At 43.0% G+C, this 72,089-nt stretch overlaps 1 protein-coding gene across 3 annotated transcripts; it reads left to right on the top strand.

Annotated features, from left to right (window-relative positions):
• Positions 1–25,931: 25,931 nt before the first annotated feature.
• On the top strand, positions 25,932–66,736 carry runx2b (RUNX family transcription factor 2b). Of its 3 annotated transcripts, XM_080882989.1 has the most exons (8): positions 25,933–26,823; positions 27,042–27,165; positions 44,538–44,800; positions 46,137–46,293; positions 48,621–48,725; positions 59,075–59,242; positions 60,795–60,956; positions 63,517–66,736. In XM_080882989.1, exons 2-8 carry the CDS (start codon positions 27,108–27,110, stop codon positions 63,993–63,995), a joined length of 1,392 nt encoding a protein of 463 aa, XP_080739115.1. In that variant the 5' UTR covers positions 25,933–26,823; positions 27,042–27,107; the 3' UTR covers positions 63,996–66,736. The 3 variants fall into 3 exon arrangements, with proteins under 3 accessions (XP_080739117.1, XP_080739115.1, XP_080739116.1); XM_080882991.1 differs by lacking the exon at positions 60,795–60,956 and having other exon boundaries at positions 25,932–26,823; XM_080882990.1 differs by lacking the exons at positions 25,933–26,823; positions 27,042–27,165 and adding an exon at positions 43,312–43,437.
• The last annotated feature ends 5,353 nt before the right edge of the window (positions 66,737–72,089 follow it).

The following is a 72,089-nucleotide window of genomic DNA, read 5'->3' as shown; positions in this document are numbered from 1 at the left end:
ATCATGTATTTATCACTGACCAATTCCTTTAGAGCCCGTTTTACATCTTTCTGCAATTTGTAGCGTGGAACTTCAGCTATCTATTGAAACCATGTGTCTCATATTAAACACTTCCCTTCCACTTCAAATAAATCAGCCATAGTTGATGTTCTAACTTTATTGCAGCTGTATTAGGCTGCGTCATCTCTGTAGATATTCTTTTATTTCTTTGTTACGGCTCCTGTTTGGCTACACAGACACTCAAAAAGGTACACCCCTTGATTCTTCTTTATACATTCACCAAACTTTAATCTCCGGTTAAAGATATGTTATGCTTGAGTTGATTAAAAAAGAAAGCTCTTTCATACCCGTCACTGAGCATTGAAATAGTGGAAGGATCTATTTTAAGGAGCACTGTTTAGAAAGGGGCCGCCACAGCCCAAGTAACCGCACCCTGCCCGTGTCCCATCTTACCCCAGAGTACCTAAGTCCTCCTGCTCTTCAACCTGCCCACCCTCCTCCCCTGCACTCCCGAAGCTCTGCTGATGCTTCTCTGTGATAAAATAATCTCAGAGGCGAGGGTCAGGCTGCAGGAGAGGATGACACGCCTCTGACTCTCCTCATCCATCCATGCCTTTCATTACTAATCCCCATGCAGCTTCATCTTCTGCAAAACCCCACCCTTATAGCCCCAGCCTCAGACTCAACCTCAGCCCAGGGCCCTGCAGCAGCCAGGCAGCCAGACCCCTTAGAGAGGCACAGGGCCTTTGTGTGGCTGCTTGTCTGCTCCCTATTATTCCCCCATTCAAGCTCCAAATCAAAGCCAGCTCACATATGAAATGCTTTTGAGGTTTAAAGCTTAACTATACTGCGAGTGCAACTACTGCAGCTACTATTACCGGCACGGCATGATGGATCAATACACATACATGTGTCCAGCTCTACGGAGCTATAGGGACAGTCATCCTACAGCAACTAATACCTCTAACATTAACACTGTCTTTGTGTTTCCAAAATAACTACCTTCCAGTCATCTAAGCTCTAATGTGGGCTAATATATTTTATTTTAATTAATAACTACTCCATCTTGTGGTGAGCCGTGATTACGCTGTACCTTTTTTTCCACTCTCAGTTTGACAAGTGGTCAGTCAAACGGAGCGCCAGAGGCCTGCAGACTTCAGAGTACAGAGGGACTTTTTGCAGCTCGATCTTTATTTAATCTAGCGCGAGTGGAAATGAAGTGACAGCTGCACCGCGCTCACATACTCCCCTAACAGTGATGATGGATGCTTTTTGATTCCCCTTTTTCTGATGTTCATTTTGCCACGGTGCCCTTTCAATAAATATTTTTAAGCCTGTCAGTTAATTCTGAAATTCCATCGATGAACTATGTTCGGAAAAATAAACAGGCCAGCCACAGCAGTTGGCCTGGATGGGGAAGTGTTATTTTGTTCGGACTATTGGCAGGGACTCTCCACAGAAATATTGCTTATTTTGCTTCATTTCAGATTCAAGCTTCTGACAGTTTATGTGAAAAACTGCAAAGCGGATTGCCATTTAAACACAACTGCTGTGCTCTGTAATTACAAGCTCCATTCACACAGGCTGATTGGGGCAGCCAGCCACAGAATGAGGATTGTTCTTGAGAGGCTTCTCGTTCCTAAGATCTATAACAAATTGTGGTCAAATTGCAATCAGAGGGGGGGTGGGACGGATAATTTTCCTCATTATATTAGTCATCTTATTTGTATCAGTCTCTGCTTGCTTTTCGAGGATTTAAACTAGAAACCTTGGAATTCCCAGGAGGGCAATTTGTTGGATAGAATTTGGGAAAACACTGTGGTGAAATTCAATGTCCGCTCTCTGTCATATTTCTTTATAAAGGATGTTGCGCTGTAGAAATGTTGACACAATCACCTCAAAAATGTCCTGCGTCAAAACTTGCAGCTTCGTAGGCTGGTTTAGACCCAATCATCAGTCTTTGCTTTAAAAGTCAAGAGTGGGCCAGTGGCCGTAGTGGCCCACAACCCACTGAGTGGGCTCAGTCAAAAATAGAATAGTACATTCCTAACCAATATAACAGCGGCACTGCACCATCACAAGACCGCAGTAAATGGCAAAATTATTGTGCATACTTTCTGAGGCACGCCTAAAAAACCCCACTGTGTCCACATGCACTCCCGCTAACATCAGGTAGCACTTAAGTGTCCTTCGCCCTAATGTATGACTAAACATGCTGCCCCTTCACCCAGCTACCCCTGATACGCAGAGAGGGACGCTGACATGTGCCTCACGGCCACCATAAAGATACCCGGGCTTTCAATAACAGGATATGGTCCGCATTTCTCATTTTGAAAATGTGCACAAACAGCCCTTTAAACTAAAACACAGCTTCTGTTTGATTTTAAAAAACAAAACAAAAAAAGGAAAGAGTCGCAAAGCAGCTGCCTTTCTTTCTTTTTTTCTCGGAAACTTTGGCGTGTCGCTGAAGCCTTTTAAAAGTCTTCTCCACTCTAACACCAGAGTGGGAAAAACTCTTGTGTTGTAAAAATCAGGAATGTCGCTGCTATAATGAAGCAGCTCTCTGAAAAGACAGGACGGGAGAAAATTGAATTAATGTTAATATGGCCATTAGCTTACCACCCAGCAGGAGAAATATGGCAAACCTCAGCCGTTCATGCTACCGCTGTTAATCACTTTGTTACACTCCAAACTTTCATCTGCATAGTTTTGGCCTGCAGCAGGGGGAGAAGGCAAAACCCAGAGCTAAACCAGAGATCTGTCTGCAGCGTAGTCTGTCTTCCAACCACGCACTGAAAGCTCCTGGTGAACACACAAACTCTGCTGTGAGGTATCCTTGAAGAAAATATCCACTTACTTCACAGCAACACACAAAGGTGTGTCTGAAACTGGGCTGAAAAAAAAAAGGCTGACACACGCCATCACTCTAGCTGTGTCAGATATCCCTGCTCTTTCCAGTTCTCATGGGTGAGTGTATCTGGCAGTACTTGTTGACTCTTTGGGCAACAAAAAGGAGCAGTGACTTGGACCAAAGCTGTCAAACGTTTTAATTTAGTCTTGATGGAAAACTTCATCTCATGCTCAGGCTCTTATTTGTGAGAGAATTTATGGTCTAAATATTGACTTGAAATTGGTCTTTTAATTACCGTACCAGCCTGAAATAAACAGAAGCAGAAGCAATGAAATCAAGCATTTGGATGCAGTCACTGAGTGGAAGAGATGCAATCTTGTGCTCACATTACACAGATCCGAATCTCCCCGTGCCCTGTCGGCGTATTTGTATATATCCTGTGAATCATCTGTTGTCTTTCAGCTAGATCCACAGATTCATCTGACAATGGGAGTAGCATCAACATCAATGTATTCCAGATCTGGCAACCTGATAGCCTGCTTTTCTTCTCCCTGTAAACAGATCATCTATTCAAAGCTTCTACGTTTTACTTAAGACCAGCCCAGGCTCTGCGTGTCCGCTGACTGGTTCCACGTGTATGCAGGCGGCACTGACTCGTGTGTCTATGTGGTTGTGTATGCTCCAGCTCTGCTGAGAGGGTCATGAGTCACTAGAACACGGGCATGACTGATGCCTTCTCTGAGTCTTAGTCTAATTACTGTGAGGTGTTTGCGATTGCCCCAGTGACAATCCCGAGCTTGGCTGCTGTGTTGTTACAGCCCCGCCATGATGACATTGTCACAAAACCCAAGTCCGTAAGCTGTAATTGTGCAGGCTTCAAAAACACTGCGCTTCTCAGTCACTGCACACCTTGAAGTTTGGATGTGCGTAGGTTGTGGCAAACAGCAATCCTGTCAACTGCCGTAGTAATTGCTGCTGAGTAATGTTCTTGCTTTGGCTCGGATCGCGAAAAAGCTCACCAATAAATCTGGAGGCCATTTTAGGACGTTCGGCTTTGAGTTCACATGGGAAAAAAGCAAAAAAAAAAAAAAAGCCCGACTACTATAAGCCAAAGAAATGGCAAAGTTGAAACCATACAACCTTAACAACATCAAATTAAAGCTCCCATCAAAAGTTGGCTCCCGTGGAAAGAGGGCGAGAAGGCACAAAGTTGGCCAACAAAGAAGCACAGTTGGAGGAAATACCCACACCACTGACTGCACAGAAGCACAGCCTCTAGTCATTTCCAATGCTTGCAAAGACAATGGGGATACGCTGAGGCTTAAGTAATAAGCCCAAAATGACTTCCAGAGCAGCAGGGCCTCCTCATTTCAGTGTGGCAGCGATGCGGGGAAATCAGAGCCACGCGAGCTGAGGGTTTCGCGAAGGATCAAAGATCGTGATTAGCCTACACTGTCCATCCACCATTATAGGTAGATCTGCCGCCGATGGCAACCATATGCCGGCCGGATTAACCTCTCCATCACAATCACTACCCAAGGGAGGAGGAGACGAAGACAAGAGAAAAGAACAAGAGATGGAGGGAAAGGGGAAGGAGAGGAAAGCAGAACAGAGAGGTGAGAGGAGCCAGAAGAGACGGGGGAGCGATGAGGAAGTGGAGAGGTAGAAAACATCAAATGTCAGTCATTGATGTGTGGCATAACACATGTGCCCAATATGCAGGAAGGCTTTTGGCAGGTTTCCCTGACCTATATAGTCCGGAAGTTAGAGAAACTGCAGGGCTCAAACAAGTCTTTCAACTTTTAAATGAGTCACAGTGGATGTGCTCTGTACTGCACATTTGGAATTTTAATAAAGCTGATACAACCGAACAGAGAAGCAGATTAATTTCTTAAGCTATTTTAAGGGGGTAGAGTCACCAATTTATTAACTAGTTTAACATTTCATTTAAAACTATACTGAAATGTAACTTCTCATAATCCTTAAAAGTTTTAAGTGAAAGTATTCTGCAGCAATTTATTTTCTGCCATTTTCTGCCTTTATTTCATGCAGAAGAAGACAGAACACAGGAAATGAAGGAGGGGAAAGTATATGAAACAAAGGTCCCAGCCAGATGTAGTTCATGGCCCAGAAGCGAGCCCCTAGGCCAGAGAGGAAAATTTACTTCCAGGGCGCCACACTTTATATTCTTTTATTTCAAAATGAGGTTTAGACTGTTAACAGGCATATACATGGAAAAAGTGGTTGAGCGACAAGCGTGTAAGGGGAGTTATTTATAGTACACAACTAACTGGAGATGGTACAGCCTGAAAAAGAGAGTGAATGGTCCCATTTTCAGTGTTGTGTTCATCCTACTCTTTAAAATTTGGGATTTAGGAGTTATTAGTGTATCAGTTCAGACAGATTGTGGAGATATTCACAGACAGGGTTGTGGTCAGACAGTGACAAAGTTTAATCGGCTGCATTTGCAGAAAAAGAAAATTAAGACCAGCAGTTTTGAAGAGATTGGCCTTGAATATTTTTCCAATAAAAAAGCTTTTATGTAACATTTGATCATTTGCATCTTTTATTTTACAGAACATTAGGACAATGTGAGTCATTAAACTGTTAAACTGAGTGCAACATCATCAGGGAGATGGGTTTTGGCGTTTATTTTTTGGTTTGTTTTTTCCAGGTTGTGGTCAGTTGTTAGGGCTGTGCGATATGACCAAAATCTCATATCCCGATATAAGACCTCTATCGTCCGATAACGATGTAAATCACAAGAATTTAACATTTCCTGTAAATTCTGTGAATCTCGGGCAGCTCGACTTGCGGGAAGTGTTTCCAGCTGGGCGTCGTGGACCTGGAGTCGAGTGTTTTAACCGATGCATGAAACGATACATTTTTAGACATAAGTTGTAAAGGCCGCCCTTTTCTTTGTGAGTATTTATTACACAGCTTGCTGCGGGGAAAAGCCTGCTCTAACGTTTGAGTCTAAGGTTTATTTTTTAGCACCTGGCGGCTCTTTCTTAATTCTCATCCGTAAAAATCTGCATCTTTCACGTGATTCAGTTTATTTTGAAAAGTCTCAACAGGATCTTGAGCTTTATTGTGAAAGGTTTATGTGGAACATAAACAAGTGGACACGCAATGCTGTTATCATCGTTGTTGCTAAACACAACGCATAAAAACAGGCGCTTGTCCGTCCGTAGTGTGGTTATATTAAATATAAGAGAAAGAGAGAACTTTAAGAAATGAATATAGCCACTACAGTGACCATCAGAACCATGAACAAATATTGCTGTAAAGAGTTTATTTTGCCACACCACGAAACAAACGATAGCGTAAAATGAGACGATAGACGTTTTTATATCGTCATCCGATATATATCGTTATATCGAACAGCCCTATCAGTTGTTCAATTTTTATGGACTTTCTTGTGTTGATTTCTCAAACTCTTATTACCAGGCTGTGTATGGTTGCTATGTTGTTGCACAAAAGTGGTTTAAGTGATGAAATTTCAACTTTATTTTGTTTCTAAAATCTTTTTTTTTTTCAATCTCCTTAATGAAATAACCTTCCCAGCACTTACAGTGGTTCAACCTGGAAAGATTCTAAATCAGGCATTCCCAAAGTCAAGACTGCTGCGGCCCACTTAAAAACAAAGCCCACCTAGTCTTAAATGTTCAGTCTAATCAAAATACAAGAGGGAGTGATGTAGTTTCTTGAAATTTTTATTCGAAAAAGCATAAACAGCGCAGGTTGTTGGCTACAAGTTATCTATAAATTGCCAAGATCAATACGTGACCCAAGAACAGTACATTTAGGTCAGAATAAAAGTAATATCACTAACCAATAAATCAACCACCTCATTTTAATTCCCCTTAAATACTTTTAAATAACTATGTAACTGTACATAATGATGTCATTTCTGTTTTCGACTGCAGCCCCACCAGGGGGGCACAGTTTGAGAATCAAAGGTAACAGGAATGGCTCAGAAACACAATTATCTAATGCTTAATGTACAATACTGCGGAGATGAGATTTTAACTAACAAAAACGTACTCCTGTAGAGTCCTCCAAAAACCCATGTTTCTCAATGCGAATGACATTGCGTGTTGATCTAATGCTGATTGGTTGAAAAATGGGGTGAAACAGGGAAGGGATCAACAGCTGAGTTCACCAGAAATGGGAGAAGTGTGAAAAACAAACAAACAAATCAACAAAAAAACATGAATACAGCATAAAAATACAGACAGTGGCTGAAGTGAACACTTTCCATTGCTTTTAACACCCAGTTTCACTTCAGCGCTTTGTAGGGCAATCCCTAGCTGCCAACAGACTGCCAGAACCCTGACCACCTCTGAACCATAATTTCCCCTTAAGTTACAGCTAATCAGTATATTCTTACTCAGTTTATTGACTTTGAGACTCACTGGCTTGTTTTCAAAAGTTTTATCCAGCAACGAATCCAGTGATTTCATCTCGCGTCTCTTGCTTGAAGACATTCCATTAGATTCATAATGAATATTAAGTTAGCTTTCACCAGTGTCCCTGACTATGTTCACAGAGGAGGAGGCAGCAGTACGTTCAACCAGCTAATCCCTAACCGAACATGCACAGTCAGGTCCTTAATCATTTATTTTTTCACAGTAGATTTTACATCACAGAATCAAGATGTGATTTCAGCTATAATTCCAAGACTTTAAAAAACATGGCATGAACTATAAAGATTGCACCTCTTTGTATACATACAGTGGGGCAAAAAAGTATTTAGTCAGCCACCGATTGTGCAAGTTCCCCCACTTAAAATGATGACAGAGGTCAGTAATTTGCACCAGAGGTACACTTCAACTGTGAGAGACAGAATGTGAAAAAAAAATCCATGAATTCACATGGTAGGATTTGTAAAGAATTTATTCGTAAATCAGGGTGGAAAATAAGTATTTGGTCACCTCAAACAAGGAAAATCTCTGGCTCTCACAGACCTGTAACGTCTTCTGTAAGAAGCTTTTCTGTCCCCCACTCGTTACCTGTATGAATGGCACCTGTTTGAACTCATCATCTGTATAAAAGACACCTGTCCACAGCCTCAAACAGTCAGACTCCAAACTCCGCCATGGCCAAGACCAAAGAGCTTTCGAAGGACACCAGGAAAAGTATTGTAGACCTGCACCAGACTGGGAAGAGTGAATCTACAATAGGCAAGCAGCTTGGTGTGAAAAAATCAACTGTGGGAGCAATCATCAGAAAATGGAAGACATACAAGACCACTGATAATCTCCCTCGATCTAGGGCTCCACGCAAGATCTCATCGCGTGGGGTCAAAATGATCATGAGAACGGTGAGCAAAGATCCCAGAACCACACGGGGGGACCTGGTGAATGACCTGCAGAGAGCTGGGACCAAAGTAACAAAGGTCACCATCAGTAACACACTACAACGGCAGGGAATCAAATCCCGCAGTGCCAGACGTGTTCCGCTGCTGAAGCCAGTGCATGTCCAGGCCCGTCTGAAGTTTGCCAGAGAGCACATGGATGATACAGCAGAGGATTGGGAGAATGTCATGTGGTCAGATGAAACCAAAGTAGAACTTTTTGGTATAAACTCAACTCGTCGTGTTTGGAGGAAGAAGAATACTGAGTTGCATCCCAAGAACACCATACCTACTGTGAAGCATGGGGGTGGAAACATCATGCTATGGGGCTGTTTTTCTGCCAAGGGGACAGGACGACTGATCCGTGTTAAGGACAGAATGAATGGGGCCATGTATCGTGAGATTTTGAGCCAAAACCTCCTTCCATCAGTGAGAACTTTGAAGATGAAACGAGGCTGGGTCTTCCAACATGACAATGATCCAAAACACACCGCCCGGGCAACAAAGGAGTGGCTCCGTAAGAAGCATTTGAAAGTCCTGGAGTGGCCTAGCCAGTCTCCAGACCTCAACCCCATAGAAAATCTGTGGTGGGAGTTGAAAGTCCGTGTTGCTCGGCGACAGCCCCAAAACATCACTGCTCTCGAGAAGATCTGCATGGAGGAATGGGCCAAAATACCAGCTACTGTGTGTGCAAACCTGGTAAAGACCTATAGTAAACGTTTGACCTCTGTTATTGCCAACAAAGGTTATGTTACAAAGTATTGAGTTGTATTTTTGTTATTGACCAAATACTTATTTTCCACCCTAATTTACGAATAAATTCTTTGCAAATCCTACCATGTGGATTCATGGATTTTTTTTTCACATTCTGTCTCTCACAGTTGAAGTGTACCTCTGGTGCAAATTACTGACCTCTGTCATCATTTTAGGTGGGGGAACTTGCACAATCGGTGGCTGACTAAATACTTTTTTGCCCCACTGTATAGTCCTGAAGTCCAGAACTCGTGGACCTCACCGAATGCTCTGTCAATCATTTTCTGCAGCCACCTCCAGTTGCTGCTTGTTTATGGGTCTTTCTGCATTCAGTTTTGTATTTGATAACTGAAAAGTCTGCTTTATTGAACTGGGATCAGGTGACTGATTTAACCATTGAAGAATATCCGATTTATTTGCCTTGACAAACTCTTGGGTTGCATTTCAAGTATGCTTTTAAGCATTATCCATTTACTCTGTGAGTACTGTCCAGTTATGCAGCATGTGGCTGAGTCTGAGCAGGGAGAGTATCCCTGCACACTTCATCCTGCTACTTCTATCAACAGTCACATCATCAATAAACGCTAGTGGCCCGGTTCCACTGGCAACCGTACATGTCCATACAATAACACTGCCTCCACAATGGTTGAAAGATAATTCGGTATGCTTTAGATCGTGAGCCGTTCCTTTCGTTCTCCATACTTTTCTCCTCCCATCATTTTGGCACAAGTTAATCTTGGTTTCATGTGACTGAAGATTTTTTTTATTAATTTTTTTCCACAACTGTGTCCACAAAGGTTTTTTTTTTGTTGTTTTTTTCTGGCAAAGTCTAATCTGGCCTTCCTGACCAGGAGTGTAACCGGTGGTTTGCACCTTGTTGTAAAACCCCCTACATTTACATTCATGAAGGCGACTATTGATTGTAGACCTTCACAATTCATACCTACCTCCTGGAAAGTGTTCTTGACTTGGTTAGATGATTTTGATTTGAATGCTCCTTAGGCTTTTTTGTAATCTTTCTGACCACCTGTATCGACATACCTCATGTTGGGATTTATAGTGAACTGCTACCAAATTCAGGTTCAGCTCTTGGAATCAACTCCAGATCTTTACCCTGCCTAATTTGTCATGGATTAGCAAAAGAAAAGACCTCACCTGGCCATGATACTGCTTGTCAGTCAGTTGTCTAATTACTTTTGAGCCTCTGAAAATGGAGCTTCAGTGTATGCATGGCTGTAATTGCCAACCAGTTAATTCTGTTATTTTGTCAAACCCTTTGAAAGCTTGTCCTTCAATCACATCATGATTGTTTTTTCTAAAATCCACTGTGGTTGTGTACAAAAGGACACACTCTGGACCTGGTCATCACCCATGGGCTGTCCACCAGCGTGTCCTCTGTTGTTGACTTGGCTGTCTCTGACCACTACTGTGTGTTTTTTAACATCACCGGTTTTATTCAGCGGAAGACCTCAGTGCGAACTGTGAGGAGGCGCTATCTAACCTCTGAAGTGGCTGCAAATTTTACCAGGGTTTTAGTCAAATGCCCCCCTGTGATTCTACCTGCACCCTGCGATTTGATTTTTAGTTATTTTAACAGCAAACTGAAGAAAAGCCTTGACTCCGTTGCTCCACTCACCACCAAAAAGATTAACGTAAAACATGCATCACCCTGGAGAAACGAAGAAGTCAAAAAACTCAAAAGAAATTGCAGGGCAGCAGAAAGGAGATGGAGGAAAAATAAAAATAATATCAACCATCAAATATTTTCCGAGCAACTTAAAATGTACAATAATACATTAAGGAAGTCAAGAAATTCATACTTCGCCAAAATAATCAGTATTAACAAAAATAATCCCAAGGTCCTCTTTTCCACCATAGATCATTTATTTAACCCTGATTTTAAAAGCTCCAAAAGAACCCCCACAGACTCGCTCTGTGAGCAGTTTGCAGACCACTTCAGGGGAAAGATCAGCGCCATCAGATCTGATATTTTATCTAATCGTGATATGATTGTAAACACATCTGAGGGCTCGATTGTACCTGAGGAGACACTGGACAGCTTTGTCCTGGTTAATGCTGAGAACTTTCAGAAGGTTTTCTCCACAGTGAGACCCACCACATGTCTTTTAGATCCAATCCCTTCTTCACTCTTTAAAACACTTTATGGATTTTTTGAGGCTGAGCTTTTATACATGATGAATTGCTCTCTTCAGTTGGGTGTCTTCCCTGCTGCCTTTAAAACGGCGGTGGTGAGGCCCCTTCTGAAGAAGAGCAATTTGGATTGTAATGATTTTAATAACTACAGACCTGTATCCAACTTACCATTTTTAAGTAAAGTCTTAGAAAAACTTGTTTTTACTCAGATTACTGATTTTCTCAATGATAGACAGATCCTGGAGATATTCCAGTCTGGATTTAGGGTGAACCACAGCACAGAGACTGCTCTCCTAAAGGTTTTAAATGATCTTAGATGTAACTGGGACGCCCAAAAGCTCTCAGTCCTGGTGCTACTGGATCTAAGCGCAGCCTTTGATACAGTAGACCACGCTATTCTTTTAAACAGACTAAAACACATGGTGGGCCTCTCTGGTGCTGTACACAACTGGTTCACTTCCTATCTCTCTGACAGATCTTTTATGGTGAGTATGGATACATGCTCCTCTAAGATCCATAAAATGACATGTGGTGTGCCTCAAGGGTCGGTTCTAGGCCCTGTACTTTTTAATTTGTATATGCTCCCTCTCGGCAGTGTCATCAGGAGGCATGGAGTGAACTTTCACAGTTACGCTGATGACACGCAGCTGTACATCTCCGTGTCTCCTGATGACACCAGACCAATGGATGCCCTTTTTAACTGTATCTTGGATATAAGATCTTGGATGGCAGAAAACTTTTTACAGCTTAACCAGGACAAAACTGAAGTTTTAATCGTCGGTCCTGAGGCTCAGAGAGAGAAACTCTTGTCTAAATTAGAGGCATTTTCACTATGTCCTTCGCTACAAGTGAAAAACCTGGGTGTTATTTTTGACTCTGAGCTTGGTTTTATCCCACATGTTAAACATGTAACCAAAATTGGATTTTATCATCTAAAAAATATAGCCAGAGTCCGCCCTATTCTCTCTCGGGCCAACACGGAGATGCTGATGCATGCTTTTATTACCAGTCGCATTGATTACTGTAATGCCCTGCTCTCTGGTCTTCCTAAGAAGAATATTTCAACTTTACAACTCTTGCAAAACTCGGCAGCTCGTGTGCTGACGAAGACCAGAGGGCGGGCCCACATTACACCGGTTTTAGAATCGCTGCATTGGCTCCCCGTGTGTTTCAGGATCGATTTTAAAGTTCTTTTATTGGTTTTTAAATGTCTTAATGGTCTTGGGCCTTCTTATCTCTCAGATCTGCTTTTACCATACGAACCCTCGCGGACCCTGAGGTCCTCTGGTACTGGCCTTTTGATTGTCCCTAAAGTCAGGACACATACTCATGGAGAGGCAGCGTTTCAGTGGTATGGTCCTCGTCTGTGGAACAGCCTGCCGGAGGAGCTCAGGGCCGCAGAGAACATACATGTTTTTAAGAACAGGCTCAAGACCCACCTTTTTAATTTAGCTTTTACTTAGCGTTTATTTATTTTTTATGCTTATTTATTCTATCCTGTCATTCTATTATTAATTTAGGATTTACCTAATATTTTTAGATTTTATTCTTATTCATTTTTTAATCTTCTTACTCTATTTATATTTATATTTATATTGTATCCTGTTCTTATTTATTTTATCATTTTACCCTGTATATATTGTATTGCGTCATATCTCCAGTGTTTCCTCGGAGGGCGCTCTCTGCACCGGGGCTGTTATTGACCGTGGCTGCTGGGTCTCTGGGGTCCTCTCAGCCTGGTTGGGGGGCTCCTTGGCCTCCCTCCTGCTGTGTGCCCAGCCCGGAGGCTGCGGTCTGTGACCGGCTCCCGGTGCAGACGGCTCTCTGTTATAATGTTTCCTCACTTGGCTCATGCGAGCCCAGCCCAATTTTTACTCTTTAAGTGTGCGCGTGTGTGTATGTGTGTGTGGGTGGGGGTGGGGGGATATATGTGTATTGAGAGTGTGGGGAGTGAGTTGGAGGGTGGGGTGGGCTGCTTTTAACTATGTAAAGCACTTTGTGCTACATTTTTTCTGTATGAAAAGTGCTTTATAAATAAAGATTGATTGATTGATTGATTGATTGATTGATTGAAAATAAGAAAAAGTGTGTCATTGTCCAAAAACAAATGGACTTAATTATATGTGCTGTGAATGTGTGTGCCCAGTAACTAGTCATTAATCCACACTGTTTGTCTGTGGAACTTGTTCTCCTTTGTTTGTACTCTAAATAATTTAAATTTATTACTTGGTCTTGGCTCTTTTCACAAAGCACAGTTTCCAACAGTGACTTGTATGTATGTATGTCCAAAGATCAAACCAAATACCCCTCTGTGTACTGCACATTGTTTCCTTAACATACATGCCACCAAAAGTGAAGAAATCCTACATATGTTAGTCAGTTGTTTGTCTCTCTCTATCGTCTGTCTCCCTCACTCACTCGCCTAATTCTGTGCCTGTTCCAAATTACTCAGATGAACCGATGAGTCCTAAGGCTTAATGGGGCTCTGCTCGCTTTCATCAGCAGCGAGCCCAGTCATCACTACTGAGTGGAAAGCCTATGTGAGCTTGACTGCTCAGGGAATAGGAGCAGGATTAAGTGATATCATATTGTTTAGCAGGGGATCTCCCTCCCTTGGCAGCAGCCCTGATATTCAGTCATGCCTTCAATAGGTGGGTAGTCATCGTGCTTTCTGACTCGGCTCTGTATCTCCACTGGTGATATTTTATCTTGCAGCTGTCATGACAGTAAATTGAAATTAAAATGAAGGCGTTTGTTAGAAAGAGATGAGTCACTTGTATATCATACAGGCACATTCATGCAGTTATGTGACACACAATGAGCATCTGCTGTAGTCCATCTTTCTCTCCTCCAGCTGAGAATGAGCCTGGGTGGGACATCCTTATTCCCTGGAGGCCTGTTTTTTTTTCACTGAGCTATCTGGTGAAGGCTCTAGTTTATGGTTTATACATTTTCTGTGTTGAAAAAATTACTCTTGTTTGAAGTAATTGCTCCAGTGACTTAAGGGCCCTGTTAAGTTTCTCAACACTGAGATCATGTTTGCACATCAGCTTACAGTGAAACCTAGATGAACTTACTGTTGCACAGAGATGCTTTAGGGAAACCTGGCCCTGGTTATAAGAGCCGGTCAGAGAAGATACCTGCTGCTGCTTTCGAGACTTTATAATAGCGGTTCACACTTAGCCTCGGATGACTCCCCCGTGGCATTTTTGTACTCGCACCAAAAGATAATGTCAATTTTAGAGCCCTGACACTATGAAACCTGAACTCCCTGCAGCCTTGCAGTAATGTGCAAGATCATGTCTTGCTGAATTAGGTTTTATGCTTAAATAATACAACATATGACATATATCATTCATTTTGAGTTTTCCCCAAAATAAATGAAACGTAGTGATACGGCGCCTGAAACAACACAAAGACATTGCAGTTGTATTAGAGCAATGGATATTTGTGAATGGGGCGGTGGGCTCGTGTGAATGAGCAGACCCTTGTGTCCACCATTCCTCTCTAATTGGGTGCAACAGATTCAATATAAACGTCACGGCCTTCCATATAATCCTGCCCATTAAAATAAGAACCACCATTACTGAACTCTAATGTAATAAATGTTATGAATGCAAACAGTTCTGAATGTCAAATGTCATTTTTCATGGCCACCCAAGTTTCTGCATGTTATGAAACATTTAGGAAGGTTCACAGAGGATTATCAGAATCCCACAGTGCTTTTCTCCATTTTACACACACAGAAATGGTAAGAGTGGAGGTATGGTCGCAGAATTTAAAAAGGGAATGCATTACCAACAACTGGGGTGGTGATGGTGTGTCTTTTAAACTGAAACATGACTTTGCCACAAAAACAAAAAAGTGCTTTGTCTGGTAGAGTCTAACCAATATAGGATTAGGACCAGTATTTGGGGTTTTTTTTTTTTTATATAGATAAAAATAGAAAACAGTGAACATTATTTGCAGCTTGCAGACACCAGTGTGTATTAGAGCAAATGGCATTTTCCATCCCTCTTTTTCAGTGAGCTACTATTAAAGCTAAATCAAAGCACTTCCATAATAATAAAGTAACTCCCTTTTTGGGCACTAAAAAGGACGCTCTCGTTCTCAGACATGTTTGGTCTTCTGTTATTTTGTGTTAGCGAACATCACGTTGCTATAACACTGATATGATGGTACGACACTTTTTGATGAATCACATAGATTTTATACCAGTGCCATTCTGGACTATATGGTATCGTACAGCTCATTTAATATGATGCTGATTTTTATATCAATGACTATTTGAGAATAATGAATTGGTAATTTCATCTTGATGTAACTGTTAAATGCCTGTTCAGGCTACATCTCATGTTTTTTTCCAGTGACACCTGACCTGAATAAAAGAATAAATAAATAGAATAAACATGAATAAAAATATTAAAGATATTGATGACAATTTAAAACATTTCTAAATCAGCTTAGCAATAACAGAATTTAAAATGCCTTATTGAGTGTCGTGAAAACAGCATATGAAATTTCATATGAGATTAAAGTGGTTCAGTATAGTACAGTATGGCGCAAAGTGTAGCAAACAATGCAGTATAGTGGGGGAGGAGGAGGGGGGTATTTGTGTGTTAATTGTTGTGTTAATTGTTGTGTGTGCATGGTTTAAATAAATAGGTTTGTTTTATTTTATTATATTAAAAATGAACAGGTAAATCTAATTAAATGAACAGGGACTATTTTCTAGCACTGAACACATGTATTAATACTTGTTTTAATACTTTTGCATAATGTTCGTCTTAATGGAGAAATTACACTAAGCCAATGTGTGAATGTGTTAAAACCCTTTTTAGAAGTGCATTTATTTGGCCCCCACAGATTGTCTCGTATCAACACCTGAAAATAAAAACTAGCTTTAATGCTTTTTAAACCAAGCCTGACGTGGTAGGTAAGAGTACCACATTTTAGAGTGAAAAAGCAGAACTCATATATATTAATTCATTCTCCTCATGCTGTAACTTTAGTCGTGCCTCGTGGAAATGTCTATTCCTGTGGTTGGTTATCCAAGAGACAACACAAAAAGACACTTTAGATCATTTCATCAAATTTCATGACATGGAGAAAAATACAACAAGACAAATATTATTTTTAAGGTTATGACAGTTGACAGTAACTGTGATATATGAAGTGCGATGTGTGAGTTAGAAACTTCTTCGGTTCTCAAATAGAGCAAGGAGTCTTCCAGAGGAAACAGCTTTAAGGATGAAGTGTTCCTTCAGTCTATTTTGAGTGCAAGTTGGTTCATTTAATATGCTGGAAAATCACATTTTCTATGCTGGTCCGCAGCATAAAAGTCAAAGAGAGGAAGCTTTAGAATTCCAAATAAAGACTGAGGTGGATTTTGTCTTTAATGTCTCATTTCTGTTATTTCAGTGGGATCAAATGGTAATATTTCACTAGAGCAGGAGTCGGTAAACATTACAGCAAATATGTACATTGGATAGGCTGGAATGCCTCTTCAAATGTAGGTTTTGGTGAACTTCACAATCTTAAAAGATCTCCTCCAGTAAAGAAAAGCTTATAGTTAATTGTGAGGCAGTGATGTCTGTGCAGACATAAAAATGTTTCTTCCCCACCCCGACTCTTTAGGGAAGACAGCAAGGGGAAAAACTGTAAATCTCTCATATGCAAGACATTCAACAGTTTAGTCACCCTTTGAAATTTGCCTTGATGAGCAGTAATTGCTGTGCAGACCCTTCCATCTTTTGCACACTTTCATGTCCCCTCAGTGGGTCTTGAATCATGGCATCTCGTGGTCTCCTAAACGACCCTTGGAGTGTCTGAAAAGACCACCAAAAGTGCAAAACTTTGGCACCCAAGAAAGTCCTATGGTGTGCCCATTAAATCATCTAACCCTATTCCCATCTCAATATAGCCACGTATTTTGGAACAAGATAAATATTTGACCAATATATACTGTAGGTGTAGCTCTGGGCTCGGGCCAAAAACACCACTGTCAAAACATGAGTGAAAGAGAAGCATTCACAAGTCGCTGATTATTGCAGGTGCTGTGTCTCCGATAAGGCAGGATATTGATTTTATTAGAGTGGCAGAACTCTAATTACCTCCTGAACAAAACAGCCAGCACTGACCTAAAGCCATGAAGTCGGTCTTTGTATTTTGACTGCTTATTGATACAAATTAGGTCCTTACAAATAACATCTAGAAAATATTCCTGGTGTTTGCCTTCTTGAAATCTGCTGGCCGAAGCACTGTTTGCTAATGAAAAAGAAAAATAATTGCAGACTAAATGTCCTTGGTCTCCAAAGAAACGTTGCCTACATTCAGAGCTTTTCCTTCAATTACAAACTATTTCAAATACATCACATATAATGTGGAAAAAATAAACACTGATAATTTGTTGAGAGATAATTTTGAAATGTTTACGGTATCTCAGTTACATAATGCCTTTTGGGTTGAGGTCCAATTGGAGAGACACTGCTGGCTTTCATTAGCAGCAGGCATTTTTCTCCATCATATTGAGCGATGCTGCCAGAAATCTGTGCTTCTGAAAACATTGCAGAGCCCTGCCAACAAGTAACCCCCCCTCACGCCCCCTTCCCATTCCCGGCGCAGCCAGAGCGGGGCCAGTTTGCTGAAAGGCAGCACAGGCAGTGTGGCACTTCTCCAAGCCTGGCCACTTTGGAAATCGCCACACGCAAGTGCTGGCCTCCCTGACGGTGGCGTGATGGGGTCACCTCTGGGGCCTGGGGTGTGTAAACACACATGACCCAAGACAAACTTTCACAATTCCGCCAGGTGTGCAAACAAGAGGCCGCAAAAATACCCGGAAAAGTCTGACCATGCAAAAACAATATAAGTGCCTCTGATGAACTCCTACAAATACAGGGGGAGAGGCAGAAAGGCTGACCGACCCTGGGTGGAACTGTTGTCAGAGCATGTTAGCGCTGCACATACAAATTCGTCACGTATTAGAGAATCAGAGAGTCTGATGGGTTTGACGAAAGGCTTACCTGTCCTGATTGGTCACCAATGTGGAGCTCATCCAGCCCACCCAGTCAGCTGAGAAAACCCTCATCTTCACAGAAAAAGAGAAACAGGAAAAGCATACTTTTTTTTTTTTCATTTTTATTCTTTTTTTAGAAGGGTAGATTAAATCTGAGCGCGTCTACTTTTTGCCTCGTCTCTAAAATTCTAGCTCAGTAAACCTCCCCAAGTGGCCAATGGTCTCCTTTAATGCCTTAAGCCTTTATAGTGTTTTTTCTTCCACGGCCTGCACTACAGATCCAATCCACCCTGTCCTGATCCATTGTCTCCTGGGCCGGTGAGTCCTGGAGCTGACCTTTGTGGGGAGTCTTCCAGGCACCACATGTTGGTTTTGTGTTCATATGAACTCTACTCGCTTGAGCTGTTGGGCCTATGGCACCAAGTCTGAAGGACACAGCAAAACAAGGATTTAACTGCAACCAGATGCAGCAATGTCCTCCCATATCATCTGTTATGCTTTGTGTCAGATCTTCCTCAGATAGCCACACTGCCAGTTGAAGGGGACATGTGTTTGTTTGCCAGGGACTATCGAAGCACTGCAGCATATTCCCCAATATGTTTTAATTCTGGCTGCCAGTTAATGCCCGACCGTAAACGTAACATCTGGATTTGGTGAATGTGTTTCTTTTTAATTGGTTATTCCAGAATTATTCATTAACGACACACGGTGTAACGACAAACAGATAATTCTCTTTAAACTGCCGTAAATCTTTGCCATCACAACATGCAATTTGAGCCGACCAATTTCTACTTATAATGATATCATTGTTACAGCTTACCTCCGCTCACCCCTACTGCTAGACATTGAGTGAGCACGTAGCAGCCTGCTGGTTATACTATTAGCAACACAGATGAGAGATGTCTGCATGTCTGTAAAGTCAACCTGTAATTATCATGGCGGTATATCCCCAGGCAAGAGACTAAGTCAGATTTATAGATTTATTCTGTCTTCAAATTAGCATCATGCCTCGGATTCCAGCATTTCATCTCACAGGCTGCAGGAATGTTTTGAGAGTAAGAAAAGGGAGTCATTGTAATTCACAGCTACACATCCCAAAACCACCAACTGCAAAATAGGGCTGTAGAGGCAACATTATGTGAGTGTCGAGTTCAAAGCACACATATTAGAAACTTCATTTAACTGTGGCTGTACCCTTCAAAAGTTTGGATCAGTTTAAGGCTGCGGGGATAAAAAGGGTTTGTAGCTTTGTGCATCGTTTGGAAATAAAGACGGCGCTCTTACAGCAGGCAGAAACGTACGAGGAAAATGAAACTGCATTAGGCTCTTTTTGCCAGTTTAGATCTCATGAATGATTTTTCATGCTGCATGCAAATATGTTGCTACCACAAGGCTCCATTCACAGATGGCACCAACTATCAACATCAAAAACATGCACTGCATGTCACGCTTTGTGTGTTTGTGTTTGAACACGTGCAGATGTTTACTTTGGGTTTTTAATCCTAGATTTGGACAAACCATATCAGTATATTTTTAGATTGACGCCACTGAATTACTAATGACCTTATAAGGTAGTGTTAATAGTAGCAAATTTGTTTCAAACATGAAAGACAAGACATCCTAGTGGTAACTTTTTAACTGTATTTACTCTTGGTACACTGCTACATAATTTAACTTGCAAATCTTATTTGTTTACATATAATATAAAGATTTCCTGTCGCACACTTTGTTGCATGGACTCTTTCTAACTTTCTTGCTGTCGCTTAAAACCTGCTTTGAGTTACAACAAAGCATATTGGAACGTGTTTCGTGCTGTCTATACTGTAATATATGCATTCCTGTGTATTCCACTACGCTCTTAAATAAGCGAAATTCCTACATGTATTATAATCATAACATGATAGGTGCTTTCTGTTTGAAGTGAAGTGTTTTCTCCACGAGGAGTAAATACATTCCTCAGTTGGCTTGTCCTGGATTGATCTCTGCTGACTCAGAAGGAGGATTGCATACCTACCAAACATCTAATAGACAATGCCCCGGGGGTTACCGCTGTGCACGTACAGTCGGCTTTGTGTGGAGAACAATGTTTACAGTTCAGCCCAGTCCTTGGGGTAGAAACACAGACACTCATTTGTACTGGGTTTCAGCAGACTTTAGCATAATACTGTCAGCAAGACGGAAACATTAATCTTACAAGAGATGCAGGTGATAAATATCACCTTTTAAATCCCGAAACCGAAACAGTGCTCATTGTTCTACTGTTTTATTGTTAATAAAATAGGAAAATGTGTACAATCCTAAACACCATGACAGCGTTCTTTTTGTCGTTATAAATCTAGGTTAGCGTGGCTTTGGAGTAGCCCCATATGATTTGAATTTGATATTCTGATATAAATAAGATGTAAGGCCATAAACTATGGTACAGTTGTGTGATTATCCTAAGACAATGCCGCCAGTGAACTCTGGGAGCTGGCCTGTGTGCCTGTGCTCCAGGCTGTATTATGACTGGTTCAAGTCAGCGTCCTGCTCGTACATCTTTCTAAAATTATACACCACAAGGAAGAAAAGCGGCCACTTCTAACAATGTCAAAAATTCAGATTTAGACCTCCCTACGCCTCCCCCCGTTTTTTTTTTTGGTTTTTTTTATCTTGTTATTGTCTTACACGGGGACTGAAAGACGAGTCACAGCGTTATGAAATCATGTGATGAGGGCAATTATCCATCACAAAAGCCCCACAAAAATAAAAAAGAAAAAAATAACCCACCGGCTGGAGAAGACAACAGAGCCTTTTGTTTGCTGCATTGTCAGTGACACAGCACCGAACTCCTCCTCATAATAGCTTGTTTCTCTAGAGCACTGTCTGCCTTTATCAGGCACACTTTGTTCTCCTCAACAAGTAAACTGAGTTTGTGAGAGTCATAATCGGCAGCTCATCTGAAAGCTCATTCAGGTTGGGATTGGCTGTTGTCACCCCCAGATTTGAGTCACGGCCAGCGCAGAGTTAATTTATTCTTCCTAGCGCACGAGATGAATGACACACAGTCATTTCTGTTATTGACATTTGCCTGGAGTGACGACATCATGTGACCGGGGGCGTCATGTGACTCCCGGGCCTTGTTGCCGTACAGTTGTATCATCGGTGCATTGTAATTATAATGCTGACTTAGCAGTTCAGCCACTTGAACTCTGTCAACCTTGGCCTTAGCAGCAATAGTAAAATCTCTCAGCTGTTGACAACTGACCACACAATGACAGGGTTTCAGGCGGCCGCAACTATACTGTACCGGTCTCAGTGGACGCGGACTGTAGAGAAAATCTGAATAGAGTAGAAGCAGGAGCATCACCAAGGTCCTCAGTCATGGTCTTTGGTCTGAAGAAGCTGCTGTAAGTTTCATTTCAGGCCTCAGCGGCAGGACCTGTCCTCACCTTTAACACAGCATGGCATATATAAACCAGACAGCAGGATTTGTGGAGGACCAGTATGCTTTTCATACAAAAAGCACCATGAAGTTTCACAGAGGTGGAGAAATAGCGGGAGACTGGTATGCACGCCAGAGTAAGGAAGATATATATAAGTCAAACTCCATCTACTTAGCACACAAATTAAACCAACTTGTCAGTGAACATTTAGAAATCATCGCTTGGGTCTCAGCGGGCCTCGCTGTTTGAACTGCAGTGTAGGTAGGCACTGTTTATCCTGGACTGGCCCTTGATTAAAATGAGGAATGGAAGAAGGGGGGAAAAAAAGAAGAAATGGCTCAGTCTCTCGGTGGTCAGCCACAGCCTCCTCATCGCAGCCTCCACCAGTGATCTGACTTTCTCCTTTTTTGCAATTTTATGTAATCACAACTCCAAGAGCTATTTTTAATGTGTGTTTAGGTTGTGCGCGCGCCATTCGATATTAAACATTTCCCCTTATTACTTAAAGGCCGACTTTATTTTCCCTCATAGCTGTGACTCCAAAAACAGCTGTCCAGACACCACAAGAAAGGTCCTTAAGTCACTGGAAGATGTAGATACCGCTGCTGGACTCCAAAAGAAAAATATCTACTTTTCATTAAGATTATACCATACCGTACTTCACCAAACAATTCACAAAGAACATCAACATCCTCTTGGCGAAACGGCGTGATAGATTAAGTTTTTCACTTCCATGAGTTTTGGATCCCGTGAAGCGAACCTCTGCGTGGCGCTCGCTTTATTCTGTTGCTTCAGGTCACCGTTCTGCCTCAGCAGCAGCGTAAGGGGATATTTACGTTCACACCAGTGGCGCGGTGGCCAACAGAAGCTGATTGCAAGTGGTGTTTGTTTCCAACGAAAGCACGTTAATTCGGGCCCGGCCGCAGTGTAAACTACCTTGGCGTTTTACAGATGTCGCCTGTTAAAGTGAATCACTGTACCTGCCTGTTTGCCCGACCGGGCCGTTCTGATGCCTCGCCAGAGAGAGTACACAACACGAGCCAACGGGGCTATTAATAAGCCCTTCCTTTTCTAATACTGTAATCCGTCCGTGTGTGTAATGTCTCGCTCCGGGCTAATTATGTCACGTCATTTTTAGCTTTCGCGACGAGACGAATACAGACAGCCTCTGCCGGAGTTCATTTTAACCCATCTTAGGTATCATTATCCCCCAATATTTTTCAGAAATAATTTTCTTTGAAAACAGTCATCTGCGAAGGTCATCTGCTGTGACAGAGCGAGGAAACAGCAGCACTGCATTACACACATGCTGCGTTAATAGCATGTGTCGTTTTTTAAGCGCGCTCCAACACACGATACCTCTATTATGTGTCTGCGAGAGCTTGTGATAACAAAGCGAGTCCATTTGAAGGTGTGTGGTCCTGAGTGGTAGAAGAGGGAAAGTGTCTGGCAGGGTGGGCCATCAACCACAGTCCTCAGGGCAGACCTTGGCCAGAGCTCAGAGTATGGCCAAGCTCTTCAGCGCCGCACACAAGTATAGCAAGCTTAGTGTACGGCCACCAGTGGAGAACCAGTAATGAATGAAATATTATATTCCACATTATATTTCAGCCTTTAACATTATTACCTGCACATAAAATCTCTCTCTTTTTTTTTTTTTTTGACAGCAAGATGTACGAATGTTACAGAATAAAGCTTCAAACTGTTAGCACACCCCCAAGCGACGAGGTATAGTTAAGTATTTCCTTTTACTGCATTTATACATTTATACATAGGCCTGGATGTGCAAAATATATAAATATATATATAAAAACAGTGTTTTTATGAGCTCTAAATACCAGCATGGATGGGTTTTGCCGTGTTTGGCTCTTCTCTCGTCAACATAATTTCCAAAGAAAAATTCTTCCAATCAAGCCGACTTAAATCCGAAGAATAGCTTTTCAAGTGAGCTTTGCTGAACTGCACAAAGTTCCAAAAACAATTCTTATACCAACAAAGTCAGAACCTTTCATTTGGATGTCTTCTGGATTTGATCTAGAGGGAGTTAAATCTTCAGATTTGAAGACCAGCAGTTTCAGTGCTGGAAAAGTGCACAGTGGTTTTTCATAAGGTGTGTGAACCTCTGACCTGACAGCGAGATGGGCCGACTTCAACGAATCTTTGCTGCTGTATCGGGGGGGAGGCGGGCATCTGCAAAGTTGAAATCTGTGCAGCCCGGACAGAATTCATGCAAGATATCTGACACTACAGCATCATCACAGTTCAGATTTTCGCCATCAAGGTTGTTTATCACATGCCGTGCCACCCAAGAAGTTATGTTTCCTGCCATGTGAGTGGGGCTTGACATTTATGCTTTACTTTTCGTTCCATGTTTTAGATTCAATCACGATGTGCAAATTATATCCCCATCAAACTGCATGCAATTTACTGTGGCTCAGCAGCACTCGGTGGTGCTGGACTCTGTCCTAAAGTTTAATACTTCTGACGGAAAAGCATCCATTAGCAGTAACCCTAAAAATGTTTATACATAACCTTAAATATTATTCTTGAAATACTTAAAGTATCGAGCACTAAACTGATCCAGATCTGCAAGCGTCTGTCTTTGCTGCTGCACTGCTGTGATCTGAAACTTAGAACGTCTAACAACTGCAGAAGGCTGCTTCTGGGGGTTTTAAATATTTTCTATTTCGAGTGAATGTAAACTGCACGGATGACACGATCGATTAAATCTCGCCACGGAAACAGGTACTGTCTGTGATAGTCGGTGTGTTTGCAGGATCTGAATGGCCCTTCCCTAAGGATACTGTAACATGCGCTGCAACTCAAGAGGCATGTTCTTGTTTTAGACAGCAAATATTTACAAAGCACCGCGCCAAGGAAAATGTTTCGCTGTACGAAAATAAGGTCGGTGGCAAAGACTTGTGGAAATGCTGTTGTGCCTCTCGGGGAGGGGGAGTGGTGTTATAATTTATGTTTGACATATTAGTAGTAGTATTTGAAACAAAAAGGGCTCAGACTCAATTGCTAGAATATGACAGTATGCTTAGTTTTTACACAGTAGTGTTAATTGATTTGTTGACTGTGTGTTTAGGTCTTTTTTTGAGATACAGTGATACATTTGTTTATTGTGGACTTTGGCTTTGATCTAAATTTTTCATGACTGTTGCTTAAGCATGGTATTTAAATGCTATTTTATATGTTTTTTTAAAAACACCCAAATTTTAATGTGCTGTCTATTTTTAATATAGTATTTAAAAGCAGACTGTTAAATAAAAAAAACACTTATTCTAATTTGTTTCTAAAATGTGTATCTGTGTGTATAGAGAGTGATTTTCTCCTGCCAAACCAGGAGCAGTATGGATACATTACAATCGACACATACATTATTAGCAGGGCCTGAATTATATATTATTTTTCTTAAATCACAAGTAGCATGAACAACCCACAGAACCCAGTGTCATTGGATCATTGGAGCTTCTTTGTATCATTTCTATTAAGAAACACCCCCAATAATCTTCACTCACAACAAGAGTATTTTCCATAGTAGCTGGACGTAGTATCTCTTAATATGTTTATTGCTTCTTTTTGTTTCTTTGTAGGTTTAATGAATGAATGTGGTGAGCCACATAAATAAAAGTTGACTGTTCTCCAGTGTGTATTGGCACAGGTAACAATGCCTAGGTAGAATATTAAAAGAAACTGTCACATAAAAGCAAAATTACCTACATGAATGGCTATCATCTCATAAATTATAAGCATTTGATAGGTTTATTCTAACGGCTAATTAAAGGGAGAACGTTTCAACTGGCAAAAACAACTCCTAAGACAGAAAGACAAAAGGCTGAGGAGCTGCTCGACTCTTTGCTGCTTAGTCACACATGCCTGCTGGCAAATGAAAGAATGATTAAGATACTGTTAACACTTTCAACCTGACTGAACTGCCAGCTTCATTCCACACATTCCTCTGCTTCTCCTCTAACACCCCGTCTGCGTTTTTGTGATGTGTTGTAACAAACACCTGTGATCAGGGATCAAAAGACAAACCGTGCTGAGATGTGCGAGGGTGTGGGAATCGGTGTGTGTGTGTGTGTGTGTGTGTGTGTGTGGGGAGCGTGTGATGATTCACTGTTAATTGTCGAGACCTGCCTGCTCTGCGCTACAGGTTGGCAGGCCGTTCTTGGCAGGGTGATAGTATGTGTGTGTCTCCTGTTAGAAGACATCTCTTTTACAGAAAAGACAGGTGGCCATGATCTATGGCCTCTTACGGGAATCGCCCCCCTGACTGCTGCTTCAGTGAGAGCCAATGAAAGCTCAGTATAAGCTTGGATGCATACATGCACATGCACAAACACGGCTATTACGGTAATAACGCGGTGACATAACTACTGTTTGTGACACAGCAACGTGCAAGGAGTGAGAAAGAACAAATTCAGGCTGCACCGAGACGACTCTTCAGAAACGCTCCTCGGTAAATAAGCAGAGCGTCACACCACCTCCGCTTTCCCTTCACACACATGCGCTCGTCCAGCTTTTTCCTCTCTTCCCCAATTCTTTCTGTTGCAGACAAACACACGCGCGTACACACCCAGTCTCACACCACCACCAGCCAGCCAGCCATTCACTCCTCACTCACACCCTCAAATCTTACCAAGCTGAGCTCTCCCTGCTCAGAGGCAGACAGGAGCAGCACGGCAGCCTGCTAAAGGAGTTGAGGGAAGGAGCAGCAGTGTCAGGGAGAGAGAGAGTTTGAGGAGAGAGAGTGAGGAGGGAGGGGGATGAAAGAGTGAAGGGAGACCAACCCAAGAGAGAGCACTGCTCCCCATATGCTGAGGAGGCATGGGCGGTTGAACAAGCTGCCCCCACTGAAGCCTCCTGACTCATGGGAGCGTCAGACCCCGATCCCCAGAGAGCCTGGAAATGCTGCCGAACCACGCGCAAGAGAGGAGGGGAGCCAGAGAGTAGAGGAAAAAAAAGTCCAAGGAGAGGAGAGGGAAGAAAGCCACAACGGTAGGCTGTCCCAACTCAACTGCTGTGCCGTGATGACGTCAGAGGGCATGTGACCCAGGCTCTCCAGTGACGGCACATGGAGGGCAGGAAAGAGACGAGTTTTAAAGCTGGTGCCTTTTGGGTTGTGTGAGGGCTCTGCTCGCCTCCCAAACAACCACAGAACCACAGACGTGCGGCTCGGGGTTGGTGTTTGAGGGCAACCTGGAGTGTAAATGGTTAATCGTCGCGGGCCAGCACCAGTCACAAGGACGGCGCTAAGCGAGTAAGTACGTTCCAACCACACTCGCCAAGCAAGCAAGTCCGACACCATCTGATCTATCCGCAAAGGCGATATTTGTCTCTGCAATTTTTTTTTTCCTCTATAAAACCAGACCTGGTTGTTACTTGTGGTCATCCAAATAGTTGATACGTAAAAGCATGTCTTGTGGATGGCTTTTCCATTTTTTTTTCTTCATGACATGCTGCGTGCTCTTGGTTTAGGACGTGTCAAGGGTCAAGGAAACCACAGAAGAACAAAAGTGGGGCTTGCTGCAACCAGAGGCAGCTATGGCATCTAACAGCCTTTTCAGCACAGTGACACCATGTCAGCAAAACTTCTTCTGGGGTGAGTACCACTTTCCTGCTCCCTGTTGTGTCTGGATTGGGTTGGGGGGCTCGGGTCACAGGAAGGACTTGGGGTCAGGTGGTGAGGCTTGGGTGGTGGAATTAATGGGGTTCGAGGAAAGCGGGCGAAGATGTTGGAACTGGTCTGATGTTTTGGGTCCAGACGAGTGGAGGGGATCAGCTGAGGTCATGGAGGACCCCGCTGTCAAGGTCCAAGCTTTTGTGGCGGACGAAACACCCAACTATCATCAAGGCTTTTTCTCTTTTTTCTTTGTGCACCCAAAAAAAAACCAACAAGAAAAGAAAATCTGCCCATAGAGATTCCAGTATTTATTCTATGTGATGTTTATAAATATTTTCCAAAGAGGGAGATGATATGTTTGTGCAACATACCCTTAGATTTACAAAGCGATGCCATTGCGGAACCAAAAACAAAGGCACGGGTGATATTTTTGACAGACGTAAACAGACGCTGCACAAGGGAGTTTACAGTGGAGCATTGGAACAAGATGTGGGGGGATTACTGGGTTGTGTGTGTTGGGCGCCTGTGCTTGCGCATAGAGAAGAAGTATTGATTAGTTTGCCAAGAAAGATCTGTAATCGCTTCCTGAAATTGTTTAGTTGCGCTGCTGTCGTTAATTAATCGGTGTCGATTTCTGCAGGCTCCAGGGAGCATTTACTCGACAGACATAAATCCAGATTGAACACGAAGTTGATCCATGCTGACTTCCTTTCTATGAATTCGGTGCTTAAGTCTGTAATGATTAATGTAAACGTATCACAGTGATTGTGTTTGACTTTATTTACTTCTACACAAACGGATAAAAAGATGAAATGTCTTTCGTGTGTGTAAGAAGCTCTTAATTTGCACTTTTACAACCAAAGAAATAATTACGTTATTCTTAATGTGATGATCTAATATCTAATAATATATATTCTTAATATCATATCTTCCAAATAAATACAAGATTGTGCCTCCTTCCTGAAGTGGATCTATATGGAAGTAGAAGCAAAACAAATCCAAAAACCTGTGAACGGTAGCAGTGACAACCTAATGATTTTCAACTACCTGTGAAGGCCAGCTTGCGTTCTCCAGGCTGCAGCCTGTGTTTTGGGTTTGCTCCATTGTACTGTGACAGCTTCTTTACACAGTCTAATTCAATCAGCAAAATAAATGGTTTACAAGATGAATTTTCAAATTTAAACAAACATTTTCCTTCCCTTGCGACACAAGAAATAGACAGGCTCAGCTTAATAGACGACCTCCTCCTCTCCCCCCCCCCCCCCCCCCCCAACCCGCCGCCCTCCTGCCTCCTGCTCCGGTCCATAGCCTCCCGCTCATCTTGTCCAAATCAAATGTTTAAAAGATGTTTTTAAGAAGTCGCTCGGTGGTCAGACACAGCTGTTCTTCTGGGCTCCCGCTCCGCACAGAAGCAGGGTGGCTCCTAATACACTCTGAAAGCTGGGAGAGAGTGAGCGTCTTCTACCAATCACCACCACCTATTACCATGTTAACCTCCTGACCTTTCGCCGTGTCTCGGGGGGGGAGGGCGGTGGAGGGGGTCGGAGCGCAGGAGAAGGAGAGGAGAGGAGCAGCAGTGCAGGAAATTGAAAGCACGCCGTGGGAGAGGCAGACGGTGAAGAGAGAAGAGCAGATGTGTGCAGATGCTCAGGTAGAGAAGACACCCCATAAGGATGATAATCCCTGATCAGTTCTCAGACATCAAGGTTTGCTGATTGATGCCGTGCCACGCCTCATTGACTTTGCCCCTGTTTATGAACATCTGGGTAGTAAATCTGTCAGTGCAACCACAAAAAGCCCCCCTGACGGCACGGTGTGATTTTGCAAGACCACCAGTTCTTTCTGTTGTATTTATAATTCTGAATAAATAAATGTAGTGTACTGTGCTGCATCTGAACTGGCAAAAAATTAGGAATGGCACCCTGGATATTTTTTTGCTTTAGCCAAACAAAAAAAGGAAGGGGAAAAAGTAACGTTGAACTCATTTGACTTGCATAAGAACGTAAAACGTGGATTTTGTGGCATAAATATTTACATCTGTAAGCATCCTTATCAGTTCCTGTGAACTTAAAATGCATGAAGTGGATATAAAGAGAGCTGGAGCGTTGACTTTTGTTGATTTTACATATTTTCTTCAAGTCCCCCCGCTCCCGTGTTTCTCCTGGATCATTTTGCCCAGCGTCAGCCGGTTTGCCGAGAGCACAAAATACTGTTTTTGTAGTTAGAAAGCCACATTACTCCATCCGTCTGTATATTTGTGTTCATTAAGGACATTTTTAATTTAGAGTCGAGCCTACATTCCCGTGCAGCGATAAATTGAGCTGACTTGAGGGAACGGGCAAATATTCCAAATTAAAGTAGAGGGGGCTCATTAAAATTTGTCTTGGCATTTACATGAGGCAATTTTAATTTAATTGCTTTGAATACATTTTTTTTATAACTCCTCATACTGGCAGATCAGATGGAGAGGGCAGAATAATCTTCAACATGTGTGGCACCCACTCAGCCACCGTGCCTCTCCGGGGAACATTTAAGTGCCTCTTTTCTCTATTACAAACTTAATTACATATAGACAATTAAGTCATGGGAGCAATTATCGTTCGGCAAAGCCGTGCAGTCGCAGTCGAGAGGGGGGGGGAAAAAGGAGTGCTTACACACAGACGGACCCGAATCAACAACATCAAAAGAAAGAAAGCGGGGACGATGTGGGTAAATATCTGAAAACTCCAGGCGGAAAACTTTCCCCCCCGAAGAAAATCTCAGATAATTTGCAGGGAAACCGTATATATGTATTTGAGAAAGGGAGCTTCTGTTGCATAAGTGTTGCCTTAGATCTAACCACAGGCCTGCTTCTTGGAGACGTCTTAAAAGTGAACCAGACATCCCACCGCACCACCACCACCACCTCCCACCCGTTCGCCTCACCCCTCCCACCCCCTCATCCACCCGTGGAGAGACGTGAAGCCCACTCATCAATAGGTAATTTGAAAATGCCGGGGGATGGGTCGGGGGAGTGGGGGGAGGACGATGTGAGGGCTTCACTGGCTGCTACTGTGCAGCGGAGACTCTTCCCTTAACTCCAGGCTCAAAGGAACTCTATTTAGCATCGCTTAATTGTACCTCTGAGGCAAACATGCTATTTAATCCCAGCAGGGTCATATTGATGGAGTAAAATAGCGCTGTTTGTGTTTGCGAGCTGCGCCAGCTATTATTAGTGCTGATGGTTTACATTAGCCTACATGATTCCTCGGGGTAATCAGGGAGTGTTAATGTGATCGGGGTTTAATCAAAGATAGATTAATTGGTGTGTAATTCTCTCAAATGTACTGTGAATGTGAGGCTGATTGTGCCCAAAAATAGACTTTAGGCTGTTATTAAAGTCTAAATGAAAGCGTCGTGGGAATAACGTAAGCTGTGATTTTTACGGTCTGAAAATCGAGTGTGATGTGAAAGTTGTGGAGAGTTTTCTGTCATTTTAAAAAATAATAAAGGGTTGATATACTTTACTAAAGGGGAACGAACGTTGAGAAAGCCTCTGCTGCTTTCTGAAATTATAAATGCGGTGTCTTTGCTGTGAATCGCTGTGCTTTGTGATCTCGATGTGGTACAATGTCTGCTTCACTACTTTCAAAATAAAGCAGTGAAATGAGGGAGATTACTCTCATCTCTGTAATATGCAGACTGCAACAACAAATGTAGAACTCAGTGTAAATACTCACAGTGCACTGTATATTATCTCTTGTTCTGTCCTAATATTCAGTCGCTCTGGGGCTAATTACACTATTATGATAAGGTAACCTGCCAGCTGAGTGCTTATCGTAGGGTTCTGCCTATTCAAAGCATTGACATTAGACTCAAAAACAATCTCCTTAAAGGGCCAATAAACATTTGAACGCTTGCTTAAAAAAAGTGCTAACGCCTCGCTTGCTATAAATCAGTGCAAATGTTCAATATCCCGTTGGCGTTTTGGCGAGATGAGAGCCAAATTGGTGCGTATTTTTGGATAGCGTTGCAAACTCATTCTGCACATAGCTATGATTTTTAAATGCACCATAATTACCGGGTAGCTTAATGCCATTGCGTTAACCAGTGAAGCTTTTAAAGCGTCGCTGTGCTATTTTCACACTTAACAAGATCCTGCAGCCACTCATCCATTTCAATAGCATCAAGCTGGGTGAATTACCGTTATCCGATATAAGCCCTCAGAGAGGAAGTAACTACCTAACACTTTGAAAATTTGGTCTATCTTGGAACGGCTTCACCCTAATGAAACATAACACCAGTATTATAAAGCAGTCTGCTCTTTCTTTTCACATCCTCCATTTTTTTTCTTCTTGGCATTTATGTTTTATTTTAGTTGTTTAAGTCAGAAGATGACTTAAAGCGGAGCTGATATGGCAAACCACAGGAAAGGCTTGAATAGCAGCGTTTCCCCCGTTGCCCCCCTTTCAAATAGGCCGAGGCGGCCTTGCTTCCACACTCCCGTGTTTCTATAACGGGGAAATATGGAGTGTTGAGCCTCCTGGATGTTTGGGTTCAGCGTGTAACGATGTGAGTGAGAGCGTGGCCACAGCATCTACACAAGGCCTTACCTGTTCTTCCCCGTGCCGGAGAAAAGGGCAGGTTTTTTGGCTTGTTAGTTTAATCTTAAAGGAATGCGGTATCCCCTCCGACTCAGGCCAGACTCCTAAATATATAACCTTACTTTCCAGCACTAATGCACTGAAGCAATTCTGATTATTTAGTTGGTGTAACCTCTAACGCGTAGGAGTGTCAACACAGACAGTCGGGATTGTGCTCAGTTTTTGAGGAGAAGGTGAAGAAGATGAGCAAAGGAGCATCAAAGAGGGCTGAGCTGACATCAGTGGAGCACCTTGTTACAACGTGTCCAGACATCAGTATCAGCGCTGACTTTCTCTCAAGTATTTTCCTTTTATCGCATAGCACTCTTATAAAAAACATTTAGGGACAAATTTGGTAACTTAAACAGACGTTTGGCATGTAGCAAAGTCGCTGAATAATGGCAGGTGGGTTTTGTAGTTTCTATTGTGCGTGCACATTAAAGGTGTGTGTGTGTGACAGGAGGATCTGTCTGCTTGATTAATGCTCTCGCTCAAACTGGCACCTGGAACCAATCCCCCCCTTCTGCCGCCCCCATGTGCACCGTGTGTGTGCATTCCACACAGTGGGACTTTAGAGGGACTGAGGGTGGGCGTTGAGCTGGAGGCGCAGATGGGACCGGGGGACTTGGAGCGGAAGAAAAGAAAGGTGTGCAGAGGAGGGAACAATAGACGGACGTGCATTGGAGGGTATAAGGGTGTCATTAATAGTGCACAGGCCCCATCTCCTAATTTGCTCAAATTACCTGCCCACACAGTGGGCCCCCTCTGCCAGTGCTGAGGTGTGAATACAACAGATCAAATACACCTGAAAATCAGAGAGCCCACCCACTCAGCGACGCCCACGCGAGGCTTTTAAGGTGGCCTGACAACTCTCGGTGCCTGTGCGTGGAAGAGAAGGGTCAAATGTTTACTCTTTCACGTTTCAGAAGGGAGTAAAAAGTGAGAAAATTAGAGAGAAAGAAGAAGACATTCGGAGGAAGAAAAAGAGTAAATGAGACTGGGATATGATACAAAAGGAAGGATCAGTTTGCACTCAAGAGGCAAGTACAAAATTGACTCGTACAAACCACCTCCCATATGGCACTGTGGGGGCGGCTATTTACCCTCATTTACCTTCATCCCTTCCTCCTTCTGCTTCTCCTTAAGTCGTCCCTTTATCCTTCCCCTCCCACCCACGCTTTCAGGAAAAGGTTGATGACAAACGTGATGGGCGGCGATGCTTTGGTCACCACAGTAATCAGAGTCACCAGCACCGTACCACCTGTGGCACACACAAGCTGGCATGGAGACTTATTCAGATGTGTGCAGAGACACTGAAATTAAATATCCCCCCGAGACACAAAAGGAGGCCCGGAGAGTGTGTGTAGGTGTGTGCAGTGGGCTGCAAGCCTTTGAACTTCGAGTAGTGTGTGTAGCTGATATTGACAAGTCCCCGGGGGGAGACGAGGGAAGCTAGAAAAAGGTAGCTCTCATTTGTAAAGTGGCCTCCAGAGAGAAAGAGAGGAAAAAAAATACTCCTCAGCTCCCCCACCCCCACTGCTAGGATTTATTAGGAGTGTAGTATAGATAATATACTTACGCCTAAGGCAACCTATGAAGTACCTGTTCACTTCCTGTTAATCTGCGTGCACGTTGGAAGCTATTTGCTCGTCACACATCGCTTTGAAACTGATGACTGGTCGCTCGTGGACATTGCAGGCGGCAGTTGCCTAGGTGACCGTTTAATGTATATGTATATGTTATTCAATGGTATTCTTCACTTTTACTGGTAGTCACCTGGAAGTTGAGAAAAGTTTAGCTTGGGTCCTGCCCACCTTCCAGCACCTGTGGGGGGTTTTTCGCCCAAAGTCGCTTCACGTTCGATTCTTTGGTCGCCGCATCGCAACCGACTGCTTTCAGTACTCATGGAGCGTCAGCGCCATTATGCAGAAACTGACCGTAGTTAGAGGGCGCTCGCGAGAGTGTCCTCAACTGACTAGAACAAATGAAGCCAAAATATATATACACCTGCTTTTAAACCAAAAAGCTCCAATTGGATTAAAGTTTTTATAAATACATTTACATTTAAAGTCAGTTTAATGCCTGATTAAGACGTTACAATACTGAATTTTGCCAATATTTTTTTTCCGCATTCTGCTAATATATGCTGATTACCAAGTTAAAACCCACGGGTTCCACCTCCGTTAAACGAACCAGTTTTCAAAGAGTTTCCACAGCGTTTAGTTACATCAGTACACGAACTTGCACAAGGAGCAGCGAGCGTGGCGTTCGAAATCGATGTTACCAGGTGGCTGTTGCTAGAAACTCACTGGCGTCGCTTGTTTTGTGCATGAGATCGAGATTGCAAATTGTTTAATTTTTGTTCTGGTTACAAGTGACAAAAAGTGACTTTTTTTTTCTCCACAATTACCAGTTTTCCCCTTGGAACAGCGATGACCTGTGTAGAAGTACGCGGTGTGTATATATTTGATTTATAAATAATTAAATGATTTAAAGGTCCAAACCAAAATCATGTATAATTACTACATTTCAGCTGGGCATTCAGCAATTCACAGAGTTTGTAAGTTGTATTTAGAAGTAAGAGATAAGAGAAATAAATTAAGTCTCAGATCCAAGTCTCTGTCTAATGATATTTATTACTAAGTGCAAGATCTCATAATCATATATCATAAGTGTATGATCACTTATTACATTTTAATCTTTGTCTCATAAATGCTAAAAATGATAAAGTGGAACTACTCAGGTTTTCTGTCTTATAGTTTCTCAGACTTTCTAAAGTCTGTGTGACTCTTGCTTGTGGAAAAAAAGCAAAGGTGGGAAAGTTTCGAACAATTTCTGCTGGAACAGCAGTGCAGAAATCCCCTACGTTACATTTCAGGTTGTTTCAAAGGACTTTCCTGTGACATCTTTTTGAGAACATAGCTGCTGTGTTTACGTTGATCCCTGAGCTGTTCCAGTTTACACACATTCAATCCGATCACGGCGCTCCGACAAGCAGCGGCGTCTGATCAAAGTCTATATACATACATGGTGTCTGATCCTCACCGGAGCAGGCTCGAATCCTGTCACTCACCCAGACAGCTGCTCCCTTACAGTCGTCTGTAGTTCATTTTGTTGTCGCAGTTAAAAGTTTTCCTTCAGCTGTTGCTCTGTTCAGCCCGTTTGGTGTCTTTCCCCAAAGGAAACAGACCAATAACAGGCCTTTTCCACTTCACTTCTCCTGATGCTGAACGAGCAAAGGAGGATCCCAGAGGAGCTGGAATATTTTATTAGAGTGATATTAGAGTGTGTGTGTGTGTGTGTGTGTGTGTGCATGCGTGTGAAAGAAAACAGCTCACACAGGGAGCAAAGACAATTCAAAGTTACAGCTAAATGACAGGCTGGGAGCTCTGGTCTTTTGAATTGCATTGTTTTCTTTTTATTCCTGCTTTGGAGGAGGGTTGGTGGGGGTGAAAAAAGCCCAAATGGGACACAAAGCGAGCAGTTTAGTCTCAGGAGAATTACCCTCAGCACAAACAAAAATAGCAGTCATTTTTTGCTGACAAACCCTTTTTAATGCAAGGGTGCTTTTTTAGCAAAGTTTGGCTCTTTTTTTGTTTTCTTATTTATGACAAAGCTGCCATTTCAGAATAGAAGGAGTAGTGAATGTATATTCTTGCATTGATTTACTGTAGCTTTAAGATGCACGAGGAAGAAAGGACAGGGAGGGTTGTTGAAAGTTCTTCAGCTTAGTCGGGGCCCTGGTTCTTTGAAAAATAAGCACAGTGGGAATTTTGAGGAAACTGATCATTCACATAGCATTTATAACGCTCACACACGACCTGTTCACGGACCTATTCTTGTCACTTTCACATGAATTCTTCATTACGCACAGAATTACACCTCCACACTTTTTTTATGCACACACCACCAGACAGATACGCCCTTTTCCTGCAGGACCCTGCAGATGCAGCAGAAACAGTAGAGTTGGTCTCTCTGGTAAACAAACAGTGAGAGGCTGCTGGGAGTCTTCACTGGGCCTCCAAATTATAGTCTGGTTAACCAGAGTCTCCGAGCCAGCCCGTTTACTGCTACACACATGCACGCATAAGGTACACACACATGCACATGAGCACATGTGCACATGACCTATGCACACTAAAGGCATTATAGAAGCACACTTTAAAGCCCATATACAATCAGGTTCTAATGGGAGCTTGTCTGTGCTACAGTTGAGCTAAGGGTAAAAGGTTTTATAGACATAAGAGAGGCTGAAAGGGAAGCACACCCTAAGGGCTCATAATAAATATTACCCAATCATCAGGCTCACAGTGTGAGGCTATTACTGATGAAAAAGAATCCCTTGCAATGTAAACACAGGCTTAATGTTTACAGCTTCTAACCCTGTGTATCACTTTTATGATTCTAAGGTTTTCTTTCCTTCTGCAAGTTGGTTTGTGTAACCTGAAGTATGCTTCGAGGAGCCTTATGATAAGGCCCTGTGTTTTGTAGATATTCGATGTGAATGTATACGTTTGCCTTCTTAGTAGGAGCAGTGCAAAAACAGGGTTTCATTTGTGATAGGCTTCCATAAAACGTATCTGAGTGAGAGGAGCTTCTTTAATTGCCTGTAAATGAGTTCTGCAACTACTGGGGACAGTTTTAAGCCTCTTGAGGATGCAAGAGTGTATCAGGGTGATCTATGGTGCCATAAAATCCGGTTCAAATATTTAAGCTGATCAGTTCTCTCAAAATTATTCGCCGTAAATCTCGTGTTTCCAGAGTGACAGCGTATTCCGAGCGGACAATTTAATTGTCAGTTCGAAACCACATCCCAGCAGCCCCGTTGCCAGAGAGAGATTTTTTTTATAAGTGTGTGACGTTCACATTCTCAGCTTTGCCATAATGCAACACCGCAGAATAGATTGTGTTTGAAGGACAGTGTTTCACAATGTGATTGATGCTCCCTGTGGGACCCAGCAGTTGATGAGACTCTGTTTAGGACTCGAGTTAGGCGCTATAAGGCTGGCGTCATCAGAGTCTCAGCTTGGGGAAGAGAAGTCCTCGTCCTGGAATAACAGGCAACGTTTCTGAGTGTATGTGGAAAATACAGGGTCACAGGTCGAATAATCAGACAATAGTCGTTTATCTTCTGGTAAATTTCCCTTTGCTTTGATGATGCTTTCTTTCGCTGAACCCTTTTTTCCGAAGATGACTGGAATTGATTTTGTCTAAGGACATCTCAGGCTGGAAGCTATGAAAGTGAACTCCATCCACCCGGCTCTTTTTCTCCGCACCCCCACCTCTCTGTGACTCATTTCTGACCAGTAGCCTAATAGTCTCGGTGTAATTATAGGCTAAGGTTTTAGGCAAAAGCCAATCTCTGAGTGAGCTGCATCAGCCGTGACAGATTCAACTTAACTCTTTAAGTCATTTAGCAACATCTCATCCTACACGTCAAAAGCCAAGGCGTCCCGGGGCCATTTTGACATCTGAATGGTTTGGAATTTAAACTGGTGTGTACTGCTCCAGGTTGTGGAGTTCAGACTCAGTGTTTTGGAGCTGCTCCGAGCTGGACTGCGATCAGGAAGAGATCAGGAAAAAAAAGCGAGATCCAAACACTCTCGACGCACACCGACTGCAGTGGCTTGCTCGCGCTGCCTGCCCATTACTGTTGTTTTCATTTTCTCTTTATCTGATTGGCTATTGTCTTGGCACTGGACATATTCACTTGACTGACAGTTTTGATGTCGATTATCTCCCAAAAAGGAGGAAGCGAATTGATGCCAGAACTTCGTCCTAAGCTTTTCTACACGAGCTTTAAAAGTCCATCCATGACAGCCAAGCAAAATAAACGGTATATTTAATACAAATTCTAAAGCTCCCAAACAAGAAATGTATATGGGACATATCCAGGCGTGGGCTTACTCGATCTATGGCTAGATGTTTATGTCTGTGTGCAATTGAGCATCCATGACAGAATTTTCCCCCCTCCATCTGGACCTCTTCTACACCCCCGTACCTCAATTTGGACCCAGTTCCCTTGGACATTCCTCCACCCCACCTCTGTGTATATACATACATGCATACATCCTCCTGTCTCCTTCCTTTTCCTCCCCTGTTTCCAGCCACTGCCTTTCCATCCTTACCTTCCTCTACACTCAGCTGAAAGGGTGGAAATGGGCAAGTGATAGCCAATACCCCCCCTGCGAGTGCTAGTCTGGGCTGCAGGCTGTTTGCCTCTTGCCATGAAGTCACTCTATCTATCTCGCCTGTGCGTCCATACCTCACATAAATCATCCTCAATCGTGCTACACGGACGGGGAGAACAGAGAGAAATCTCCCCCTGTAAATCTGGTATTAGTTTTACCTCGCATAATGAACACAGGGCTAAACGGCCTGGATACATGAGAACAGCATGTCTTGCAGATGTACTATAAATATTTTGATACTAGCCGGCTAGTTTGCAGAGGGGAAGTAGACCAGTGAAATACACAGAGGAAGGGAAAAGTGTAAAGTGGAATGTTGGCCTAGCCCGAGTGTCTGTATTGTCTTTAGCACCTACAGAAGGTCCCGGTCCAAGAAAAACGCTCTTTACAGGGTTCCTGTTCCCAGCAGTGGTCCAGTACCACTCCTGGATACGCTGCGTTGCCTTCAAGCCAATCTGTCAAACTGGTCTCCAAGGAGAGGGGCTCATTGTTTGATTAATAGCAGGATCAGACCTGATTGAGTGATAGACGGTTTAAAGGGGAAACCAGCACAGCTTTAAGGACATTCTGGGACCAAGTCTGGGAAAAGCTGCTCCAGCTAGAGTTTGATTGGTGAAACGGCTGAATTAAAGTGAAAGACTAATAATAGCATAGCTAATGATACACAAGCTGCATGGCGAGGGGTTGCCCAGATATGCTTGATGGCTTTGAGAGTGTTCTTTTGCAAGCAATGTAAAGACAAACTGTGAAATGCCTACAAACACTTGCATGTAAAAGTGGAAAAACTGAAGTACCCCTTTTTGGCATGTTTTTGGCTTCAGCCACAGGCACTGTCACCCTACCCCATCAAAGAGCCAAACACCCACCCACACACACGCACATACAGAAAACCTACAAATACAGTCTTCCACATGCACGGTTTAAGCGAAGTGACAGCAGGTGGTGTGTGACACGTCAACATCTGAAGGTTCCCTGGCAGACGCAGAAAGAGTTCTCAGCTCTGCGCCCCACTCAGATCTATCATTGGGACTCTTTAATGGCAGCCTTCGTCACATATTGCTGCTTTATTTTCTCCTCTCCATCTTCCAGCCCACAGAAGTTCCTTTTTTGTTCCTATTTTTAAGTACAAGTGATCTCAATTAGGGACCTCCGTGAAGGCAGTAGGCGGCAGACAGTCAGAGCAATAAGAGCAGAGAGGAAATTGTCTTTATACCCCTCCCACCCTCCCTCCCTCTTTACCCTCCTGCCACAAGCAGCGAGCAGCCGCCCCCTCCGTGTCTCCATCTCTTTCCACGCTGCTCCGTGCCATTTCAAAAACTGAGCAAAAATATCAGACAACTTTCTGTACCCCTCAGCGAAGCGCATGTATACATATGTAAGACTTCGAGGGCGCAATCGCCGGTCCGGCTTTCTCAGAGTTTAATGTATTTTGGGTTTGCTCTCTGTGAAGGCAGTTGCATAGAGACACGCACAAACACACACTCACACACCACAGAACGTGCTGTCCTCGTCCTAACAGTTTACAGTGATGTCACGGCCTCGATCACAAACAGTCATTAAGGGCTTAGCTATGATCTGGGATCAGCGCTGGGATGTGAGTCGCTGAGGTTGTGTCGATGAGGTCACAAGGAACAAAGTTTCTGTCCGTCGTCATCCTCCTCTGCTGGCTAACTAACCGGCCCACTAGTTTAGTTGGTTCTGCAGCTACATGCCTGTTCTCCGGGTCGGTTTGGTCGATTGGATCGTGTGCTGGATCTCTGGCTGCTTTGTTGCAGAGCCTGGTGGGCTCTCTGATTGGCTTGCTGGCAGGCCATTTGGCTGGTGGCCTGCCAAACATGGAAACATCCCGTTAGAGCTGAAAAAGCCTGGGCCTCGTCACTGCGCTCCTCTAGAAGGCTATAATTAAGTGTCTTGAAAAATGCAGCACTGTGAAATGGAGTCTTAATCCCGAGTCTTAAGTGGCTGTGCTTTTCCTCTTGGATGAGAGTACAGTATATGCTTATGAAGAAGCGAAAGAGTGAGGCTATATGACCGTAATGTTACAAATTATTTTTCTAAGAAAGCTAAAAGTGAGCGTATTTTCATAGTTGGTTGTTTCCTGCTTAAACTGGAAAGTTTACACACATTTCTAGCTGAAACACTGAGCCCTGTGTCTTGTCATCTTCCTTAATGAGGTGTTGTTCACAGCGAGGATACGCGCGCCTCGTAAGTACGTGTCTGAATGCGTCCCTTTGAATGTCAAACAGCGAGGGAGATGTGAAGGTCACAGACGCGCCGGGAGAAGCTTTTGCGCAGTTCGTTTGCTGACAACATTATAGGCGGTGGATGTGTGCACATATTAGCGGTTCACACACTCTTTGTCATTCCAAGTGGGAACGAGAACAGAAACTTTTATTACTCGCTTGATATCTCGACAGGAAAATTAGTCAAGAGAATGTCAGCTAAGTTTGATTTTTATTGAAAACAAATAATTGAAACTGAGCTGCCGAAATACAATATTACCATAAATCATAAAACGCACATCCTGCTCGATGTGCTATACTGTGGTTCCTCACTGTTAGTGACTTCTCCTACTGTGCAGTGACTCCAAGCCAGTGTAACACAGTAGATGAATAATACCAGAGCTGAGAGAGACGATCCAGCTGTGCACCAGGCAAGCAGCAGAACCACTGAAAAGCTAAACGGCTTTATGCTAGATTCATTACTACATCATATGAAATCAGTTTATGCTGAGGAGGATCAGCGGAGTATCCTTAAAAGGCCAATTCTGCCCGAAACCTTCCAGCATTCGCATTTAATCAAAAGTTGTCGGGTTCCTAAAATGTTATTTTGGTAGGCATGGTATGTTCTTTTTTTATTGAACGGATTATTCTGGCACATTAACGCCATCTTTCCGTCACATCTCTGGAACATCAAACGTTTTGAACTTGTGCAGATTTTGCCCAATACCTCTGAATGACAGAGAGCCAGACGGTAAAAAGCCCTCGCGCTGTATGAGTGTGGACCGTATCCTGTAGGGAGCTGGAAGACAGATGCTGGATGTGCAGCGGAGAAGCAAAGCGGAGTCAGATGGGACAAACACTCTTTGATGAGCTGAGCTTGTCAGAGTTTAAAGCACGGCTAGGTAGGGAGGGGGGGGGCTGTTTGGGGCCCTGGGGTTGGGCCGGGAAAATTACGTTGCCTCTGATGGGACAATAACAGAGTGCAGCAAATCTAAATTTAGGCATGATTAGTTTGACTTAGAAAAGTTGGTGAGTTTGTGTAATGTTCTCATTAAAGGGTCTGTTATTCATAGAACGTGCACATTGACAGTTCCACTTCAAATTTAAGTCAGGATTTAAAGTAATAAGGCTGATTTGGCTGATGGCATGAAATTGGCCCCCCTCCTTTAAATTTCCTAAACTAGATTCCACTACAACATTAAGGGTGTTTTCCACATTACTCTACATTTACTCAACGATAAAAAAGCGATATTATCAGAGCTGAAACTTAACTCTGTTGGGATAACCGGCTCCATGGTTCCTGCAAGTCCATGTTTATCACTATTACAGATTTAATTACTACTATTCACATTTATCCATCCATGAATTGTTACATGATCTTTGAGAATGTTGGACAATGTGAACCATATTTCTGGTGTTTGGGGCACACAGAAGGGAAGCGTAACTCAATCACTCGCCCCCCCCCCTCCTCCGTCCACATGACGAGGTGCCAGATGCGTGTCAGTGCTTTCAGACATTATATATATATATTCCTCCCACATCCTCACACTCACACACAACTTAATAGACATGTATATGTGCACACATACTTGCTTGTGAAACTTAAGAACTTGACTTATTTCAAGCGCTCGGGCTGTAGTGTACGGTGAATTACATTATTTCTCTTACAACACTGCAATCTTTAGCAAAGTATATAAAACTGCATCTAACTTTACAACATAAAAACAAGCTACAAAGGCTCTGACTGGATCCAAATAACCCAACAGCTGTGCCTCCCACTTGTCCCATTTATTTTGAAACAGGCCTGGAGTATCAAAGCTCTTTGTCTTAAAGACTCACTGCAATAAAAGCCTGTTTGGGAGCAATGGAAATGGAACACAGAGTGGCAGTACACATGCTGATGTGTGATGTGGCATCCAGAAAAGTCTCATTGGGAGACCGATGGGTAATCAGGGCTGAGGGTGGGGTGGGTGATGAGTGCCGGCTGAGATATAGAGGCTCACAGAGGGTAAATGATGCCCTCTACAGTAGACACAAGAGGGACAAGCTAAGTAGGCCCTCTCACTGTTTTCAGTGCAGCAGGCATAAAGAGTATGTCAGCCATAAAAGTTAAAGTGTGATTTTTATTTATTTTAATTTATTTGTTCTGTTTTGTTATGATGTAAGGATGTATGTAGCACTTTTTGTTTTGTTTTTTAAAAAAAATAAGGCTTTTAAAAAATGCATGATTTTTATGTCATGAGTTGCAGATCTACTATTTTTGTTGTGTTAAATATTCTTGAGAATTATTTTCATTCATTTTCTGAGTTTCAAAAAACAGCAGCTGCGGAAATAAAAACCGCAAGTGCCGAAAAATCAACTGAAGGTTTCAGCATTTCTAAAGCTGAAAAGTGGCTCCTGTGAGAGTTCCTCTGTTGTAAATTACCGGGTTATCTTTAAGGATGCATACATGTGTAAGCAGTGTTTTGCTGTTGGCTGACATTGAGCTGGTTTTTACAATTTGATACACTGTTGGCTAAATTTACAGCCGTTCGGCGTTTTTGTGTCTCACACATTCTGCAATTAAATAAGAAAACGGGTTAAATAATGTAGTGTTGTAGTAAAGTACAATAAGTGTGTCAAAGTAGGAAATAAAAGCTGCGTCAAATGGACTACTCGGTATGTGATCTCGTTTTGAAATATGCAAATACATTTTAAGTTGTGCGTAATTACGCAAGGAGTCTCATTTTGGTGCTGCTTATATAGATAGATCGTTTATTTTCGGTCTATGTGTAATAAAACGACCGTGTAATAGATTTAACAAGTTGTATGAGGCACAGAAACTGTTGAAGTTGGATTTTCCATAAATGCCTTTCCCAAACGCGCAGTCGGTTCACAGGGCGGCCACGTGGATGGATAAACATAAATTAAAGCCCCTGTAAAGTAGAATACCTGTACACCTGCACAACAGCTCTCCCCTGTGACCGAGTGAAACTCTACCCCTGCGCCTCTACCTGACTCACCGCTCTCCGGTGACTCACTCACTCCTATACCTTATGGAGTGTAACTCGCTTCTCGCCGCGGCTCGGCTCTCTCTGAACGCGTCTGTGAGCCGTTTACGGTCAGGACACGGCGGTAACACTACACGGTCTGATGGACTGATGTGCGCGTTGCTGACTGAAAATGAGCACCTCCGCTGTTAGGAGCGCGCTGATGGTCCAGGGGAGCGGTAACATGTCGGTACGTACGGTATAGGCTGTGAGCAAACTTTGAAATGTAGGTAAGAGACAGGCGTGAAACGCAGCTCCACGTGTCTTTCATGAAGTTATGGCCATTTACAGGGAGATCTGTCCGGCAGTCTATATAGGCGTGATAGATTATGGCGGAGGGAATGCATCTGACTCCAGACACCACGTGTTGGAGTCGCATCAGCGCAATAATTGCTGGGCGCTCGAGCTATATAAACCACAAAAAGCCTGAGCACGGGAAACCCCGGCCTCCAAACACTAACCGCATTTACGGCTACAAAACCGGGATTCGTTTTTCCGCCTCCTTCATCTCACCGGCGATAGTTTTTTTTTCTCTTCAAACGTCTTTAAACCTTTTTTTTAAACCCTACACAAAATCAGCGGCACGGCCGGAAGACTTAACAGAAAAATATGTTGAATTTGCAGGCGTCGCGGGATTGTAAATAACCCTGTAAAGTATTGTTAAAGCTTATCCCTTTGACTTTGAAAGGTTTTTTTGTGTGTACATAGCCTGCGGACTTTCAGAAAGCCTTTCAGTTTGGCACAAAGACTTCAATGACGCACCTGGAGCTGCGCTTTGACTTTTCACTAAAGGGAGACAGACAAAAAACTTTTCGTTTTTTGAGCATCTGGGTCTGCTGTTCCATTTTAGACGTGCTTTTTTTGTAATTGTATAGCCTATTACGAGCTCGGACATTTATTTGATGTTATTTATATCCGCACATGAGCAACTACGCCAGCGTTATGGCACATGGACTCTTCCACCGAGGAGTTTGAAAAAGAAAGAAAGAAAAAAAAGAACTTGTCATTTAAAGCATCATCAACTTTTTTAAGGGTTGTTTTTCTTGCTGGAGAAGTCTATTTTATGTCGTTTGAAGGCGACCACTAAAGTTTGTAGTGGAGAGGGTTTTGAAACGCGGTGTGCGCTCACTCGAGTCCCATTTTCCATTGGCAGGCGCGCTGAGGTTCAGCGAGCAGCGGCGCACGCTCCTGAGTTTCTCCCTGTGTGAGAGAGAGAAAGAAAGAGAGCAGCCGGAGAGCCTTTGGTGCCTTTTCTGATAATCCACGCTGTTGTGATGCGAATTCCCGTAGATCCCAGCGCCAGTCGGAGGTTCAGTCCGCCGTCCAGTAGCCTCCAGCCGGTCCCAGGAAAGATGAACGATGTGAGCTCTCCAGCCGGGCAGCCGGACGCAGCGGCGGCGGTGCCAAGACTGCGCCCCCACGAAAACCGCAGTATGGCCGAGATCATCGCGGACCACCCGGCCGAGCTAGTGAGGACCGACAGCCCCAACTTTCTCTGCTCGGTCCTGCCCTCCCACTGGCGGTGCAACAAGACTCTACCCGTCGCTTTTAAGGTGAGTCCCGACTCAGCGCTGCGCTGCTGAACGAATAAAGCGACTTTTGATGGCTATCATGGCTCACTGCAAGAAAAAAAAAAACTACTAATTGAAGCCCAAAGCTGATTTTGAACAACAATAAACGCGTCATCTTTCTCTGAAGACATTTTAACAACGTTAGATGAGGAGAAGTTCAGATTTTTAAAAACCTTCTCTCACTCGATTATTTACCTCTTTATCTCTTAAGCTTTTTCTTTGAGTTTCCAAGCCTTAATGGCTATTAATGTAAACATGCAGAATCCGGAAGTTATTACTGTGACATTAAAAATAAATTATAGTCAGGAAATGCATAAAAAAATAATATTATTGAAGTTTAAGGGCATTAGTCTGACGGTTTTAATTGTAGGAAAATGAGTCAGCGTCTGGAAGAAAGGAGCCACATGTGCATATTGTTTTCATCTTGCGTTTAAAATAAATCATTATAATATTTATTTCCGAGAATCAGAAAATGTTGTGAATTAGTTTAATACAATATACAAGCCTTTTAAAGCAACTTCCCATCCAGTGAAATAAGCAACAAAGACTTCATTGTATTGGATATTTCTCTTTTTTGACAATTTGCATCAAATGTGAAAATTATTTAATAAACATTACAGCATGTTGTCTACATTTAGTTAGTCTGTACATTTTCATTTTCCTCAAGCTTTTAATACTCCGAATCAGAAAAATATATTTCTAATGCTCCAAAGAATAATGCTTTTGTGTATTTGGCCTATTTTTGTTCCTTTTTTTCTCTTTGTTTTTGGCTTGCATGATATTGCAAAGAAAAGCCTCTGTTAATTACTTGACAGGTATTATTTAAACGGCAGATCAAAGACACTCTCAAGTGGAAATTTGTAGCTACAGCCAAATCAAATGTGACACTTTTTAAATATAAGTGTTATTTAACCGTTCTTATAACTACAGCTCTGTAATTATTCCACTTCTGTGGCCTTACTTATCCTCTTTCATCTGCATCCAAGAATCTAAATGATAACACGAGGCCTTGGCGCTTTTGTTTTGAAAGACTGCATTTTACATGATTCAACTAAGGACATTCATCATGATATCAGGCTGCTTCGAGGCATTAAAATTAAATCCATTTATCAACCTAATTTGTAGGAGGATGGCAGGATGTAAAATGATGAGTCTAGACAAGCTTTGAATAGTCAAAACTGAGAAGACGATAATGTTTTTGTTTTCCCACAGCTTCTGATATTTAAAGTAAAATCTTTCCCCCCACAGGAGCAGTGGAATATAATGTAGCTTACGTCAGATTGAAAATTTGAAAGGAGAACTTTTGTGCTTCTAACAGGTGGTAGCCCTGGGAGATATACCTGATGGGACCGTTGTCACCGTAATGGCGGGCAACGATGAGAACTACTCCGCCGAGCTGCGGAACGCCTCAGGTGTGATGAAGAACCAAGTAGCACGTTTCAATGACCTCCGTTTTGTGGGCCGCAGCGGCAGAGGTGAGGCCTGGAACTTTCTCTGTGCTCCTTTCACTACAACACAGTAGTAGCTATTAGGTTCAGTGGTGTGGATTAGTGGCCACATTCACTACGTGGCAACCACATAATGATCTCTCTGACTCCAGACTCAAATCCCACCACCCATCTCGCAGAGCCCGAGTGGTGAAGCGTGTTGCTCCCCCCTTTCTTTCCCTTGAAACGATACTTCTCGATATGTTTTTCTATCCTTTAATCCAGACGAGTTGCTTTTTCGTACTTGTGATTTTTAGATTGAGAAACAAACTGTGCAAAGATAGAAATGCGCAGCTCTCCAGTGTCAGCCACATTAAAAAGCGAGAATCTGATAACAAGAAATACTTATCAAACTCACAGGCTTTTTTTTTTTTCTTCCTTTTCACCTGATATGACCCAGCTCAGTTCAGGCTCATAAACATGTTGGGTGGTGCTGCAGCTCTACGGCTGATCACTCTCTGCGCATATCTTCACGCTGTCAGGCAGAGAAGCGCGCCTATTAAGTCCAATGGCATTCTTCAAATGTTTGGCATCACGAAAGTGACTATTTGCATCATTTACTGTCATGTCGGTAAATCATGTACGTTTGGGTCTCCTGATGTGCTCTTGCACTCGCCGTGCTTTCTGTAACTATTTTATTTTTTGTACAAATCTCACAGAAAAAAAGTCGCCTGTCGTAAGTTGATGGTGATAAGTGCTGTCAGCAGCTCCACCAGCAACTTTTCCTCCCGGTTTCCTTCTCTGTTGTAGCTGTCAAAAAGGGGAGGAAGCAGAGCAGTCAGGAGGGCCGAGGAGTGACAGAGTTTTAAGAGGAGACAACGAGGCATTTGGGTTTGACCTGTTGCCACAGAGACCTTGCGTGCGTCCCTTTGCTGTAACAAAGAATCTAGTAACAGGAAGTGACATAGGAGCCAGGGGAGATCAGACTACGAGGTGTCTGAAATGAATACCCTGCAATGACAGATAAGTACAAGCGAAGTGAACTGATAGGATGTTAGATAGCTGAAAGTCATGCACGGGAGAATAAGAGAGAGAGAACAAAGATGCACAAGGATTGATGGTTACAGGGCTGACGTGGTGCCTCTGTATGATGATAGCACAGATGCACAGGACGGCTAGTTCAGAGGTCTCAGATATCGCTGATAACATCATTAAAATTAATAGCGTCATAGCGTACAACCTTACCTTGACAGGAAGCACGAACAGGATCACAATTAAGAGATGACAGCAGCTTTAACAGCAGTGAAGCAGGAACACAATGCACAAGATGCCCCACTGTATCATAGATCATCAGTATGTGTCACTTTATTTATATGTAACAATATATCAACAAAGTCAAAGGTCCGTACCAGTATTTTGGTGATGTACCGGTGCATCCTTAGTATCCACTGTGTTGAGCTAGTGATATCATTTGTTTATCCTTACTGTCAGCTAATAATTTCAACTCTTAACCCTAGCTAGCATTAGTTTATGTGTTCCAGTTATTTAGAAATTCCTTTTAGTTGCTATTTTCTACAGTTTATCCATGAATTGTGGTCAATTTTTATGTTGAAACTGTTCACAACCACTTAAGTCATTAATTGATTGCAATCATAGAGTTAATCTTTCCAAATACCACACCTGATATCGTTGAAGTAACCCTCTGGGGTTCTTGGTCGGGAACACCCACATGCACCTTGAAACGGGTATGAGGGACGCCTGTTGCATCTCCTCTGTCTGACTGCTATCTGATCTTTGAAAAGCATGTTTACACTTAGCTGGGGCTCAGAATGGAAGAGGGGATGGCACACACAGGTGTATGGATGAATAGACAGGGGCTCGGATGAGTTGCTACCCCCGCTTCCTGTTTCCAACGTGTAGCCATGGTTACTCATTGCATCTGCATACCTCAGATATTACTGTTCCTGCTGACTTGGCTGTTGGACTCTGATTCATAGCATTCCTCATCCATGCACATAGGGACGCATACACTTGCACAGACAAACACTCAACCCCAAGGCAGCAACTGCTGGGGATTATCGAGAAAGGAAGTGACTATTAAAATGCCTCTCGCCCACTCACAAAGCATTAGAAATTCTGGATAACACGATACTGGCTCCTGCAGTCAGTCTTCCATTTAGACTCTGCCAAAGGACCTAAATAGACCCTCTCAAACAGCCAATGTTGTCTGTTGTTAATCCTCTCGAAGTCGTTTCTTCCCCAGTTTGTATTGGCTATTATGTGATCACAACCACACTTGTGACTTGGGGATGTTGTAGAGATGAATACTAGCCATTGTCTCAATTGTCATTTGATGTTGCTTGATGTCACTACAGGCAAGAGCTTCACTCTGACAATCACAGTATTCACCAACCCGCCACAAGTGGCCACTTACCACCGAGCCATAAAGGTCACCGTGGACGGACCTCGTGAGCCCAGGAGTGAGTACCAATGCACGCACAAGCAGTACAGTATGAAAATAAGTGCACACACACAAGGAAGCATCCTAAGTCTTCTTTCAATTTGCCAATTTGCAAGCTTTCAAATATGGGATTCTACTTTTTCATTAGAATAAGTAGAATCCCATCGTGTTATGTGGGATCAGATTCTAGCTCATATATGTGATGATGATAATATCAGGGAGCTAACTGTGGAAAATACTTCTCAACTTTTACATAGTTCTTCACCTATTCTTGATATGCAAACTCAGTGGAGTGCCCTTTAACTGAGCTATGTGTCCAGCCAGCAAACAGAGTCGAACGTCCGGCTTAAATGATGACACTAATAAAACGAGGAAATTAACAAAAAAGAAAAGGTTTACAGGAAAAGGTTCTAAATTGTGTTAATTAGCAATCACTTAAAGACTTCTCACAAAGCAGTCTAGCCTCCCATGTGACACTTTGAGAGACAGAAGAGAAATAAAATGTGAGGCAACGTATTCCTCAGAGGGTACGCGGGGTAGCAGAGTGCTAGCATCAGCTCATTTTAATGGGCCATATAAAAACAACTGAGGAGGGAAAAAAAAACTTTACTATAGCCAACAGTGCCAACTGGTCTGGCATGCAGCTGTTTCCACAACCCTCCTCCCTATTCATAAAAAAAAAAGCATATTCTCATCTCATGGCGTCTCAATGAACAATATCACATCGCAAACAACTCACCCCGCCTGTCCTGTCACATATGGCACCAGGACACACAGAGACACAGAGGAGCCAGGAGACACTAGGATTAGTACCACCATCAGTCTCTCGTTGTAGGAAACCTGCCTGTGGTGCCAAAAAATGCCTCACACACTCGACATTCAGCGCTCATCAACATGCGCCCTGAAACAAAGGCATATGCTTGTCCTCAAACGCACATGTACTCACGCTCACGCCCACTTTTCCCCACCATCCGTTCTCGCTCTCGAGCCATCTTGTTTGATCAAAAGCATTTCCTGTGCATCTGCTGTCCCACCCCCCCGGATGACTTTCAAACAAGTCCTGTTATTTGGTGGCGAGCAGATGGGAGTCGGAAGTGAATTTGTTTAGAAAAGCTCGGTGCGGCCTCAGCAGAGCTGCCGTCTTAGATTTGTGTCCAGAAGCCTGAACACACGAGAAGCGAGTCTTTAAGCTAGAGACCTGATCAGGTGAGGGTACACTGGCACAAGACTTCACTCTCACAGGCATTGTTTTTTCTTCTATTTAGCCTGAGTAAAAAAAACATAAAGCTAGAGTTTGCATGTTCCAACTTCAGTCTCAGGACAGTAATTTAAGCAATAAAGACTATGTCATCATGCATAACCCCTGAACTTCTTTCCTTTGCTGCTAAGTGGTCAGAATTACAGTGGTGGTGTAATTTACCCAGAAACTACAGCCAGAACACGTCTCCCTCTCAGGGGTCATTAAGTCGAGGTCGGAGGGTGGCAAAACACACATGTGCCCTCTCCACAGAGCCTCCCCCTCCTCCAGGTTTTCAGCGCAGAGACTCTGAGCTGAGAGCAGTGACTGTCTCCAAAACTGTGATTCTATCTGTGAACGCTTCATTGAGACGCTGGGAGGGGGTATGGGGGGGCTTTGTTGGCCATTACGGCTCTATTTTGTGTTAAACGAGTGGATAATTAGGAGGCCTGTGGTATAGCCAGGCCCCACCAGGGAGGGTTGCACTCAGAGATGGAACAGTAGGCTATCTTAAAGTTGACATACACTAGCCCTTTGTGGCCCTCCTCTTTGAAAACACTGTGGGGCATTTTTTGTTTGTTTGTTTTCCTCCTGGAAAATAAGTTGACAATAGCAGAAGATTTCAGCCGGTTCCTGACATAAAAGTTCAAATGTCCAAATATTCTTTATGCTTCTGTTAACTTTTTTTCTAACCGTATAATTGCTTGCCTGGTTGTGGGTGTCTCATTCAGGAAGTAGATTTTGTGTTAACTTGTTTGATGCTCCTTATGGTAGCCATATGAGTGTTCCTGAGGGATGTCATTTTCCCAGCGCTCCCTTGTCTAATATCAGTAGGACCACCCCTGTGACTCAGTAAGGCACACATCTCTGAACTGTGGACCCGAGCCTTAGTTAATTAATTGCGTGGTCGGTGACGAAAATCAGCGAGGCCCAAGTATAAAGATCTGTGGTATAATTTTCCTCAGAGGTTTACAGTGTGCGTGTGTGTGTGTGTGTGTGTGTGTGTGTGTGTGTGTGTGTGTGTGTGTGTGTGTGTGTGTGTGTGTGTGTGTGTGTGCGTGTGTGTGTGTGTGTGTGTGTGTATGGTAAGTGGTTAGTCAGGTCCCTCTGGCCACTGTGTCATTAGCGGGAGGCTAACTTGGTTTTTGTGGCTCGTATTGTGCTTAATCGCTTGACAGCTCTTGGTTAACCTGTGGTTTGCCACCGCACAGACGACTCATCGACTGTGTGTATACATGCGCCCGTGTGTGCTCTCACATGCAGATGTGCGTATCCGTTTGCTCACGTGCGTTTCTCGCAGCGCCTGTGTCTGCTGGTGTGCCCCCACATGACATGGTTTGCAGAATGTGTGTTATTGGTGTCATTAGTCTAGTGTAGCCACAGTGCTGATTTGGAGCAGAGCTAATAGGTCTCATTAAATGTCATTTTGAGCTAATAGACAGGGAGTGGTTGTTTAAACCAATATGCTTTTATAGGTGGTTCTGTCTCCTTTCAGCTGCTCCTGACGGTGGCTGTGGCCAGCTGAGACAAACTTCCTGAGTGATAATAGCCGAGCCGTATTAACGCAATATACAAGCCTTTCTGTCCAAACCCACTATTCTCATTATAGTTAATTGATGACAGACAAGCACAGAGGGTGACAAAAACCATTGTGGCATTACACATACTGTGTCTTGCTGTGGCGTAACACGGTGGTTATTTCTCATAACTTGGTGTGTGTGCGCGAATGTTGTGTGTCAGCAGTGGAGGTTAGCGGTCAGGCCCGTCTCTGCACTATGGGGTTTGAAGCCGTATGGTCTCGGGGGTTCTGGGCATGGGGACGGGGTCGTGTTTTGGTTCAGGTTTGGTCAGGGTGTTAACAAGTCTGGTGAAGAAGCCATGGTACTTACAAGCCTGCAGACAATATTAGTGGTTCAGGAGACCTGTCTGCCAAGCCAAACTCGTGCAACACACACACACTCTCACACACACTTAGATGCACAATACTTCCATATGGAGTTATGCTTCTCTATGTACTTGATGATAATAACTTAACTTGCAGCTACTTGGTGCTTTGCAGAGTAAAACTGAAGACAAGAGTGTGTGCATATTTTCAATAATATTATGAAATAAATGATTTTAAAAAACATTTTTACAAATATATATATATATATATATACCCCCAAAACAGGAAAATCAACGCTGGCTTTCCTAACCAGGAATTCCAAAGCTGGGGAGTCCTCACGGCAAAAGTTCCATCATTGTTTTCACAAATCTGGATTAGGAATATCCAGAATAAAAAGCTGCTTACTCTAATATATATAATTTGATTATTTCTCTTGGACAAGATAATCTTCATTAAAACCTCATACGTTTCAGTTTAGCTGGAAAAAGATGACTCAGGACTTTGGCATTAGGAGTGGTGCATGATTGATAGGGAAACAAAAACATGTCACTTAATTTGCAGTGTTACTACTTGGTGAGATTTTGTTGTGGAGCTTATTAAATTAATGAGTTTAAACTGAATGAGTGATACTTAATTTACAGTAAAGAACACGGAGAAAATAACAGCCAACAAAAGAGTTGCTATTTTGTAATAAAATGAACTGACACTTTATTAAAACTGAAAATAAAGCGATCGCAGACACACTCTGACACAGATTTGCTGCTCTTTCATTTTTAGTGGTTTCTTTTCTTTATCACCTTATTGTGATTCCTGTGGGCAGCTTGTGTCAATATTGCTGTGTTGTGAGCTTCTCTGTGATTGGTTCTTGTCTGGCACACTCTCAGCTGGGTTAATACGCAAAATGTAGTGCCTACTGTTGGATATAATGATACAAAAAAATGCCTCCAAACATTTATATATTACACACCTACAAATGCCATTGCAGGGGCTTGTACAGTAAGTGCTAAAGTGCCATTTGCATTAAACCGTTAAATTCAAATGATGTCAGACAGATACCATTTAATATCCTTGAATTATGTTCAGGAATGAAGCCCTCTACGTGTCTGGATTATTGTACCCTTTCAGTTACTGCCTTAAGCAGTAACTGAAGCAGTGTTCTTTTGTTCATCATCCAAGTAATTAAAGAGGATTTCAGAAGATTCACCTATCGGCTACAGCCACACTTGAAACAGCTTTTACAATGGTAGCTGAACAAATAAAAGTCATCCAAACATCAGGAGGGAAAAAAAGGCAATGAAATGAACGATGAACAGAGTAGGAAGGTGGGGAAAAGGGCAGAGGGAAAAAAGAAAAGAAATACTTCAGGCTTTTCTAGAGGCGGCCAGTCACTTGAATGTCTTATGAAGTCCCTTGAAGATGTGCCAAGGCGTCTAAAGAACAAAATAATCCAGTGGGAGGGAGAGACAAAGAAGACAACAGAAGAATGGAGAGCGAGAAAGGGAGGCAGAAGTGAATCATAAGGAGATATAAAGATAACGAGACAGAGTCTGGGTTTGTTTGGCCCCGAGATGCGACAAAAACATCTCAGATGGATTTGTTCTCCCCTGTTCTGAATCAAAAGACGTTAATGCGAGCAGAGAGGTGCAGAAGGAGCCTGTCTGAAAGCCACACATGAGCTAAACTCTGTGTGTGTGTGTGTGCGTTTGGTGGGTGGCGTGTGTGTGCGCGCTGGTGCTCTTTAAACTTTGTACAGTATTGTACAAATGTGTATAAAGTGTGTTTGCATTCAATAAATGTATCGCCTTTGGGAATTTTGTGTGTGCGCGTGTGTGTGTGTGCCCTTCCCTTGCCTGGCTAGCTTCCTCCGGGCTGGAACGCATGGACCACACAGACGGCTGGCAGCGCTCCACGACAGCCTGGCTCCCCCTTTCCCTCTTTCTCCTTCACTCCTTTGCTCGCTGCCTCGTCTCCTACACCTCCTCTCTCCTCTCTTTTTTCACCTCATCATCGTTTCCCTCTTTTCCCCCCTTCAGTTCTGTTTTTATTCTCTGCTCTCTTCTTTTTCTCTTCTCCCCACCTCGTCTCCCTTTATACCAGACCCCCATGGTAGACGTGCGTTTGGCTGTCACCCACTAAGCCACGCTTTGCCAGCTTCAGATTGCAACGTGAAATAATTCATTGTTTCTGACCACTCACAAAAACAACATGGCCACTGTGAAAGCTCCAAATAAAAAAGTGAAATATGGAACCAGCGTATTCATTCATCCAGTTTACTGTTCCACCGTGAGATGACTGACACACACAAACACAGACGGGCTGATTCAACCCAGGCTCCATGAGTATTGGGGGAGAGGTGGGGGGTCTGAATCAGCCCCAGTGATACATTCATCCAGGCTCTCCTGGTGATCATAAACCAGACTGAAGGGCTTAGAGGGCACGATGTGACACCAAATATATAAATTATTCCATTTATTCAGGATTTTCTGTTGCTCTGCATTTTCCTCAGATTTTACTTAGTCAGGCTTGAGGTAGGAGAATTTCCCACTGATGTTTCTGTGGTGACACTTGAAACTTGATAAGTTCGAGGAGGAGGAGGAGCTTTAAATGAACAGATCAGCGTTCTAAAAATACACTTCTTGATAGGCAATGACAGTCGATTCCAGCCTCGGGCGTAGGCTATAGCCAGGAGTAATGATGGTAATCTGGGATCAGTTCAAAATGTCCAGTCCATTGAAATTGCATGCCTCTTTGCTTATCAATTACTTCAAACGGTGCTAGCAAGTTTTTCAGACAGCTGTGCATTACGCAATAATATCAGCTCATTGCAGACTCACACCTGACTCACTTGTAGACTCTTATTTTCCAACTATTCTCAGTGTTTCCAACAGATTTAAGCTGGGAGGATGGGAGGATCCTCCCCCCTCTGGTCTATATGACCCTGCCGCTGCTAGGGAAAGAATTTTATCCAGATATGATTGTTGAAGGATGACCCAGGTCAGTTCAGTTTCTACTTTTCATAAAGCCAGAAACCACCACTGTTTCCAGAGTGAAAACTACAATTATCTAAACAAAAGAGAAGTGAACTTGATTCAGAGAGTCCGGTGACTCGCAGAAACATCCTTGAAATACTCCTACTACGTGTCAAATATTTGCCTGATTGCTGACATCTGAATTCCCTACAAAGGTGTGTCCTGCAGCTTCTTCTTTTGACTTGTTGAATTGTACTTGAGCTGCTGTCTGCGACAGTTATGTTAAGCGCACAATTTGATGGCTTTGGTGTAGCGGTTGTGGCCTACTAACTATTCAGCAGGGGTCCTAACCTGGCCGTCATTGATTGCATCATTCACAGGTTAGAACCTGAAGCTCTAGTCAAGTCATTTTCACATTTTTATTAACTCTCAAATCCAAAAGTTCATAACAGTAATCTGTTACAGTATTCTTGTTAATGCTGTGGTAATATGTCTAAGCTCTGAACTTGTTTGGCTAAGGTTTATAATTATTCTGCAAACATTACAGTGAAAGCAATAACTCAATAACCAGCCTGCTCTAACAGGCTTTAAAGTATATAGGACCACAATGGTTACTAGATTGTTTTTATGGGGGGGAAAACAATAACATCTCCCACACTTATTTTTTTTTACAGATTACACCATGGAATTAGATTTAGTTAAGATTCTTTGCTGTCAAATGTTTTAATTTATGGGGGGGAAAACACCAGGTCCCCTGTTTAGACTGCAGCTACTGTAGGTAGTCTTTGTTCTGCTTTGCTGCGTCGGTGAGTTTACCATTGCAGCAGAGCAGATCTGCTGGTTCTGTTTAGATTGGGCCTCCTGTCATCCTGTCAGACGGAGCCACCCACATCTGAGGATGCGATGAAGAGTAGCTGAATCATATCGAGGGCTGTCATAATAGCAACCCGGCCATAACGCCAGCCAGATATGAGAAGAGCTGGGGTGCGCTAATTAGCAGAGACTGAACTGGCACATCAATAAAATCTGTCTCTAGCTTGGAGACATTATCTAAGATAAGCATAAAGACCTGTGACTGTCACCACCTCCTGCATGCACTAATTATTATATTATATCTTGTTTTTTAATCCGTACAAAATTCGTTAACACTGCACGCAGCCTAGCTTAGCTTAGCTTAGCCTAGCATAGCTGTTTCACCAGTGTCCTGTGTTTGATAAGCTTTGTTGTCTGCCTGTAATTTCATGTGTACATACATTTGCTATAAAAATTCATAAAAAAGGCACAAAATTCTTCAAACATTTCTAATATTTTAACTATTGAAGCTCCTGAAGCTTTTTTAAAAGGACATTGATACACCACACGATGCAAAATCCCTACACAAACCACTATCCGGCTAAAAGAAATGTATACGGTATTTGAGGGATATTCCCAGCCAGGACATAACAGCCAACCATTAGTCAAAGATCTCTGTGCTCAGGCTCAGATTCAATCTAATGCTGCCATTAATTATGGAAGACTTATATTGTGTTTGCCTACTTGCTCTTACTAACTGTTATCAGATCAGCAGGGGTGAGCTGGATCCAGACTTATTTCTCTGGAACGGCTGAAATAATACTATCCTAGGATCAGCGTGCAACCGTGCGAGTTGAGATACTATCTATAGAGGTGTTATCTAATCATTCTAAATCTTAGTTTGTGTGTGTGACTAAGTGTGTAGTGGCTGAGTGCAAACACGCATGATTGCGCATGCAGTAGGAGTGTGTATCCATACATCCTTTTGTTTTTTCTGCGTTTCTGGTGTTTCCGTGTGTGTGCGAGTTGTTCACATCTGGTCTGAATCTGTCCATGTTTCCGGGCGCTGGCTGGGCAGGGAAGTGGCAGGCGCTATCGAAAATCTCCGCTGTTTTCACAGGGATGATGGGAATCTCAGGGACTTTCCCTACGGCAGTGAAATCATCCGCCTTTCCCGCTCCTTTAAATACCCCCGGCTCATTCCTCCGCCCTGCTAGGGTTCCGATAAAACAGCTGAGACATCTTGTGTTTGGCAACAGTTGTCCTCTAAAAGGTGTAATTAACTCATGAAAAACTGTATTTACTGTCAAGGCCTGCTAAACTAATGGACTTGAGGTCTGGCTGGTTGGAGTGTAAATTGGACCTTAATGTGGTGGTTGACATGCAGCATTCCTATAGGAGGAAAAAATACAAAGGCTTCCTTTAAAACGGAGTGTCATCCATAGATTTGTTGACATTTACGGTGGCTGAGGATGGAAGCTGAATGAAACTGTAACAGAAGTGAAGTTAGCTTGTTGTATGTCGTGTCAGTATAATTTTTATCTTCTTAAACATCTGTCTATATTTTAGGATCGTCGACAAATATGTTGAAATCCTAACGTCTCCCTAACTGTTTCACCATTCAGCACTCCTCACAGAACCTGCGTCGCCTAACCAGCCCAGAGCTCTTAATTTACTGGTCATCAGGGTCTCTCCCTCACCGGCGTTGCCTCCCTGCTCGCGCCTGTCCCCCTCTGTCTCCCATCATCCCCCTATGGTCTCCCATTGCTATTTATTCCCATCACTAGGAAACAGGCTGTGCACAAAGCCTGCTCTGTGTCCCGAGGCTTTTTTAGAATAGAAACTGGGTCTGTTGAAAATGGAAACGCTATGATTGACTGGGCGCAGCTTGCACAGAGAGACGAGGAATGCCAGCGAGAGGCACAAATTATCTGCAGGAACGATGGGGAAATATTATTAATGAAATATGGGCTTGAATTATATTATAAAGTCTTCAATAAGCTGAGGTCTTTAGTAGCCGCTATTATTCTCCTTTCCAGAGCAGCTAGAGGAGACCGATGATGAGATTGTCTATTTATTTTGAGCTGGATGATGCCAGTCCGGTAACGTCATTGTAATAAAAATCATGGTCTGTCTGACTGTCACTGGCTGGCTTCTTTTTTTCTCTGCCGCCATTCTCGAGTCTCAATTTCATTGCACCACTGTTTGGTATTAAAGTTCCAAGCAGTTGTTCCAGAGTAAATTAATTTGTTGTGAGAGAGTCACATGGTTTGTAGCAGCATAACTGAGGCTGAAATAATGCTTTGTTGCAGTAGTGGAAAAATGTTCGACTGTTATGGGCGGTTTCTAAAAGAATTTCTGTCTTAGTTGAATAAATACAAAACGACAAACTTAGATAATCAGCACAAACAGGAAAGATGGATACGACATGCAGCGGAGCCCCTCAGCTGGGATGTCATCGGTACACATAGTTAGGCTGGAATTTTTCTTTGATCTCTCTAATGATGCCTTAGTGATGATTCTTTTTAAAGCTCTTTTTTGTTCGCCCTCTCCTGTGCACCCACCCGGTGTTATAAGAGTATTGGCAGGCCTTTGTTCCCAGCTCAGGCAGCAGTCAGGTTAGGCAGGATTCTGAAGTAGCGCGCTGTTTCTGCCTGAGCCAGCTGGAGCCCTGCCAAGCACAGCAGGAGTTTCTACTCTGTTTGATATTTACTTTACCGCCTTTACAGGAGAACTAGTGCAAGACCAGACAGACACACTGACACAGGACTGTGTCGGTGTTAAAGAGAACTCTGTGTGTGTGTGTGTGCGTGCGTGCGTGCGTCCAGGCCTCTCTTTCTACCCCACCTTTACTAAACTATAATCTACACCTGTGGGCCCTGGGCAGGTTTTGCACTGGTTCCCACTACAAGGCCAAACGGACTGCTAAGACAGGCTCAGACATCATCTTGCGTGGATATGTGTTTGTATGTTGGAGGAGTGTAGAGTTACCAGGCTGAGAGAGTGGAATAGAATCGGGGATATAAAGGGTGTAAAATTATTGGTAAAGGAATGCAGGAAGAGAAAATGCATAATATATTTGGCATAGGTTATGACTCCTGTGGGGATAATGGGGCAATGGCGTGAGAGCTTGTGTTTACTAGTGGAAGAAGCCTCAGGTTAAAAATTAACATACATCAGAACATCTCTTTTTATTCCCATGACTTTGTTACTTATCAGGGTCTGGGACACCATTCCCAGATGCGCCTGCACCTCCTCCTCGTTTGGGGTACAAACTGTGTTTATCGGGAAGTGAGCCTCTAAGGTTCAGGAGCAGCAAACAACCTAAGAGTTGAACGTTGCCCAGAACTTTTCTTTCACAGTGATAAAAATATTCTTTGCTGGCAACATCGGAGCACTTACAGTCAGTGTTTAAATGGGTGTTTCGCTACTGCCTGCGTCCCGTCAATATAACAGTGCTTTGTTTTGTTTTTCTGTGTCTGCAGGGCATCGTCAGAAGCTCGAGGATCCTCCCAAAACTGGTCTGTTCTCCGACCGCCTCAGCGAGCTAGAGAGGATGAGGGTGAGGGTCGCGGTTCCGACACAAGCTCCCCGGCCAGCTCTCAACACGGCGGCCAACTCCTTCAACCCACAGGGACAGACGCAGATAACAGGTGAGCCGCCAAGGACAGCTTATACAAACCTCCTGGTGTTGATGGAGAATCCAGGTGCTGGAAGTGTCCAGGAAGTGTGCATGCACAGAATCTCTTAGCATGCTGTTCCGTATCTGATCTTAAACCTCTGCGATTTTATAGTTCCTTGTTATAAGTTTCAAATACAAATATTTTGCTGTTGCCCAAGCTTTGTGTGTGTATGTGTCATCTAGGATACCAAAAGCCTCCTTGTGCTGAACATGATATGATCATACTCTGCTGTCATCCTGCAAAATTGAGTTGCCAAAATTCCATATTGTATTTTAAAAACGAGTCTTCTTATTTTCACGTGGGAAGAAATCCTCACACAGACATACATGCTTTGAACTGTGGATGCACACAAGGAAAGGAAGGTTTTAAAGGAGTTAGCGGGCATTTTTATTTTTAAAATTTGACGTTTTTCACATCGCTTCCCTTCCAAGAAAGTATAACCAAGTTGACGCATGGAATAGGCGCGTGTCCAACACGTGCCATGCTTTTTCTGGACAGGTGGGCTGAGTCACAAACCGAGCACCGTTTACTGTATGTAAGGTGAAATATTAAACCCCAATTGGAGCCTCAGACACATCCTGAGCCACAAAACACCAAGCACGGTGCCTCTGAGATCATCTGTCTTTCTCTACTCCATCACTCTATCAATCTTAGAAGGTAACAAAATCTCTCACGGTTTGGGATGGCTGCTACCCGATCACCCAAATCTCTGGAGGCACGTCACACGTCGTCATTTAGCTCTTAGTTAATCTCTGTCACGGTTTTGTGTTGCGACTCGATGGATCGTTGAGGGCACGGTTTCGCAGCAAAGCAGTGCGGGGGTGACAATTGTACACTGGACTGAAAGTACCACGTGAGCTAACTGCCAAACAGGTGCTGCTTGATTGATAAGATTGTTTGGTTTCTTTGGGTTTTTTGGCATGCCTCCTCACCTTCTGTGATCTGACAAAAACAGTGAAAGAAATCACTTGAAAGTGAACAATCAAATAGTTTAGTTTTGTCATGCACACATAAACACGCGCACACATATACTTTCTGTCTCAATCAGCTTCCATTCTGAGTCCTTGTTGCCGCACAGACACAATGATAAAGTGTTGTGGTTGTCTGCCGGTGTGTTTACACCGTGGCTGAGTGCCAGCGAGGCTCTCTGTGCCTCAGCTGCGAGCACACAGTTTTACAAGGCAAACAGGAAGATCTTCTCTCTAAAAGGTAAACATTAGAAGTCTTATTATTAAAAAATGTTGCATAACATGCCCGAGTGATATTTAACCCTAAACACAGGCGCGGAGAAGCATAGCGACGGATCAAGTCCACAGCTCGTTGTGTTATTGTTGCCAACCTTCCTGCCCCCCCCCTTCCAAAAGAAATCTGAATATTTGAACAAGCTTGTGGGCCAGTGGTAATTCTTTCGTTCTTCCTTTCTTTTCCTGTCTTGTGTTTTCTTTATACGTCTTTCTGTAATCTTCCCCCCCTCTTTCCCACTTCCATTTCTGTCCTCTCTCCCTCCGTTTCTCCCCTTCAGACCCTCGTCAGTCCCAGTCCTCTCCTCCCTGGTCGTACGAACAGACGTATCCGTCCTACCTGAGTCCCATGGCGTCCCCCTCGGTCCACTCCACCACCCCCCTCTCCTCCAGCCGAGCCACAGGTCTGCCTGCCATCAGTGACGTGCCTAGACGATTGCCAGGTACTGTCAGGGTCATTTAATCTGCTACAAGTAATTTAGTTTACAACATTTTACAACAAGTTTGCAGCATTTTTCTTACAGCGAGAAAGAGGGGGTAGGGGTGGAGAGACAGGCACACACGCACTTTCACACTGTGAAAAGCAGAAACGTATACAAAGAGGGGAGAAAAAACTATGAGCTACTATTTAAGAGAGAATAATTCAGCAAAGCAAGCTCATTCTCAGGCGAACGTGAGGAATGAGGCCATATTGTCCAACCATCTCTCCAGAGAGCGCTTTGCTTGATGTTTTTCAAACAGTCGAGGGAAAAAAACAACTATTGTTTCCTTTTTTCTTTTTTTTCCAAGCTCAGAGCCTTTGATCCCAGAGGAGCATGGGTAATAACAGGCCCAGGGATAATAACAGGCTCGTGACTGACAAATAAAGTGTCTTTACAGCGATGTGCCACTCTCTCAAGGCATTCTGGGTAATTGCATTAGCCAGTCTGTTTGCAGTAACGGCAGCATCTGTGTTCCAATTTGTCCCCGTTTTTCCCCCAATGTAAGAGCTCCTTTAAAATCCCTGCACGCCGCCAGACGAGTTTCTGCCCTGTACACCTGTTTGACTCACTGCCACCAGTTTTTTTCTACACTACTTTTTGTTTCTGTTTCCTTGTGCTAACATACTACACCCTCCTCTGTGTGCATGTGTGTGTGTGTGTGTGCCCCGAGCGAGGGTGAGTGATTAAGCGATGCAGCCATGTGACTCTGCATTAGAAAGGGTTTAAAATCCCGCCAGCTGCCCTGTCAACTTTGATTAGTTTGGTCGCTCACTTCAGCTTTCATCTAGCGAGCGTTGGTCTTTGTTCTCAAAGCGCGAGCACCAACACGGGGGCAAAAACTCGCCTCCCCACTTTTACCCAGTCGCACACCTCAAGCGCTTAATGCCTCCTAAGCGATGTGACTAAGGCTCTCAGATCTCCAGAGATCATGTTGACACCTCGCCAGGCGGCTGTGTAACCGTATCCAGCCGCAGAACATACCGACGAGCACGAGCAGAAGCTGATATGGATGCTGTATCGGGGTTCCGCCCTCCCTTAAGCGGTCCGGCTCGTGTGTCAAAATGTTACATTTGCTCAGAAGCGATCGCAAAAAAAGTTCATCAGTCAAGTCAAACACCTCATTCGGAAGCAACGCCCCCGAGTTTTGTAACATCCTTCCAAACATTCAGACGTTTACACTCTGGTTTTATTTAGGCTGATAAAGTTCGATCTGGCCCATCATCACAGGGCCTCTTTGAGCACAAAAATAGGTCCTGAAGTTAAAAGCAGGGGTTTTATTGAACAGCGCCGGTCACGTCTGAGATCACACTGCCCCTCTGCAACAGAGAGACAATCGCCTACTATTTCTATTAGAATCAAACGGATCTCGGGGGGGAAAGAGGAAGTTTAAAGGCCTTAATTAGCAGCATATGCTATCTGACGCTGCAGCGACAAACCCGGCTTCGCAATCCCTCCCTGCACATAAACACTGCGCCCACCTCCCCTCCTCTTCCCCACCACCCCCTGTCCTCTCGCAGCAGACATGGTGACACAGAAGACGCCTGGTGATTTATGATAAGAGCGCCATGGCTGGACTAAACCGCTGAGAGGGAGACGGGGAGAGAGGGGAGGGGAGGACCTCCTATTCTCCTTAAACTCTTCGCCCAGCGCAAAGCTCGCCGCAGCCAGTTAGTGGTTTTTTGGGTATTTTTTAAAGGGATGAAGCGAAAAGAGGAACGAAGGGTGAGATGGAGCAGCTCCTTCTCATCCCCCCCTCCTCACACACACACACACACTCCTCCCGCGCGCGCTTGCACGGACGCACACTCACACGGATACATACACACACAGGCTGGAGCCGATGGGAGGCGAGGAGAGGAGCCACATCAGAGCTCAGCCCTGCCTCATTATGGATCTCATGGAAACTGTTTCTGCTCAAAGTGTTTCCACATGTGCAGCTCCTGATTCATCCCAACTGCTTCTTTTTTTTATGTGCATACAGTATTCACACACATACAGCTCCCCCCACCACCCCCACATGCACGCACAGATATATTTGCATGCATAAACAGTTGCACAGATGCACATAAACATGCACCAACACACTCACAGGAACATAAATATGCAAAGGTGTAAACATGCTTGCACGCGACTTTGCTGATGTGCGTTTGGTAACTTCATGGAAACCGAATAGCAGCAGCTGGAAAAAAATCTGACTGAAGTTCATCGATATATCATTATTAATATTGATAGATGAAGGCTGCTCCGCAGCCGTGCCCGCAAAATCTATTAGCTTCTTCAGATTGGTTCATAGACAATTCAGTTTACTGCTGTTTAATTTCTCAAGAGACGTATTCGTTAAATTCAATTACTCTACAAGACAAAGTGCTAAATGGTTTAATAGTCCAAACCACATTCAGCGCAATCACAACTGACAAGCTGATGTGTGATTATTTAGGTTCCGTAATAAATCCTTCCTGTCGACGTCATAAAACACAGACGAAATTCACGTGTTTGTGCGTTTTGTGTTTTCACCTTTCAGGTTCCTCTGACCTGAGCCCATTCCCCGGTCAGTTCGAGCGCCAGTTCCCGAGCCTCTCCTCCCTCACAGAGAGCCGTTTCTCCAGCCCTCGGATGCACTACCCGGCAACCTTCACCTACACCCCGCCCGTCACCTCAGCCATGTCGCTGGGCAGCGCCCACTACCACACCTACCTTCCCCCTCCGTACCCGGGCTCCACCCAGAGTCAGAGCGGACCCTTCCAGACCAGCAGCACGCCCTATCTGTACTACGGGACGTCCTCCAACACGTACCAGTTCTCCATGGTTCCCGGCGGGGACCGCTCGCCGTCCCGGATGATCCCGCCTTGCACTAGCGCCTCCACGGGCACATCCCTGGTGAACCCTAACCTGCCCAGCCAGACAGAGGGAGGGGTGGACGGCGACGGAAGCCACAGTAACTCCCCAACTGTACTCAACCCCGGAGGCCGCATGGATGAAGCAGTCTGGAGGCCATATTGAAGAAGGCAGAGAGATAAGAAGTCAACTGATGTCATGGTTTGAAAGCACAAAACCTTTTCTTTCTTTCTTTTTTTAAATAAAAAGGGGATTTTTGAGCTTACATCAGCTGTCTCTACCTTTGGAAATTAAGGTTGAGATTAAAAAAGAGGGAGAGAGCAAGAGAGACCAAACGTGTGTGGACTTGTCCTCCTGGAATGTGTTTAGACCGTGGCGCTACAAAGGGAGTCAGTTTCAAAGCAATAATGAAAAAGACAGTTTTGGTTTACTAGGCCCAAGTGGATGAGACATTATTTCAGTTTTATTCTATTCCACAAAGCTAAAGGGATGCTTCGACGATATTTGTTAAAGACTGCCTCTTTTGTACAGTGTTTGTATTTCTTTAAGGCTTTTTTTGCAGAGCATGTTTTTTTGTGTTGTTTTTTTTTTTTGTACTACGACAATATCAAGATGCAAGTTAAGCACTGAGTAGCAAGTAATAAGAGTAACGCATATGTTACTTTAAGTGGTGTGGACAGTAAATTTTGCTTTAAACCGATTAATTTAACTTGTATATTGTGGGTGAAACGATGTAGATTGAGGCGTTTTCTTCGTTTTAACTTATAAAGCCATAAATTATGTATTGTATTTGAAACTTGAGTCAAAGAAAGGTAATCTGAATATTTTTGATGCATCTATATGACTAAGTTAAAATGATTTTTTTTTTTTTTTTTGATAGGTAATTTAAGAAAGTACGTTTTGTTTTTGTTTTTCTGGTAGCACCCAAAGATTTAAAATCGTGTTGAATATGAAATGTAATTTCCAAAGAGTATTGCAACATTTTTTTTTTCTGGTGTAACTTTCAGTTTAACTGCTCTACACATCCAGAGCCCCACATCCTTGCGAGGCGTTGACACACATTTGGCTCGGAATTAAACCTTTGGTATTTATTGAGCAATAACTCGTATTGTGCCTCTTGGCAACATACCATTAAAGAGAGTTTCAATGGGGGAAAATAATTATCCGTTTGGGGAAATTCTGCTTGATTTCTTTGCTCTGTCTAGTCTGACATGCACACAGATACTTATGCATTTTCTCTTCCAAATAAGAAATGGTGCATTTAGACACGAATTGACGTCCAGCCCAAAGATGATTGCAGTGGGTACTGTGCCTAATGGCCCACTTTAAAAGAGGCAGGTCAGACTTTAAGGATCACTTATTTTGTGATACATGAACTCCTCAGGACTGGAAGAATCCTTGGTTGATCCCACAGATTTGCTATATCTGCATTTCTTTTTTTTTCATACCCAGCCTGGCTGAAAGCACGGTCAAGATTATAGCTCTGACATGCCAAGTCTATTATAGCTTTCATATCCTATGTAAAAGATAGCTTTGAAAAAGTCTGTCTTAGTGTGTGACACACACACACACACACACAGGTTTGTATTTTTTTTTTCTTGCTTTCTGTCTTTTGGGTTAAAAAGGAAATCGCAGAGAAACAAAAGAGACTCTGGTGATCCTTTCGGCTTTTATTTATTTTCCAATTTTTACTCTGGGTTTACCGAATTGATTTTTACCCTCTTTATTGGCTAATGTCAACAATAAGGGTCTAAATCTAAAATCTCTCTGTGGGCTCGATATGAGGGGAGGTCTGGGTTTAAAAATTACCGTGCGAGATTTTAAAATGTGTTAAAGTTTAAGGGGAAAAAGTGCAAAACAACAACCAAAAAACACAAAACAACAAAGTGGTGATTGGATTCAGCTGCTGGCAGCAAACTGGTAACCAAAAAATATGGGAGACTTGTGTATGTTTGTTTCATAAAGCACTTATTTCTTGTTTTATTTCTAGCAGCACTTGCGGCGGGCTGCCAGCAGGGCTCGTGGTTTTGGTCCTCAGTCGAGATGTAACGCCACTGGAGTCTCACACACACACACAGAATGGATAACACTTGGCCAAACAAGCCATTTATATTGGAGTTTAATCTGATTTCACAAGGCAGTTGGCATTTGTTTAAAATAAAAAAAGCATTTCTTTTCTTGCTTTCATACAGTATGATACTGAGTGCATGAAGGTAATATAATAACCCAATTTTTAAAAGCTGAGAAAAACATGGCCCTGTCCAAGGATCAGACTTCAAGCTTTTCATTTAAGATTTGCACGCACACTCTGCAGAGGATCTTCTCAACTCACACACACACACACACACACACATTTCTCCAGCAGCTTCAGCCCAGCACGAAAAGTACTTTTGCTGTTAGAGCATAACATAAATAAACAAATTCAAAAACCTTTTAGATTGCTGTGATTTTATAGCATTTTCCCAAATACTATGCACATCTGTTGGAATTTATTTAATCTGCTTCACAAATCTTTTAAAAACTGTTTACACCTAAACGCAGCACTGACACCCTAACCTGTCCTCATCTGCTTCTGTTTGGGTTTTTTTGCTGTTCCTCAAAATACAAAGGTTCATTTTTTTAAAAAAAAAATTTTTAATGTTGCGTACAAACTGTCATTAAAAAAAAAAACTTGTATTATTCATTGATCAACATGTATGATATCCAGGAATTGTACCTGCTCTTATGTAAAGTTTACTTGTTATTTCTATTGTTATGCTCCTTCTCATGAACACTTGTCAGGAAACTCAATCTAATGGAGACTGTTAGACTTTGCTGGTACGTTTCATAAAGATCATAATTTTTTTTCGATTGTTTGTTTTGTTTTGTTTTTTAAGGGAAACACAGACCTGACAACAGTGAGTGAAATTGGCATTGTGATTGTACATTTTTGTTTATTTTAAGAATAAAATAGGAATTTTGTAACTTACTTCCCCCCCCCCCCACCCATCAGAATCTTGTTTCTCCACCAAAATCAGTTTTTCTTTCACCTTAATAGTAATAATAATAATGCAGTTTATGTGCAATGGGGACCCCAGAAGACTTCCCTGTGCTTATCTGATTCTGAGATACACACATTTACTTTAGAAACCACTGCCGTTACAAAATTACAGCCGTGTGATGAGGAAACTTGGAGTGAGAAAACATAGCCAGGTAATTGCATTTCCTTATACAGGATCTTTAAGTTAAGATTCAGTTTCCTCTACCTATTTCAAAATAAAAGCCATCACTCTGTCTACTCTTAATCGCCTGTGCACACTTAGCAGTCATTGCTGGTTCGATCTCTCCCTGAAACACGCTGATCTCTGCAGCGTGTTGGTCGTGTCATCTCTTGTCTGCCGCTCCGTCTGCACCAACATTGTCTTTGGACGCGGGCCTGAGGCGGTGTCGAACCTCCGTCCCTAACTGCACGCTCAGCCGGCGCACAACTGACATGGCTGCATTTCAAAGGTGAAGCGAAAACCCCAAGAGATGGAGACAGGGAGAACCAGGGGAAGCTGTTTTATATTATTCCAAGACATAATAGAGCCAATCCAAGCGTGCACGTACACAAGAAACAGAGACGGAGATCTACAGCATCCCCATGTGTTTTTTTTATGATCCAGATTGGGGAACATTCTCGGGATTTCCCTGAATATAGATTGCGTGGAAAAAGCTCCTGCTGGTTTCAGGTTCACATTCTCAGCGTTCTCATCCATGTCTAGCAATTATCATAATGAACTCTGGAGGAGCAGCGGGACCCAGACACCCAGGGAAATTAGCATAATGTCCTCCATGCACGGGAGAGACAGCAGCGCCGAGGCAGACTCGTTTAAAGAGGGGTTGGAATAGAGCTTTTTGTCCCTGTTAAATTTTGGTGGTTGAACATGATGCCAGCGATGATGTGCGCTTGATTTTTATACCAGGTTGTAAGTAGTTTTGCAGTAGCACAGCTCAGACTGTATTTTCTTCCTTATATTATGCAATCAACTGACAGGAATACAAACAAGAGTTTATGAGGAGACAAAACCACTCCACTCAAAGGACTGTGCACACACAGATATACACACACACACACACACAACTGACAGCCCAATACAAACTGTTTACGTGACCTCTACAAACGTTTCAGAGGAGCAGCTCAGGCGGGAAGTGATCCTCAAGGGCCTCATACCACTCAGAGCTGTATATATCTTCCTATGTTTCCGTCTCCACTAACAGAGCTGTGGGTTGAGTGTGTTTGTATGTGTGTGCGTGTGTGTGTGTGTGTGCGTGCATCTTGATTTCTCATTTAGTCCCAAGATAAACTGAGGCTGACGGGCTCTCCAGTGTGGGCTGTAGAACCAGCGTGAAGCCTTTGACCTCCCTGAACCGCTGTTACCTGATGTCATCTGGGCTTCAGTGTTTTGGAGCGACCACCGTCACGTCTCAGAGGATGACCACCTTCTCCGACTTCAGCCCACTCCCACCATAAAATATATAAAAACTGTCAGTAATTTGATGTGATGGTAACTGACACCTCTCCACCGACACCCACCCACTGCTTGATCCTTGAGATTTTCAAACTGTGACAACCATAACTGTGTACTTTGGCGCACTCTAGTGGCTCCTTAATTTAACCATGGGGACCGCAGGGAGGGGGCCCACCTATACAGCGTTCCATATAGCCAAACTAGCACTTATTATGTTAGTGGAACTATTGCACAGCCTCCAAACACCCCACATCTTGCCTCTGTGGAGTCGAGCCTGCACAAGAGCTTTTCCTCCATAAATGAATGCCAGATCTGAAAAGCTGTTCACCCTCACAGAGAGGGGACCGTAAAAGACAACTTGTCTTCTGACCTGTAATAAAAGAAATGATCAGCTGGCAGGCGAGCCGCATCCAGGCAGCAGCCCAGAACCTCACAGACATGGTAGGGTTGTAAGGCAGCCTTGACATCCTGCACCAGAATCCATTCATCACTAGATTAAAGCATGCCTGTGTCTTTAGCTTGCTTTGGAAACATTTGATTCCATGAAACCATTTGCTGCTAAGTGAAGCTCAAAGAGAGTGCACTTATGAAACCTAAAATGCCTACATTTAATGAGCACTGCTAGTTCAGATTATGCAATTTGATACTGGCCACACTGCCTGAAAAAAAAGAAAGAAGAAGAAGCGGGAATTACTGTGAAAATGTGAGTGTCAGTACCATGGAGAGCGACCAAACATGCAAACAAAAGCCCTCTTTGTCCCATGCCTTTGCTTCATGTCAGTGTTTCAAATTATACACCATCTCGACTGTCAGAAAAATGGCAAACTGGTGCAGCACAACCGAATGCACAGAACATAAGACAGGATAAACTCTGTGCCAAATATTCATGTAAAACAGGCGTTTTTCCATAGGTTTCAGCCAGGCAATAAAATTTTAAAAATTTGGGCCCGGGCCCCATCTATTGCCTGAAACCAAGCATGAAGGAGCCCTGTGCGTTCTTCGTGTCAGATGAAGGGTTGTTAAAACTTTATCAGGCAAGTGTTAATTGAGAGCTAATGGACTGGTAATTCGGAGCAGTCACGGTAATCCAGCTCGCTGCTGAATGACATACAGCCCTGGTGACATTTAGATCATGCGGAGGCCTTTTTTTTTTTTTTTTAAAGGAAAATCTTCCGTACGACCATGGCCGCGTGAGGCGTGCCAGGGGAAAAGTGGGGGACGAAGGATGCCCGCCATCGTGTCTGGTTCTGCTTTAGACATTCATCCTCTCTGTCTCCAAGGATCATAACTCGTGTTAGAGGCGGGTTTTATGGTTTATGACTGGAAAATAAAATGCCCCGCGCTTCCTGCAGGCGAAGTGATGATTTATAAGTATGAATGATAAAGTGAGCGCCCGTCTGACAGTGTGTGGATGTGTGAGGGCTGCTGAGGATCCAGACATGTCCGACATGTGGATGCGAGTGTGGTCGTATTGCGAGTGTGGTCACCGCAGTGTGGTTATATACGTTGGAACACAGCGCAGAGGGAAAAGTTGTGTCTCAGTAGTAGGTATCACTACCTGACATCATCATCTCACATAATTAGCACAGTGTCCACATCCTTCTCCTCCAGTAACCAAGGATTATTTCATGTGGTTCGCAACTGGAACAGAAACCCTAACCAGAGAATTTAACCAAGATCATAAATACCCCCAGGCTCTGCTGTCTGCAGACATGGTTACTCACTTCGACGGCTCCTCTCCAAAAAGCCAATCAGATATGTTTATTGTTATCTTCTGCCTAAATTTGGGTCTGATTATTTAAATACATAGAAAAATGTCTTGATCACCTGGCTCCAAGCTCAAACAGTCCACAGTGGAAGCCATGGCAGCCTTGTCCCAGCAACTGATGTAAGACAGGGGCCCGTGAACGCCAAAAAATCCCTCTGGTGAGGTCGTCAGTCTTGTGCCGTAACCACAGGCGCGCGCCAGGCAGATCAATAATCCCCATCAACCTTCACCACAAGTCAGTCAAAGCTCTGAGGGCAGGCCAGGAGAGGAGGTTTGGGGGACCTGCTGAGAATTTGATACTCTCTAAGATGCTCCCTGTCTCAGAGTGGATGGAAGCGATGAGTCGTTTTCAGCAGCCATGTTGCTCTTTTTTTTTTTTCTTTCTTTTTTAAAACAGGATCTCCTGTTATGACTTGTTCCTGCGCTCTGATTAGAAACTTCCTTCTCAGCCCTCACCTTCTAAACGGGCTGATGCAGACGTCATACTTCAGACCTTTACGATTCGACTTAATGTAAGAAAACAAAGGTGGAAAAAACGAACAAAAAAACATTGATTCTGCTCCTCGCAAAATTAGCTATGAAAAAACAGACTGTCTAATTCATGCCTTTCTGTGTCATCACTCCAATCACAGAGCTCAGCATCTGTATCCCTCAAAAATAAATATCCGAAAGACATTTAACAAAACTTACTACTCTGGTCTGAAGGCACAACCACAAGTCAAGGGTTCAATTTTAAAACAGTTCACATATATATATATATATATATATATATATATACATATATATATATATATATATATATATATATATACACACATATATATATATATATATATATATATACACACATATATATATATATATATATATACACACACATATATATATATATATATATATATATATATATATATATATATATATATATATATATGTGTGTGTGTGTGTGTGTATATATATTAAAACAGTTCATATAATTAATATATACATATATATATATATATATATATATATATTATATATATATATATATATACATATATACATGTTGGACAAACTTTGGTTTGTGGCTTTATTTCAAGTTTTACATATTTACTTTTCAGAAACATGGACGCTTAGCCCTGTGGCTTGAAGTTAATAACAAACCATAGTGCCATGAGCCAAATATAAAATAATTTTTTTAAAAACAGCAGTTCCTCAAACAGTTACTTACAGCAGGCTCCAAATATGAGTCAATCCTCACAGGCTCCCAGGTTAAAATCCCCAACTTAACAAAAATAAAAACGTTTAGGCTTAAAAATAGACTCAGCTGTTAAAGGTTTGGTTGCTTTAATCACTGACCTATCTAAATACCTTCCTTCTTAATTTATGGACTCAGTTACTCGTTTTGGGTTAAACTGAATTTTAAAAACTAAGTCTATTTTGTAAATCTTGGTCATGCCACGTTTCAAAGTCGTATATTGTCTCCGGTAAGAAATTAGCTATCGAGCTGCCTATTACTATTAGCATGTTCATTATCATGTTTTGGTTTTTTGGAGAGGGGGGTAGCCAAGATGACTGCAACACTCATCTTGAGGCTTAAAAACTGAATTTCAGAAACAAATGGGCGACGTCTATCTTTTGTAATGCCTGTGGCGGATACAGCCTGTGGTTGCTAGCTAGCGTTTCCTCTTCACTTGTGCTAATATCCAGTCTCTGAACTGGACCTCTGCTGGAGCATTTTCCCTTTTGTAGCATTTTAAAAACATTTATCTGACAGTGAATATTACTCGGTGCACTGTGATTGTTCTAACAGACCATTCCAGAAGCCTGCGTGCCAGTTTTGGTGAGTGAAATTCTGGTATTTTATTTTCATGTCACTTAGCATTAATTAGCAAACTTGCTAATGAAACCAGCTAATGTTACTTAAGATATTGCGCACTCTTGCCGAAATATGCCACTTTTGTCTCAAAAAACAAACAATAACATGGCAGTTGACCAATTCCACCAAATTTGGAAATA

Source organism: Rhamphochromis sp. 'chilingali' (genome assembly GCF_963969265.1).
Source record: "Rhamphochromis sp. 'chilingali' genome assembly, chromosome: 5".
NCBI classification, from domain to species: Eukaryota; Metazoa; Chordata; class Actinopteri; order Cichliformes; family Cichlidae; genus Rhamphochromis; species Rhamphochromis sp. 'chilingali'.
Note: the sequence above shows the minus strand (reverse complement) of the source record. Positions and strands in the feature narration are given on the sequence as shown.

What these genes read in the sequence shown, in the direction of transcription:
- runx2b (XM_080882989.1), top strand. Translation starts at nt 27,108, where the DNA reads ATGGCATCTAACAGCCTTTTCAGCACAGTGACACCATGTCAGCAAAAC. An exon ending in TCAGCAAAACTTCTTCTGGG is followed by an intron (nt 27,166 to 44,537) that starts GTGAGTACCACT and finishes GAATTCCCGTAG; the next exon opens with ATCCCAGCGCCAGTCGGAGG. An exon ending in TGTGGGCCGCAGCGGCAGAG is followed by an intron (nt 46,294 to 48,620) that starts GTGAGGCCTGGA and finishes ATGTCACTACAG; the next exon opens with GCAAGAGCTTCACTCTGACA.